The 72,089-nt window shown below is 42.6% G+C and overlaps 1 protein-coding gene across 2 annotated transcripts; it reads left to right on the top strand.

Annotated features, from left to right (window-relative positions):
• Positions 1 to 15,372: 15,372 nt before the first annotated feature.
• On the top strand, positions 15,373 to 47,784 carry PCSK1 (proprotein convertase subtilisin/kexin type 1). Of its 2 annotated transcripts, XM_079995481.1 has the most exons (16): positions 15,373 to 15,913; positions 21,548 to 21,652; positions 25,324 to 25,434; positions 26,350 to 26,496; positions 27,298 to 27,374; positions 28,877 to 28,965; positions 31,173 to 31,345; positions 36,441 to 36,653; positions 38,339 to 38,439; positions 39,365 to 39,598; positions 40,554 to 40,711; positions 43,392 to 43,525; positions 44,005 to 44,166; positions 45,027 to 45,744; positions 45,968 to 47,280; positions 47,659 to 47,784. In XM_079995481.1, the coding sequence occupies exons 1-14, from the start codon at positions 15,731 to 15,733 to the stop codon at positions 45,384 to 45,386; spliced, it is 2,247 nt and encodes a 748-aa protein (XP_079851607.1). In that variant the 5' UTR covers positions 15,373 to 15,730; the 3' UTR covers positions 45,387 to 45,744; positions 45,968 to 47,280; positions 47,659 to 47,784. The 2 variants fall into 2 exon arrangements, with proteins under 2 accessions (XP_079851607.1, XP_079851606.1); XM_079995480.1 differs by having other exon boundaries at positions 45,027 to 47,280.
• The last annotated feature ends 24,305 nt before the right edge of the window (positions 47,785 to 72,089 follow it).

Here is a 72,089-nt window from a genome sequence, read left to right on the forward strand (position 1 = left end):
GTGGATGAGGATTATGTAAATGCTTTTATTAATTTATTATTACAGCACACACACACAACACTTAGAAAACAAACTACAAAAGAAAACACAAAATAAATGATAAACATATATCCATAAATCCACAAGTATCTGCACACGGACTTATGTTATCCAGTCTTTAGTTCTTATTCTATTCTATTAGACTTCCTCCTCAATGTGGGTCTGATTTTAAACTTGATAAACTGTTTCTTTCTCATTTTGTCTTTTCTACCCTTCTCCATATGCTGTATTTGTAAACCATGTTTTGTTTTGCGAAAATTATTTGAAGGAACTCCAGGTTTTAATTTGAGGGCAGTTTTTTAAAAAAATAATCTCTGTACTATCCCCACTCTTTCTGAAATTTTTGTTTAGACTGTCACTCAAAGTAATCAAATAATCTCTCTTTCCACTCTTTTTTTTGTTGGTTGTGTTTCACTTTTCCAGGTTTTTTTTTCAATTAGTATTCTTGCTGTGGATGTTGCATAAAGGAATATTCTCTTATTTTCATTTGCGGTATCTGAATCTATTATGCCCAATAGAAATGCTTCTGGTATTTTTTACAAAAGTTTGTTTAAATAATTTTTTCAACTCCTCATATACCATGTCCCAGAAGCTCTTAATTTTGTTACAGGTCCACCACATATGAAGTAGCGTCCCCTCTGAATTATGAGGATTATGAACATATTTTTTTATATCTTACAGTAACCACGTTATGAACATAGAGACCGCCTAATGTTTTGGAGTTCACTTTATAAAAAGAAAAGAGCACTTTCACAAAGACAGAATCAGGAAAGCAATAGAAAATGTATCCACTGAAACTCAAGGTGCCCTTTCTTTATTATTTCTTTTTCCAATAAAAAGATAATTTACAACTTAAAATGACAAAAAGCATCAGAAGCCAACTGGACTTTTCTTGGTCAAAAAGCAAATAACCCGAGCTAGCCATAAAGCATGATGAATTTTGTAATTCAATTCATCTTGAAGATGTATCTTAGACTATTTGAACAGTAAACATTGAAACAGGATTCTTCCCAGAAGCTCATCCTTTTAATTGAACGGAACAGATCAGTTAATGGAGTTCTGTTCAAACATGCCACAGACAGCAAACAAAAGACAAAAGAATTAGCATGTGGAAAAGAGCCTAGAAAAACACACTGAACATAATAGCTCTTTTCAAAGATGAGAGAGGCAATTAACTAGCTCATAGGTATTTCCAGGCTAAAGAGGATTATTCATTTGTATGATTTCAGGCACTGGTCTGGAATTGAATTTCCAATAGTAAACAGCAGCTGCATTTTTGTTTTATTTTATATAGGTTGATGGTTAATGTGGATTGTGGGGAGGAAGGGTTCCTAAACAATTATTTGATTTTTTTAAATACATGTTCTGTGCATTTTCAACCCCCTTTTCTGTTAAATATTCAAATGTTCTCTAGCAGTTGTAAACCTACCATAAGATAAAAACCTATTTCTCTGAAGGGTAGCAAATTGATGAACATTCCTATGCATGTCTGCTGTGAAGTAGGAATGGGGCTCACTGCTTGTCTCTGCTCAGGTAGTGTTTGTGGTTCTCATCACATCACTTTGGTCCATGCTCATACTTTGTCTCCTTTAGCATTATAAGCTTGGCATATTGATCATGAACTTGGCTCTGCTGCCGTGCTTCAGTCTGGTGAGCTGAAAATGTTGAGCTCTAGCTCAAAAGTGTTTGTGACTCTTTAATGTGATTCATCTGCTTGCTGGGCACAGACATCAAAAACAGACACCAGTGGTTGTTCTACTACATAGTTTAACTTCTTTGATGAGATTACCTGATGGGACTATCTAAAGTACCTACCCCATCCACCCTGCTCAGAGATAGACACATTGAGTCCCTTTGTATTTATTCATTATTTCTGGCATTCGCTTAACAACTAATGAAAATTGAACTTTCATATCAGTTTTTCATTTGTTACAAAATGAACACATACATACTCCTAACTGAACTGACTTCCACTGAAACTTAGAAATCCCAGAAAAAACCAGATTCACTTTTGGGTAGATTTGATTGCTAGAATGACCAGCTTACCCTGCCTTGAGGCCTCCGGTCATTTGTGACATTGCCACGACACTCAAGAAGTGTGAGAAGTCTTGTCCTCACAACTGCAACACAATCCTATACTTGTACTCAGAGGCTATGTTAACTGAGTCTTACTGCCGAAAAAAGTGTATTTAGTTGTTGTTTAGTCGTTCAGTCGTGTCCTACTCTTTGTGACCCCATGGACCAGAGCATGCCAGGCACTCCTGTCTTCCACTGCCTCCCACAGTTTGGTCAAACTCATGCTGGTAGCTTTGAGAACACTGTCCAACCATCTCGCCCTCTGTCGTCCCTTTCTCCTTGTGGCCTCCATCTTTCCCAGCATCAGGGTCTTTTCCAGGGAGTCTTCTCTTCTCATGAGGTAGCCAAAGTATTGGAGCCTCAGCTTCAGGATCTGTCCTTCCAGTGAGCACTCAGGGCTGATTTCCTTCAGAATGGATAGGTTTAATCTTTTTGCAGTCCATGGGACTCTCAAGAGTCTCCTCCAGCACCATAATTCAAAAGCATCAATTATTCGGCGACCAGCCTTCTTTATGGCCCAGCTCTCACTTCCATACATCACTACTGGGAAAACCATAGCACACACACACACACACGTACACGTGTGTGTGTGTGTGTTTAGTACTTAGTGCTATCCGTTATCAGTGGCTTAGAGACCAACACCAGCACACAACAGGAAGAGACAATATCAGGTTTATTGTTTTCCGGAACTGCTGGCTGCTAACTGCTATGAGTGTCCCCAAGCCACTCCACTGTGATGCATGAATCAGCTCCAGGTTAAGTAAATGCTCATGAAGTTTTGTCCATTATAAACATCTGTCATTAGCATGGCTGTAAAGTAGATTGAACTGTATTTAAAGGGGGGGGGGAGAGCAAGGAAAACATTGTGCAGAACAGCTGCCTTTCAGTTTGCTGTTCTTTACCCTAAAGATGTGTGTGTGTGTGTGTGTGTGTGTGTGTTTCACATGTAGTCCTGCCTGTGCACTGTCCCTGCTTTTTGGTTGAATTAACCTGAGAGTTTCGGTAAACAGCTGCAGACAGGTTATGGAAAAATGAGGGTCGCTCACCAACTGTTTCCTGCAAGCTCGCGGTGGACAGAGGAGGTAATATATTCTGTCATTATACTTCCATTCATTTGCATGGCTGGCTTGGAGGACATGTTTGTGTTTCATTTATTCACATACTCTTAGCCATGTTTGCTGTTTGCCTGCAGTAAAACTGAAAGCGTGTCATGCGCTATTACGCAAGCTAATGTAACGTCTCCAAATAAACGTTCACTATTAATCCTGCAGACAGTCATTGGAAGTAAAAACAGGTGTTTCCTATATTCTTTGTGATTGCCTACACATACAAACTCTCTTCTATTAGCTTTCAATTACTTGGGAATGTGAGTGCTAGAAGGGGAGAAAAAGGGAAAGTGCTCAGGTTTTTAAAGAGTTCTTCAGCGTGCAGATGAATTAAATTTAGCCTGAATAGCCCTTTTAGGTATTTAAATAGTTATAGGAAATGAGCAACTGCAGAAAACTGTTCAGTCACCAGTTAGGTCTTTCATCTACTGTACTTCTTCGTTGGATTTAGTAAATTAAAGTCAAATGCTGCATCATAGAGTTTTTTTAATAAAATAAAATAAAATAAAAATGAAATGAAACACACACATTAGTAAGTGGTGTTCAGCATAGAAAACATACTATATAATTCTGACACCACTCTGATATATTAGGGCTTTTCCAGATAGAGCAAGGTAGGGTGGGATATGTCTATGATTAAGATGGGGAGTGGGTCAAAGAAGACTGCCTTGAGGACAGCGTAGATGACCTGGAGAAGCTGAGAGAAGCAGAGAGGTCTATAGACAAGGACATGACAGAGATGTCCCATTCCCAAGGTGTCACCTTCAGTACTTGCATGGAGCAGAAGTTCATCACTTCAAGGAATGCCCATATTCGAGGGGGATGAATGCAAGGAATATGCCAATGAGGAGCAGAGGGGCTCCTGGTAGTGGATGATTCAATAATTAGAAATAGATACAGCCACCCACATCACCCAGCCTAAAAGAAAACCAAGCTTACTGGGGAAACATCCCAAGCTCAAGAGGGAATGGATGGATAAAGGGGGGGGGCTTTCATTTTGATGGACAGGCCAAACTTTAAAGGTGTTCTGTATGAAACCCTCTGGATGTACCCACCAACAATTTAGCAACCTTTAGTCACTCTGGAAGGGCCCCTGTGTCTGTAAATTTCATCCACTTTGGCCACATAGGGAAAAAACCTATATAATGAGGTGAAATACCTAGATACAGTGGTACCTCAGGTTACATACGCTTCAGGTTACAGACTCTGCTAACCCAGAAATAGTGCTTCAGGTTAAGAACTTTGCTTCAGGATAAGAACAGAAATTGTGCTCTGGTGTCGTGGCAGCAGCAGGAAGCCCCATTAGCTGAAGTGGTGCTTCAGGTTAAGAACAGTTTCAGGTTAAGTACGGACCTCCGGAACGAATTAAGTACTTAACCCGAGATACCACTGTACCTTGAATTCAGTAGTGGACAGAGTGATGAAGCACTTGCAGGTGAGTTTCTGCTGCTTGCTGTGAAGAGGTGAGGCAAAACAATGGGGATGTTGGCATGGTGCATTTGCAGTGGCAGAAACACAGAATTTGCTCTGCTGGTGCATTTGCACCATGCTGACTTCACTGCTGCCTTGCCCCTCCCAGTAAGCAGCAGTAGCAGCTCACCTATTGGGAGGCCAGGTGAGCACCTCTGTCTTGCCAAGCCATCTGCACCTGCCCAAATTTCTGCGCCCTAGAGCAAGTTGTTGATGGAATCAAGTTTGTGGTGGAAAGTTGAGAGAGTCAAATCTCTCCAAAATATTTGAAGGTTTCTTATACTAACAAAAGTCTAGCTAGACTGTACACTGCAGACTGGATCCATATTGCAGGATCAACTCCCTAGAGAAAATATGTTTGATTCACAGTTCTTAGTTCAGGGAACTATAGTCCAGTTTCTTCCATTTTAACCTCACAAACATCTCTTTTGTGAATCTAATTTTACTCTACTATTGAACTGGGATTCTAATCACTTTAGGCTGCAGTCCTATATCTACTTACCTGGGAATATGCTCAAACTGAACTAAGTGTGACAAGTCTGACTATATATAGGATTGTGCTGTGATTATTCCTTCCCCTCCCACCCACAACATCAGTTACTCTACAGTAGAATATGCTTAGTGACAATACCACTGGGTATTCCACAGCATAAACAAACCTATTGCTCAGAACAGCGCAGCAACGTTTATGGAACAGGAATGCATCTCTTGATGCTGCTATGTGGGTTATGTTTATACATTCAGTCATAAAGAAGGCAGCAGGAAAGGAGTCTGGGGACATTATTTATGAACCAAAAAAAATCAAATGCTAGCTTAGGTGCTTAGTACTAGTAAACGAAGGGATGTGGGTGGCACTGTGGTCTAAACCACAGAGCCTAGGGCTTGCTGATCAGAAGGTTGGCGGTGGGGTGAGCTCCTGTTGCTCAGTCCCTGCTCCTGCCAACCTAGCAGTTCAAAAGCACATCAAAGTGCAAGTAGATAAATAGGTACCGCTCCAGCAGGAAGATAAAAGGTGTTTCCGTGCGCTGCTCTGGTTCACCAGAAGCGGCATAGTCATGCTGGCCATGACCTAGAAGCTGTCTGCAGACAAACACCAGCTCCCTCGGCCAGTAAAGCGAGATGAGCGCCGCGACCCCAGAGTTGTCCGTGACTGAACTTAACGGTCAGGGGTCCCTTTACCTTTACTGGTACACGATGCATAGGGGCTTCTTTCCATGTTTGTGGTAGTGAAATTCAATTTGGTTTAAATTTAAAGGCAAGCCTACCAAAATTGTATTTTTAGAATATGTGAAACCAAACACAGACCTCCTTTGAGATTCACACTTCTCCAAATTTTGCAATGCAGTAATGCATACAAAAATGCATATACTAAGGTAATTGTATGCACACAAATGCATATATTAGTAAAAACAACATACAAAAATGCGTTATATTAAGGGAAATTGCTTTGCAAAAAATGTGTATATTAGGCAAGATTGCCTTACGAAGTATATATAATATGGGCAATTCACACTAAAATGCTGATAAATTTCCATAAGGCCTATTTTTCTTTAAAAAGAGAAAAGAGAAATGATGTGAACTGAAGATTAGAAAAAAGAGAAACCAAAATGGACTGCTGAACAAAACCGTAGCTCAATGGGCTAAGTCAATATCAAAGCCCATGTTTTGGGAGGGGGCACCAAACCAGGTGCCAGTAGCCACACCAATATCCTCACTGTGCAGATGACCTTGCCCCCACCATGTGGCAAGCCACCCCATCTCCTCCCATCCTGGAGGGAGACAATGGGAGCAGAGGTTTTTGGTAGCACTAAATATGCAGCAAAGCAGGGAAGAATAGAGGGCAGTGGTTCCCAGCCTTTTTTTTTGGCCTTCTCTAAAATCCTGACCCCCACCCTGTGACATATAATTTTTATTATTCCAAAAGTGAACTCCTATTCATGTGGAGGAAGCCTAAAAGGTCTTTAACTGTTAATAACTCATTCTCGAATTGCTCCCCATTAAAAATTTAATTGTCCCCCTGTTGGGAACCACAGGTGTAGGGGGAAGGGAAGAGACCCCCACCATTAAAGCGATGACCCTCCCACAGCAAAAAGGAAAGTCGGTAAGGAAGAGGAAACCCTGCTGCCACCATCGCCCTCAAGAGGAGGGGTAGCAGAGACCATTGCGGATTTAGGGCAGAGCAACCAGTTCTGCTGCAATGGGTGCTGACTCTGGGGGGTGCTGCAGGGTGCCACAATTATGAGATAGTAAATTGAGCAGATCAGAAGCCAAGAGACAGGGCGTGCCAAATTTTGGGCTCGCACAGAGCACCACTGAAATTTGAAAGACCAAAACCCATCCATGCAGAGACAAGGGGGAGGTGAAAGCAATGAGGATCACACAGTGTGATTTGTTCCAGGCCCTGTACCTGCTTAGGCATGGACCTGCCAGCAGAGGTTTAAAAATAATGCTACTTGGAGCAAAGCCTAAGCAAAGCAAAAGGCTCACATATTAACAGGGGGAGATTTAAGCCTTTTACAACTTTGAAGGTCAAAAACGTTGGGAGCTAATAGCCATCACATTTATGATGTACTTTCTTTGGCCAGCTCCCACCTACAGGCAACTGATTATATACATAATCCAGTGATCTGGGCACTGAATTGGATCCAGGCTTCTGCGACTGAAGCCCTGTTCTTTCAGGCCTTGGCTCTCCTGTCTTCTCCCTGCAACCTTCTTCTCCTTGCCTCGTTGCTCAGGAGAACCCTCTAAGAATGTGTGGAAGGTAATGTGAGAGGCTACAGGGGAAAGTTGGAATGAGGGGTTTCCTTCCTCCTCTCCATTCCTAGAACGCTTCACCCAAACCAAGCTCCTCCCTTCCATGTGTGACATGGCAACTTTGGAGCTAATCCACTACAGTGTTAAAGGTAAAGGTAAAGGGACTCCTGACAGTTAAGTCCAATTGCAGACGACTCGGGTTGCGGCGCTCATCTTGCTTTATTGGTCATGTGGCCAGCATGACTAAGCCACTTGTGGCAAACCAGAGCAGCACACAGAAATGCCATTTACCTTCCCGCCAGAGAGGTACCTATTTATCTACTTGCACTTTGACGTGCTTTTGAACTGCTAGGTTGGCAGGAGCAGGGACTGAGCAACGGGGGCTCACACCGTCGCGGGGATTCGAACCACCGACCTTTCGATCAGCAAGCCCTAGGCTCTGTGGTTTAGACCACAGCACCACCCACATCCCTACAGTGTCAACTACACTGCGTCAACTACAGAGTTAGTTGAAGTGAATAATGTTTCTGTCCCTTTACAGAATGTGCACAGTGTGCACATTTAACCATCTGCAGCAAAACTGAGTAGATTTTCTCATCACAGAATGTTGCATGTCCAAAAGGGTGGGTACTGTTACTGGATAAACATTTGAAAAACTTCTCTTTGATTCGGTTATCCATGCCTTTTCTTCCCTGTGCAGCTGAATGAAGATGTTTTTGAGAACTGTGATCTTGGTATACACCCAAACACAATGTCATTAAATAGGTATGGATATATACACCTGTTACTGTTCCCATACTTTTTCAATGGGACACACTAGGAAATAATGCAAGATGAATCTGCATTGTGCTTTTCATATTTTGAATGGAACTCAGTTTATGAAAGAGGACTTTTCAAGGACATAAGATATGTAATACAGTAGGCTCAGGGACTAAGTAGAAACTATAATTCAGGGTGCGTTGAATGCAGAATATCATGTCATGTGTAAGCACTCTAAGAGTCCTCCAATTCTCTGCAGGCTCTTCCTACATTAACTTAAGGCATGTCTCATGCTGCAACGTTCTGTTTGTATTCAGAAAACAAATGTTTCCCCATTTTTTTTAGCATGGAGCTGAGGTGCATCTGTGTCTTTTTTTAAAAAACAGAAATGTAAGTTCCTCTAGAGGAGGTGACACCAGGAATCCACCAGCACGTCTCAATTTAGCTGTGTGTGAGAGAGAAGTGATAGCTGTATCTATCTGTGGGCATAAATAAAACAAATCACTGTCAGCGTAGCCAAAAATATATAATCCAATAAGGGTGCCGCTCACAGTGACAGAGGAAATATGTGATCAGGAATTCCATAGGTGTTTGGGGTTTTTTAGCTTAATAGCAGAGGGGATTGTATTATGGCCAGTGTGCTTGAGGAAGGAGAATTAACTAACTAGTTGCCAGTTCATTATTGTGTCTAGTTTAAGATGCTCACACTAGTGGCTAAATTCCTAAATGACTAAGGCCCCAAATATCTGAGAACCTGCCTCTTTCCTTTTCTTGGATGTTACCATCAGCAGAGGGGGCTTTCTTGGTAGTTCTACTACCCTCAGAAGTTGAGGGGGTAGACTAGGACAGGACATTCTTTGTGGTAGCCCCAAGCTGTGAAAGGCTCTCTCCACAGAGCAGCGTCTGATACCATCATTATAATGACTCATATATTCTGAAGACTCACTTTTTTACTCTGGCCTTTAACATCTGGGAGATACATTTTCAAGACCCACACTTTCTTGTGGCTGTAATTGGTTTTACACTGTTTTTATTTTATTTTTAATTACAGTAACCTGCCCTGGATGAATGGCAGATAAGAAATTGAAACAGCAAGAGGAAGTGGTCCCTTTCCCTTGTGTTGTTTTCCCCAATGAAAATCACTACCAACACCTGCCCAAATTTGCTATTTGCCCCACGGGAGAGAACAAAAGGTACCACCTCTGCTCAAAATTGCTGCTTGCTATCCGTCATTGTAATAATAATAACAATAATAATAATTTTTTATTTATACTCCGCCCTCCCCAGCCAAGGCCAGGCTCAGGGCAGCTTACAAGCAATAATAAAAACAAGTTGAATGATTACAACTTAAAAACAAAATTAAAATACAACATTAAAATATTGAAACATTAAAATATTAAAATAAAGCCTCATTGCGGGAGGAGAAGGAAAAGAAAAAAGAAAGAGAGGGAGGGAATCAAATTGGCTCCAAGCCAAAGGCCAGGTGGAACAACTCTGTCTTACAGGCCCTGCGGAAAGAAATCAGATCCTGCAGGGCCCTGATCTCATGAGGCAGAGCGTTCCACCAGAGTTGAAAAGGCCCTGGCTCTGGTTGAAGCTAATGTAACTTCCTTAGGGCCCGGGACCACTAGGGTGTTGCTATTTATGGACCTTGAGGCTCTCCGTGGGGCATACCGGGTAAGGCGGTCCCGTAGGTACGAGGGTCCTAGGCCATGAAGGGCTTTAAAGGTCAAAAGCAGCACCTTAAATCTGACCCTGTACTCCACCGGGAGCCAGTGCAGCTTGAAAAGCACTGGGTGAATATGCTCCCATGGCAGAGACCCCGTGAGGAGCCTCGCTGCAGCATTCTGCACCCGCTGGAGTTTCTGGGACAGTTTCAAGGGCAGCCCCGCGTAGAGCGAATTACAGTAGTCAAGCCTGGAGGTGAACGTTGCATGGATCACTGTGGCCAGGTCAGGGCGGGAAAGGTAAGGTAATACTGAAACAAGTACCAGAGGCCCTCTTGGCTTTTAAGAAAAGCAGCAGGAGCAGGGAATGTTCAGTTTCTGGCCACAGATTAAACTTCCATTGCAAGACCAAGAACATTGCCTGTGTGTTGGCTAGACACTCACTGGAAGCAAATAATCTACCCTCCCAGGAAACTGAGCATTGCCTTTCTAGCATGAGTGAGAGACAAGGAGTTGGAATCAATAATGTTGGAAAGGGAACTTTGACAAAGAACCTTTGATGGATTTGCTACCCATCAGAGAATACAGCTGCTGAGCAGAGAGCGTTTACCAGCCATTGAGGGAAACTGATTCCAAGGTGGGCATGATTACCTTAATTACTTGACATGTGTTAACCCTGGTATGTCGAATATTTGTTTTCCTTTGCTTCATTCAAACACCAAGGTCCTAGACTAGGACCTATGTTGTATGCTTAAGATAATATTTTGTTCTCTGGCTAATGATGCTGTTTTAAATGTGTATTCTATATTTGACCTCCTTTTGTAATGTTTTACTTTGAAATCTTTCAGGTAATTTAAGTTTCCTGTTATTTATATATGATTATATTTCATTTTTTGTAAGGTTTTATTCTGGAATGTTTTATTTGCTCTTTTAAAGTACGTTACAAACCACTTGGATATCTTTTTCTTAAAAATATAAAGCAGTATAGAAATGAAATGAATTGTACTAATAGTAACAATAGTAGTACTCTGGACCACTGATGTCCAAGAATTGAAATCTTCCATGGAAGTTTTGCATGAGTAAGGCAATCTTCTTTCCTCTATAGTGTGCCAAAATAAAAAAGACCCTTAAATCCCTTGTATGCTGCATGGAATATTCCATGCTAATGAAAAAGGCCATCATTACATATTTCTTAATTTTTTTAGGTTTAAAATTATTATAATGGATTTGTGCAGTGACTAACGCTGTAATCTTATTTATGCTTCTCCATGAAATATACTGGAGACTTACTTCTAAGTAAGCATGCATAGGATTGTGTTGTAAATGAAGAAAAATAATACTCAGTGCCCCTAACTTCATCTGCAAATATATATTCCCTATTACTAGCTGATTTTCTGATATGCCCAGAAACTAGTGCCTGTCTTGTCCATGCTTGAGCCTCTCTCTCTCTCTCTCTCTCTCTCTCTCTCTCTCTCTCACAAGACTAACAAGAATAACCACTACCCTGACTAACAATCCTAAATGGTGGTTTGAATCCCTTTAACACATACACCACATTTTAATCATTTAACCACCACAACTGCAAATACTAAATGGTACAAAACTATGTTACCAAATAAGCTTTTCTGAGAAATCCAATAGCTAAGTATCCACAGGCCCAGAACTCCATCCCAAGTCCAAACCATTCCCACTACCATTGGGGGAACCATCAGAAAAGTTTGGTGGGTGCTGCGATCTTCTTCCAACCTTTTCCCCTCCCATCAGAGTCAATGGGTGGGAAATTACTTTCTCCAGGTCCTGTCCTGGCATGATTTCTGTTGTGTTCACAGGCAAGTTCATGGGATGGAGAGACTAGGATGTGGTATAGTTGGGTTCCTCCATTCATGCCGCCCACTCTCAGCCCAGGATTCAGGGAAATAATTTCCCCAATGGAGGGGCTCAGTGGACTTTTTGTACAGCATACAGGGGCATTTCTGCAGGCTTTCAACTGGAATTGGCAGTCTCCATTTCACTTCAACTCCCCTTGACCCATGAACCAGTGAGGATAGGATTGCACCCTTTAGGATGAACTAATGTGCATTAAGTGGCGCCATGTCTCATCCTACTCCTAGGCCAAAAGGGTGACAGTTCATCACTACCGCCACCACCACAGCTAAACCTAAAATTAAAGTTTAGGTTTATTTGTTTTATTGATCTTCAGAATCGTGGAGGACAACTGAAAGGCCCATCTAGAAATCTGTGCAGGCCAATGTAAAACAATAGCACAGCAAAACAAAGAAAAGAATTCTCAGTTGTCCCACTACTTAAGGCAAACCTCGAGTCATCCTGATAAGCAAACACCGAAAGCGGGTGATGAGGATGGAACAAACTCTGATATCAACCACCATCTCCTCTTGAAATTTAAGGAAGGGCTATAGAAGTTGGAGGTAAACTGAGGCTGTGATAACTGAAACAAACAAGATTAAAAAAATTCCTTCCAGTAGCACCTTAGAGACCAACTAAGTTTGTTGTTGGTATGAGCTTTCATGTGCATGCACACTTCTTCAGATACACTTGCATGCATACGAAAGCTCATACCAACAACAAACTTAGTTGGTCTCTAAGGTGCTACTGGAAGGATTTTTTTTTTTTATTTTGTTTCAACTACTGCAGACCAACACTGCTACCTGTAACTGAAACAAACAAGGTCAAGGAAAGAAGCAATTTTCACAAGATAGATAAAGGAAAGTGATTGCAAGAGAAGAGGGGGTTCAGAGGGGGGATAAAGACAGGCAACTAACCAGTGCTTATGAAAAGTGAAGTCGGTGTTTGAGAAAGAATCAGGAAGGAAGGTCATTGGGGACTTATGAGAAAGAGCGACAGTGCAAAGGAACATGATAATGGTAACTGTGGGAGCCATGGAGAAGATAGCAGAAATGGTGAAACCAAAGGGACTGCACAATAAATTTTGTGCATTAAACAAAATGCAGACTGCCGTCCTATACACCAGGGATGGGGAACTGTGGTCTACCTAGGGTTGTTGGACATCATCCTTTACCATTGGCCATGGTGGTTGGGACTGGTAGGAGTTTGAGTACAACAACATTTGGAAGGTCAAAAGTGACCAATTCATGCTAGTTACAGATAGGTAGCCGTGTTGGTCTGCCATAGTCAAAACAAAATAAAAAAATTCATTCCAGTAGCACCTTAAAGACCAACTAAGTTAGTTCTTGGTATGAGCTTTCGTGTGCATGCACACGAAAGCTCATACCAAGAACTTAGTTGGTCTTTAAGGTGCTACTGGAAGGAAATTTTTTATTCAATTCATGCTAGACACAGTTATAAGGAAGTGTGAGTAAGCTCCATTGAGTAGGACTTTAAAAAGTAAAAAAGAAAAAAAAAGGTAAAGGACCCCTGGACAGTTAAGTCCAGTCAAAGGCGACTATGGGGTTACAGCACTCATCTTGCGTCAGGCTGAGGAAGCCGGTGTTTGTCCACAGACAGCTTTCCAGGTCATGTGGCCAGCAGGACTAAACTGCTTCTGGTGCAACGAGACATCGTGACGGAAACCAGAACGCACAGAAACGCCATTTACCTTCCTGTTGCAGCGGTACCTATTTATCTACTTGTACTGGCATGCTTTCAAACTTCTAGGTTGGCAAGAGCTGGGAGCAATGGGAGCTCACTCTGTTGCGGGGATTCAAACCGTGACCTTCTGATCGGCAAGCCGAAGAGACTCAGTGGTTTGGACCACATCGCCACCCGCTCCTCCTGAATAGGACTTACCTTGGAGCAGACATGCAGAGGATTGCACTGACAGTGCGTTTGCAGGAGATGCTGCTGCTCACTTCCTCTCTCCAATGACTTGTAGCCATCTTTGTAGATGTTGATGACTTGTAGACATCTTTGCACCCACCACCATCTCACACAATTGGCCAGCATCAGGGCTGCCATGGAACCATTGTTGGAGGCCACATGTCTCTAAATGCCAATTGCTAGGAATCACAAGTTGGAAGACTGCTGCTGCACTCTGATCGTGCTTGTGGCTTCCCACAGACATCTGGTTGGCCATTCTAGGATCAGGATGTTAGACTAGGTGGGCAAGTGGGCCTGATCCAGCAAGACTCTTCTTATATTCTTAAAGGAATTATAAGGTCCATATGACACATAGGAAAGGCATATGCTATGGGGAATTGGAAACATTAAAATCATCATCCTGACTTGCAAGCTCTAAGCTCTTAAGAGGCATATGTTGGTGTTGACTCATGCTGGAGTTTGGTTGGAGAAACAGGTAGAGAACTTGGGAATGCTAGAAATGGCTTGATAATGCCATGATAATAATGTTGTCAAAGCCAAGTGAATCCCAGGAGTCTAAAGCTTATCTGGTTAGAAGAGCATTTTGGTCTTGGAATTAAAGACTGTCAATATATAAGGTTCCTAATGGCTTTGTGAATTTTTTTCTTCCTGTTTCAAACAGCAGGGTATCAGTTTCTAAATAAAGTTTTGAATACCCACCTTCCTCTACATTGGAGAGGAATGCCAGCTTTTTCAAACATTTCCTGCCTGGGGAAAACCTCTGTGATTCAAAATATGTGCCATATTGGGGTAGCAATGGTGGAGAATCTGCAGATGTGGACAGATGCATGTTTGTTCTACCACATTCTCTTCCTTCTTCTCACTGCATGCAATGTGCCTGGATGTATAACCTCCATTCTCACTTTGTGGAGAACGCCTTTCACCCTGTATAGAACTGGAAACCCCCTTCCCTGACAAACCTTGCAGTTTCAAAATGCTGGGCTTGTGATTTTGTGCATTTTGTACATTGCCTCTAGGCTTCGGTGTAGGCGAGGCATGAAACCCTAATAAATCACCCTCCCAACAGGAGCTGTGAAGTTGCCCCAAAAGACCTGCATGTGGGGTCACAATCACTGTTCTTAGGTTGACAGGGCAGACCCCCTCCTCCCAACTTTAGATAGGGAAATGATCCCCAACTGCACACACACACACACACACACACACACGTAGGTTCCTTACGGCCACCTCTTTGAAATCTGTTTACAAGCAAGCAGCCCATCAGCTAAAACCTCTCTCCCACCTACCCCCCAAGATCTTTATCGATTCTTTTGGCAGTGTGAACCACAGAGCTTCAGAAAGACAGCGACCGGAGGCACCGCATCAGGAAAGCAACAGGAACAATATGTTGATCGAAATGCCCATCCGTTTGCGGGCAACCTTCATGTTACAGAAAGAGCTTTGCTTATCTGTAGGGAAGCCGGCGGTGGGTTGTCAGCGCATTCAGAGAGGCGAAAGAGAAGGGCAGTGAGACGGATTGCCGGAGCCTTCGTACCATGGACAGCTCCTGGTACAGAGACGCTGGAGAATTTCCCCTTCTTCTTGCGTGTGTGCGTCAATAATAATAATAATAATAATAATAATATTTTTTTAAAATCCTGCAGTCCACCCCCTATATTAGCAAACGCCTCCAGCTCCTCCTCTCCCTTGGGAACAACCATCTCGATCCGAGCCCGGGAGATCTGACGTCAGGGATCGCTTTCGTCGTTTTGACGTGTCAAGCCCTCATTTCCATTCTGGCTGTGGCGGGTTGGAGTCCTGCTCAAGCATGAGCCGGGCAGAAACAGGCGACCTGTGATCGCAGCCAGACACTTTCTTGAGAACAGCCAGCTCCTTCTCCACCCCCCGCCCCGCACCAGCCTTTCTCCTGATCGCATAGCAACCAGAGTGGGGAAGGAGTTTTCCACTCTTCCTCCTTTTTTTGAACCACGAATCCTGACTTCTCCAGCTGCCTGACTCGATTCCTTGATCGATTCTCCCCTCGTTCTCTCCAAAGCGCCCGGTCCTCCTTCTTCTTCGCCGGCTGCCATGGAGAGGCGAGGCTGGGCAGGGCGCAGCGCGGCCGTGGCTTTGCTGGCTGCCTGGAGCGCAGCCGTCCTGCTGGCCCGGGCGGAGAGGCAGTTCGTCAACGAGTGGGCAGCCGAGATCCCGGGAGGTCCGGCGGCAGCCCGAGCCATCGCCGACGAGCTGCAGTATGAATTTCTGGGGCAGGTAAGGCTCCCCGCTTCCCTCCCCACTCCACCCCTCTCCCACCCCATTGCGCAAAGCAGGCAAGTTTGTTTCTCCCGCTTTCCCGAATAGGAACCGGGCGGCGCGCGTAATTGACAAGCGATGCCATTGACTAGCAGCTCGAGATAGTGGCTTGTGCGCTAATGGCTCTGTTGCTGAGACAGAGCTACACACGTCACGTGCTCCTTTCTAGACACTGACTCCCTTAAGCAAGGACTTCTCATGCCATTATTATTATTATTATTATTATTATTATTATTATTATTATTATTATTCGGGAGTGGTAGGTGGGTTTCCTAGCTCAGGATGGCGAGTTCTCCCTCCATATGGCAAACACAGTCTCCGGGGAAAGTCCTCAGAGTTCCCAAGCTTTCTCTCCTGCCACAGGATTCTTTGCTTTTCTACGCACATCACAGCATAGTAATAATAATAATAATAATAATAATAATAATAATAATAATAATAATAATAATTTTAAACAGAGTTGAGGAAATGACTTTAGGGATAGCACACTCCCTTGCGTTCTGCGAGAGGTGGCTTTCTCGGGGACAATGCCAAACGGAGTGGAATCGGCAGCAGGCGCTGGGAATTACAACTCAGGGGAGACGAGGAATGCTTCCTTCTCGGAAGCCCCCGCAAGGAGACCTTCCTTGCTTTGCATTAACCCCTACAGCTCCCCAGGGCGAAGGTGGAATGCCTTTAGCTGGGGTTCCAACCTCAGGATCAGTTTCAGTTGCCAGGATTACACGAAGCAACAATCGAGAGAATTGATAATTCCCCGGGGATGGGTGAAGCAGTATGCAGAAGGAGAATGCGTGTGCAGAGTACTTCCCCCCGTCCTTCTGAGTAACCACAGACATCTGGGTTTATGCAGGAGGAAGCCGTCATTCCGTGAACCGAGCTTTCAGACAAAGAATGAGCTCATTTCATGGAATCAAAGAGCTGGAAGGGACCCTGAGGATCATCTAGTCCAACCCCCTGCAGTGCAGGAATATGCAGCTGTCCCATATGGGGATGGAACCTGCAACCTTGGCATTATCAGCACCATGCTCTAACCAACTGAGCTATCTTTCTTCCTTCCTTCCCTCCCTCCTCCTTTGATAAAGTTCTACCAGCCCAGAGCAATGAATCCACTTGCCGTTTCTCTCCCCAAACCCTCTGCTCTTAGGGAGATATTTGTGCCTTCGTGGTTTGGTGAAGGTGCCATGTGGATTGAGCAAGAGCAATCCTACACTGTATCCTAAAAGTTAACAGCGCCAGGTGTTTTCCACAATCTCCTCTCCCTTCCCTTCCCTCCAGCCCACCTCCTCCCCCCGTCTGTCATGCCATGACGTCACTGTTGTCAGGGATGAGTAACTTCATTTACGTAATAGCAACCTTGCCCCGTTATCTAATTGTAGAGTTTCCTACCTGTATCCTGTACCCCAGCAGTTGACTCCAGTAGTGCAGAAACCCAACCCCTCTGATCTGGTTTCTAAAGAAACAGCCTAATATGTCTCTGTGTTAGTCCAGTGATGCAGAGCACGGAGAGGGTGGAGATCAAAGTCTAACATCTGCTTTCTCTTTTATGATCCTCACTTACCTCTTATGCTTGAAAAAAGCTCCGTTGTCACTGCTGGAAGCAAATTTAACTCCCCGCGCCCCCATAAAGGTAGTACTGACGAACTGCTGTGCTGGCAAATAGAAGTGCACAGGATCTGATTCACTGCTGTATCCTGTGTCCTTGTGTCAGCGACACAAGCCTACCCCAGCCTGTTACACAGCACTGGGTGTTGACAATATTGCATTGGCAACGACTCAGACCACCCAATGAAGCAGAACAGAGGCACCCAGGAATACAGCGTAATATAGAGATGAGCAATGAGGGACAATGTAGCCCAGGCAGTGCTGTAGCTGGGGGGGCTAGCCAGTTTTTTTTTTTGCCCCAGGTGAAACCTCCAGAAGAGTGCCATTGAGGCTTCCAGCCTGCCTGTGTGTGTGTGTGTGTACACAAATGTGTGCAGGTGCCAAACTGGGTCTTTGATCTGGGTGAAATAAAGCCTAGTTTTGCCCCTGAGTCCAGGTCCAGAGACCATGTGATGAGCTTTTGTACCCCAATCCAGTCAGCTACTTTGGCACAATCTAGTGCAGTGAGCTGTTGCAAAGAGATTGCAACTGATAGGGAGCGTGGCAGAGTTAAATGCCTCCCTTGTTTTGCAGAGGGTTCTCTCTACCTGAGAATAAGCCACTGTGAATTTTTGTAGATATGCACATCTCATGGCCAGGTTTCCTATATACAAGATCAACTGATTCATAGGCACTTCGATACTCCCCTCCTGTCAGAACTTAATTTGAGTCAGCAAGTGTCTCTGATTCCATAGCCATAGCTCATCCCTGGAGCTTGTCAAGTAATAATAAAGAAAAGTCTGCCTTTCTTTTGCCATGTATATATCTTGATTTGGAAGACAGGCTTTCTAGCTTGGAGGGTGTTGCTCCAAGCCTGTCGAGAACCGCTTTGGCACCTCTCGTTTTAGAAATTTTGATTTGTTTATTTTAAATATTTCCGCCTTGCTAAATTTCCCAAAGATCTAAACACGGATAATACATGGGAGTTGCTGTATGTAATGCATTTGGAATTCAAGTAGTGGCGGACATTTGCAAGCACTCTAATGAAGATGTGTAGTACTTAGATTGCTGCTGCATTAAATGGGAGGCGGTAATGTTGTTCTGAGATGAAGCTAACAGGGGTGACATGTTATATGGCCCAGGTCCTAGTGCTGTAAAAGTGGTGCTGGCTGCCATCAGCAGTAAACCACTTCCACGTGGTAGGAGCTCCACGACACAGCCGCAACACCTATAACTGGCTTTGGCAAATGTTTGCCAGATCCACTGGGGGCAGTGGCCCTGGCATGGCTATTTACTAACCGCTGGCAGGCTTATATGCGGGAGCTGAGTAGAACATTACAGTGGCTACCTGGAGCCCCAGAAGTGATTTCAGTGGCCACCAACCTGTGTTCATACTGCCTGAATCAGGCAACAGTTGTAGCTCTAGGAGCTCACATTTCCTGTCCCAATTAAAAACCCGGTAATAATTGTTGCTGTGCAGAACTGAAACTCGGCTCATTTAGTGCTTAACAGAAGGCAGAATCACTCAAGCTCTTATCTCTGTTTTAACACTTCCTGTATTATGCCACTAGCTGGGTAGTTTCTAGGCATGCATTGATCACCTCTCCTCCATCTAGATTTCCACATGATTCCTAACATTTGCTCATAATTGCAATTAAATGGCTGGAGTCTACGACCTGCTACTGTTGCAGCCAATGTGCCAGGAATTTTAAAACAGAACCACGCATGCCAGGCCATTACAACCCAACAAATAGGAGTTATGTTTCTGGTGCCACCTTAGCAAAGGGAATTAGATCTCCATCCATGCTGAAAATAAAACCCACTCCCTGTCCTGACTGCTGAAAGACCATATTTGAATAAGCTCCAAGATTTAGTCCTGCTTTTCTGGCCAAGTAAATGTCCTCTCAAAAATCAGCATACCATGTAACATGAGTTCCAACTGCCAGAACACAAAGTAGGAAAAATGGGGATTCTAAGCAAGCCAGAATTTGTATGGCTGCTGCACAAGATCACTGTGGCATTGCAGAAGCAGGCTATTTCAGCAGAGCAATGCAAACAAAACTACCGTAGACATTTCTACCAATTATCATTTCAGCGATGATCACTTGGTAATTAGAAGTGGAGGGCACTGAACATGTTGCATTCAGGCCAACAGCGATTCCATATATCATTCGCTCTAATATCCCAGAGATGAGCAAGACAACTATATACTGGGGGAAATCAATGTTACGGAGAAAGAATGGGAAATGATGAAATGAGCTGTGGGGAATCCAAGAAGTGCTGTCTAATGAAAACCAGAGCAAAGCCATTGGATAAGAGAAAAGCGAGGAAGACAGAGTGGAATACATCATGAGGTGGCTGTGCTCTGCCTCCACAGCAATGCTTCTGAGTACCAGCTGCTGTGAAAGGGACGCAGGTGGTGCTGTGGTCTAAAATACTGAGCCTAGGGCTTGCCGATCGGAAGGTCGGCAGTTCGAATCTCCGCTGTGGGGTGAGCTCCTGTTGCTTGGTCCCTGCTCCTGCCAACCTAGCAGTTCAAAAGCACGTCAAAGTGCAAGTAGATAAATAGGTACCACTCCGGCAGGAAGGTAAACGGCGTTTCTGTGCGCTGCTCTGGTTCGCCAGAAGCGGCTTAGTCATGCTGGCCACATGACCCGGAAGCTGTACGCTGGCTCCCTTGGCCAATAAAGCGAGATGAGCGCCGCAACCCCAGAGTCGTCTGTGACTGGACCTAATGGTCAGGGGTCCCTTTACCTTTACCAGCAGCTGCAAATCACAGAAGGGGAGGGTGTTCTTTTATTCATGTCCTGCTTCTGGGTTTCCCACAGGCATCTAGGAGCCATGGTGGGAACAGGATGCTGGGCTGGAGGGGCCTGCATCCTGTTTTATGTGATATCTATCTATCTATCTATCTATCTATCTATCTATCTATCATCTATCTATCTATCTATCTATCTATCTATCTATCATCTATCTATCTATCTATCTATCATCTATCATCTATCATCTATCCATCTATCTATCTATCTATCTATCTATCTATCTATCTATCTATCTATCATCTATCTATCTATCTATCTATCTATCTATCATCTATCTATCATCTATCTATCTATCTGTGTATCTGGAACTGAAAGGATTTGAACAGGGTCTGATGAGGAAAAGCCTGGGCAAATGAAGGTAGGCAAATGCATTTACATGTCCTCAGCCTTTGTTCTGGTCGAGGATAAGGATGGAGAAGTCCTATGCTCTAAACAAAAAGCACCTAACAGTTAATCATCTGTACACATAGATGGGTAATAGTGTTGGAACCTATTTGTTCCTTTTAATTCTAAGAAAAATCCTGTCCCCTGTGCATATTTTCAACACATTGCTCTATTCAAGGCACATTAAGGTAAAGGTAAAGGTACCCCTGCCCGTACGGGCCAGTCTTGACAGACTCTGGGGTTGTGCGCCCATCTCACTCAAGAGGCCGGGGGCCAGCGCTGTCCAGAGACATTTCCGGGTCACGTGGCCAGCGTGACAAAGCTGCATCTGGCAAACCAGCGCAGCACACGGAAACGCCGTTTACCTTCCCGCCAGTAAGCGGTCCCTATTTATCTACTTGCACCCGGGGGTGCTTTCAAACTGCTAGGTTGGCAGGCGCTGGGACCGAGCAGCGGGAGCGCACCCCGCCACGGGGATTCGAACCGCCGACCTTTCGATCGGCAAGCCCTAGGCGCTGAGGCTTTTACCCACAGCGCCACCCGCGTCCCTTCAAGGCACATTACTATTAGTTTAAAAACAGTGTATGTTGACAATTATTCACGTGTTTAATTGCTTGGAAAATATTGGTGGAGACACAGTTCTGTTCCCACAGTCTTTGCACTTCTGCTTTTGAATAAATATTTTATCCGGCAAAATTTAATGTTCTTATGTTCGAAGCATTTCTGGGAAATTCCAATTATCCGTTGCTATTGACTGTTTGCTCCCTGTGGGAAAATATCTCAGAAATCATCCTGTGTATTGCAGATTGGATCACTTGAAAATCATTATCTATTTAGACATAAGAGCCATCCTAGAAGGTTGCGAAGGAGTGCTACTCACATCACAAAAAGACTCTTGGATGATCAACGCGTAAGTATTGCATTTGCAGTTTCCCGTAGACTGCAATACTGAATACACTTACAAGGGAATAAGCCCCCATGAACCCAGATGGGCTTACTTCTGAGCAAACATACATAGGCTTGCAGTCTCCTCTGGCCTTTAATTTATTTATTAAATTCATATCTCCCCTTTCCTCAAGGAGTTTAAGGGATTGCCCATAGTTCCCATTTTTATCCCTACAACAATCTTGTGAGGTAGGTTAGGCTGAGAAACATTGCCAGGCTCAAAGTTACATGGGGAGGTCCACAGCTGTCACAAGTTTGCTCTGTTGGTGTCAAATGGCCCCCCACCCTCAGTTTAAGATACAGAAGCTGACTGAACCAGCAGTTGAATCTTAGGCTCCAAGTTTACCATGATACCACTTTAAACAGTCATGGTTTCTCCCAAAGAACCCCAGGAACTGTAGTTTGTTATGTGTCCTGAGAGTTGTTAGGAGACCTCTATTCCACTTATATAGCTTCAGTTCCCAGAGTTACCTGGGAAGAGTGATTGCTTGTTGAACTACTCTAGAAAGTGCAGCTCTGTGGTGGGAATATAAGTCTAACAAATTGCTGAACTCTTAAAAAACTACAGTTTCTAGGATTCTATGGAGGAAGCCATGAGTGTTTAAAGTGACATGAAACTCCTTTAAATGTTGCAGATGTTGCTTATTTCAGCTCTGGCAATGGGATGTTATCCTCCACAGCACCTGAGGGCAGCAGGCTTGCTTAGCAGATGCCCAACAGTCTGTGTGGCACATACACCTCTGATTTCTAACAGGTGGAGGTGACCAGGTGACTCAGGGGAGCTGCTTCCTCCTGGTATCTGCTGCATAATGGTAGGGCCAGCCCTGAGCGTAGGAGAGTGAAGCAGACTGCTGAAATTTATGGCAAGTAGACAATGTTTGCATAGTAGGGCTATTGTTGCCTCACGGTGTCAATGTCAAGATTTGCCCCACAAAAGGGTGAAAAATATAATCATCAGAAATTTTGGGGTTCATTGAGGAACTAGTCTGTGGAAATTGGCAACGCTCAGCAACTTGCCAAAAAACAACAACTTTTGTGTCTGGGTTGTCATTTTTTAAATATGGCAACCCTACTTAAAATGCAACAGATTCCTTGCTTTTTAAAGAAAACAAAAGGTGAAGGAAGAGGGAAGAGGGAAGTTGTGATGACAGTGCAAATTCTAAGAAGCAAGGTGTTAGCAAATGAGAAGGTCCAGATCTTGATGTAGAATCTTGGCCAGCAGTTTGACAATTGGATACTGGAATTATGCACTTAGGAAACAAGACGAAAAGCAGATGTGCATCAGATAACAAAGGGCAACATAGACCAGCTGATTGTTGATATCTTAGTTCTTGGTATAGCCACTGGGAAATCAATTGGGTGTATGTTATTTTGTTCACACCACAGCAGCTTCTCTGTCGTGTCTCTCTACACCGGGGGTGTAACCTGCAACAGCCTACAAAGTGGAGAGTGTTCACACCACACCAGATGTCTTGGTGACATCGTCATCAGACATGATGGCAATCGCTCACATCCTTTGAGCATTCTCAGCAACTCTTTCCCCCTTCCCAGTTCAGTTCAGAACTGGATTCAGCCAACTGAGTTCTCTCATGTTGGGGCGAGGGGGAGAAGCTTTGTGTATCCTGGACTCTATCCTGTGCCCACTTTGAGCCCAACTGTGCTCCCAATTACATCACTAGCAACACAACGGGGTCTGAATCCCCTCCTTGCATTGTGAGACACAAACCTAATTGCCTGACTAATGCAGAAGTCTGCTGTTCCTGTTTGCTGAGTCAGTGGCAGAGATGGAATGAGATCTCTGCCTCCTCTCTCCCCTCTTTCTCTCCTACCCACTCCTTCCTCTTTGGTTCTTGAAATACCGCTATGGCAAATTGCAGGCCCTAGGAATGCCAGGAAATGCAGGTTTTGTGACATCCCTGTGCTAGCATTTCAAGTACGAAGGTGAAAGGAAACAAAAGGGAGTAAGACTTTCCTTGCTGCCATCACTGCAGCCACAGCCAGATATATAGGCAGGAAGAGAAGTTCTTTTTCAGCTTGGATTGTAACCTGAGCCACCAAAGAACTATAGGGCTGGGGTGGTTGGTTCAGTTCAGTATATTCTAGTGCGCTTTACAAGCATGGCAGATTTGCCTTCCAAACTGGATCATTGCAATGTTCATTGGCATCAATGTTTTCCATGTGAAATGTGGTGCTACACATGAAATAATCAGCAGGGAGATCCACTTTGCATAATGGGAATGGGTGTCAGTTAAGTAACCCGCCCTCTGCCCCCTCAAACTACTATCTGTCGAAATTGAGCACTTATCAGAATGTGGTCCTCCAGGCTTTGTAAATGCAACGGCTTGGTTGCAGAATTTGTTTTCCGTATTAGAGGTCAACTCTGACATGTGTGCAGTGCAATATTAATTACATTTGCACTAGCAGCAGCTGCTGAAGAAGGCCAGCTTCCTGGCTCTTGCTACGACCTTTTGCAAACAGGGTTATGCCTAATCTGCAAAGATATATTACAACATGAAATAGAGCATGCCTGTCTTGCGATTTAATGCAAATACCCTTTTCTGGGATAGTTCAGTTGGTAGAGCAGGCTTGAATTACCTTTTAGAAAGAAAATACAGTATGTTGAGTTAGAATCATTTAATATAATTTCCTAAAGTAATAAATCACCATATGCCAAGACTAAACAACAACAACCCAGCAACCTAAAAAAAATAAAAATAATTAAACCTATCTTCCAGTAAGTAGGACGCTCTTAGCGCTTCCATAGACAGACATGCTAAATTAAATAGGGTGTAGTCCTCTGTCATTAATGCTCTTATTCTATTATATATCATTATTAGATGTGATCTAATAGTAACAGTTTTCTTAGTATGGAGATCTGCAATGAGATGAAGTTACAGGGCCAGGTGGAAGAGCATATGGACTGTGAATAAACAACTTTGATACTGGTATAACAAGAGACTATATCTCCCACATTCACTGCTATAATTGTTTTTAGTTCACACAGCTAAATGTTAAACTGTAACTCATGGATAAGGTTTTTTTATTCATATGAGTGAGTCTTGTTGCTTAAAAAAAGGAGAGAGATAATTTTCTGTTACTGATGTGCCAAAAACCTGTATGCCTGTTTCTTAAAAAAAAAAAAAAAAAAAAAGCTTTCTTCCCCTGTGAAAGAGGATTCTGTTTTTCTACTTCACTTTTGGAGTGCTTTAGAATTTCAGTAGCTGTTTTATCATTGCAAGGTTGATCTGGGTGCTTTTCTTTCCATTAAATATTTCTCCAGTTCTCAGCAGCCTCCCCAGTGGCTTGCACTTCCAGGTCTGGAAAAGTCCCATGGGCATCATCCCTGGATTTTAATTAAAGTGTGGGAAGCTGGAGAGGCTGTGGAGATCAGTGTGCTTGCTGGTGTTGTTTTTAAGGGAAGTTCTTCCTTTTACCTTAAAAAAAATATATCCACACTGATTTCTCTATAATTAAAAAAGACATAAATGTTGTGAGTCTGAAATGTGCCTCTGAGATTCTTAGAAAGGGGGTGGGATAGAAATGAAATAAAAATACTTTGGTGTAACAACAAAAACAACAACAACAACAACAACTCCAGGTTCTTTATAGATGTTTCTATTGGCAAATATATTCCAGGTGTCTTGGGCAGAACAACAGTATGAAAAGAAGAGAAGTAAGCGTTCGGTATTGCGGGACTCAGCAGAAAATCTTTTCAATGACCCCATGTGGAATCAACAATGGTATCTGGTAAGAGCTTGCATTTATATGTAGACTCTACATGTCTTAAGAAAAGTCAAAAGTCATCTATGAGCTGCAGTGCAACCATTTAGGCTGCAATCCTAAACATCCTTCGTAGGGAGCAAGTATCATTGCACTGAACCAAGTGGGACTTACTTTTGTGTAACGATCCATAGGATTTCACTGTATGAGACATGCTAGGTATTCAACTCTTTCTACTCCTACTCTCAGCTTCCAAATTATAAAATTAAGAGTGCACAAGAAGTTTTGCAAAATCTTTTCACCTTTTGAGATGGATTTTTCTTTTCTCTAATAAGTTTCTTATTGCTCATGTAACTGGCCACTGGCTACCAACTCCCCCCCCCCCTACATTCAGGTTCTGAAAATGGAAAATTCAACAGCTATCAAAGAACAGACTGGTGGTTTGGAATAACCTCTCGACTGCACTTGTTAGAATAAAATGCATTGAAGTTGCAATCAGAAGCAAACTAAGCGAGCAGGAAGGCACTTCCACTCACACATTGGCGGCGCAATTTCTGCCAACGCTTCCCTCCATAGCAGCCCATTGCACCATACCCCACACTCTGTGTTTGCTACTGTGACACAGAGAATGGGAAATCCCATCCCACAAGTGAGCATGGTTCCGACCCAACAGGCTTTACTTATGAGAAAAGAAGATCAGGCTACCAGGCTACGATTTACAGCACGCTTACTGGGAACCAAATCCCATTAAGTATGATATGACTTGTTTTTGCTTAAGATTAGGAAGTACATTGCAAGAATTATTGGGCATAATCCAAAGTTAAGCCCTGCTGATCTGACTGGAGAGCATGAGAGCACATGCTTTGCAAGCATAAACTCCCAGGTTCAATCCCCACCTTCTCCAGGAATATATATAAATGTATTATCCTTTATTTTTCCTAGCAAGACACAAGAATGACTCCGTCTCTGCCAAAATTGGATCTCCATGTTATCCCTGTGTGGCAAAAAGGGATTACTGGGAAAGGTGTTGTCGTAACAGTGCTTGACGATGGCTTGGAGTGGAACCACACCGACATTTATATTAACTATGTGAGTTTTATACTTCAACAATCAATCAGTCCGAGAAAAGAGGCTTATGGAAATAAGGTTAAGAAATTATGAATTTATGTGTTTGTTTGTATGTTGTTTTTGTTGTGTTTGTTAAAAATTGGAAAACTAATAAAAATTTAAAAACAAACAAACAATCAATCAGTTATTATTTACCAATGGAGTGGCTAGACTCTTGGGGCTTGGATGTGGAAAATGAGTTTTATCTCCCTGCTCAGCAATGAGGCTCACTGGGTGACCTTCAAGTCACTCTCTGTCTGCCTGAACTGCCTCACATAGGTATTGTGAGGATAAAAATGGAATCCTTCAATAAAGGCTAGGAGATTACAAAGACGACAAATAAAGTTAAACAAATTAATAATGAACAATAGTTCAAGTGTCTCTCACGAGCTCGTGTGTGTGTGTAAATATAAAAAAAACTGTTAGAAAAAACTAACAGGAGTAGTCACTAAAATATATTATCAGTGATATTTTTCTAGAAAAAGAGGTGCTGGAACTCACCATGAACACCTCCCTTGTTCTCTTAGAATGGCAATGGCATCTACCTGACAGGTGCCATAACTGAGTTCCAGCAACTTCCAGCTGAAGAAAAGCCCTGTATATTATCATGCTGCTGCAATTGCTAAATAAATAAATAAATAAATAAATAAATAAATAAATAAATAAATAAATAAATAACTGGGGGTGTTTTCAAAAAGTTAGAATTAATTTATCTCTGCTGCCTCAGCAATTTCAGAAGTGTTCTTTATCCATCCTCTTCCTTTGTTTCATTTTTCAACTTAGGATCCTGAGGCAAGTTATGATTTCAATGACAACGATCACGACCCATTTCCTAGATATGACCCAACAAATGAAAACAAGTGAGTAACGACTTGCTGTTTCTCTCTTTAATATATGCTGCCGATAATCTCTGCCAAACAAATCTTGGTAGTTGACCCTTGGTGAACTTTGGCCACTTTCATAATATGTACGGTGCTATTTAAATGAGCCAGCACAGGGGTGGGAAACCATTTTTCTGCTGAGGACTGCATGATGGCTGTCAGCAGGGATTGAGCCAAAACTGAGTGTGAGCAGATCCAAAAGTGGCTGGCTACACCCCTTGTTCTCCCTTTTTCTCCATATGAACCAACCCGGAACCTGCAATCATCACCCAAGGCCCTTCTTCGTATGCCTCCTCCGTGAGAGGTCTGGAAGGTGGCAACACAAGAATGGGCCTTTTCTGTGATTGCTCCCCACTTGTGGAATGCTCTCCCCAGGAAGGTTCTCCTGGTACCTTCATTACATATATTTAGGCGCCAGGCAAAACCATTCCATTTGCCCCAGGCCTTTGGCTAATTAAACAATCTATAGCCTTTAAACTCTCTGTGTTTGGGTGGGGGGAGTTATAGTTTTTGTTTGTTGCTGGACTACAATACCCATAATCCCTGGCTATTGGCCCTGCTATCTGGGGCTGATGAGAAATGTAGTCTAACATCATCCAGTTGCGGGCCACAGGTTCCCCACCTCTGTTCTAGCCAATCAAATAGTACAATATGGTTTTTCGGCAGGCTGGGCCTTGAATGATGGTTTGAGAAGTCCAGGGCAAGGAGAATTGGCTCATTTCAAACATGGAGTCCAGCTCAAGTAGTTGTTCCAAGCCAATTAGAAGGCCAGTTTGTAGTGACACAATAAGGAACTTACACGATGGTTCGCCAGCATCTATCAGGCAAAAATGATATTTCATTTACTACATGGATGCTCTTATAACAGAAATAATATCACCGGAGTAGATGGTTTTCAACGGATTAATGTTTCAAGCCTTTTGAAAATCCATCACTCAGCTTCTCTGCAGCAGTTATCGGCAATGGGAGACCATTATCCTCCAATTCAAATGGCATTATCTCTAAAATCTACCATTTCTGCATAACACCAGCTCTTTATTAATATGTAAATGGAATTCAGACTGGCAGCGTTCAACAGCTCAACTGCATACAAAGCTGTACTACTAAATAAGGCAGCTTTTCATCTACAGAAGGTGAACAATCATATAGAACACATCATAGAAAACATGTTACCATTTACCCTGGGACTGGCAACAAGGACAAGCCATACATATAAATTCTGTTTTCTTCCTCCTAGATACCTTGGTATCTTGTGTACTGGAAACAAGGCAGGCTTTGCTTTATAGTATTTTCATTTTTTCACTTGAGAAACTAGGTTTGCCCTTGGAATTAATTCATTAAAATTGGCTTATCATTCAAATGAATGGCAATGACAGTACAGTATCTGATCCCTGTGGGCTCCATTTGAATCTGATACATTCAAATGAATAATCATTCATAATAATAGTTGTAAATGTATGGACTTGTGGGTTTTGTTGCAGACATGGAACACGGTGTGCAGGAGAGATCGCCATGCAAGCCAACAACCTGAAATGTGGAGTAGGAGTTGCATACAATTCCAAAGTTGGGGGTAAGAATCCAACACAGAAATTCAGTTTTAATAGTGTTTCCTGCCCCTGATGTGCTCGAGGTCTAAGCAAAGGATGTGCTCGAGGTCTAAGTAAATGGAGCAACTTGCACTGGCGAGAATGTATTATTAGAGGAAGTCTTCCTTTTCTGTTATATGCAATGGCCATGCAGAAGGGCTGGAAAGTATTGCTACAAAAGTTGCATGCTATAGAAGGCTTATAACCTTTCCCCAGGGTCATTGCTCTATTTTATTTTAACAGAAAATAATATATTCACTTAACCCTCATGTTTTTTCTGCCTGTGCACCTGTGCAAGAATTAGGCTGCTAATATGCGCTTCTTCCTATCTCCCTTTAAAATGGGCTAAAATTCAGTTGTGAGGCTATATAATGCACTTTCACAAATGTGGAAGGGGCCATGTAAATGCTTCTCTGCACAGCCAAGAACTCGGCTCCTATGCCAAAGAGGAAAGGTCACAGTTAGGACTCCCAGTACCAGGCACAACTTGAAAGAAAAAGATCTTGTTCTAATGGAAAATAATAGGTTTTCTAATGGAAAATGCTTCTCTAATGATTCTGAAAGTGGCTTACTAATGGGAAAATTGGTGGAAATACTATTTTTTTTATTTAAAAAAAACCCGTTGTAGATGTTCAAAAGATACAAAAAAAAAAAAATAGTAGTCAGTCTAGTAATGTTAAATAAATATAAAAAATGCAAAAAATAATAATAAACAAATCTAGGTATGTTTTCCAAAACTCCTAAGTGCCATTTGTTCATGTCTAAGTGAAAGAGTAATATGGAAATAGATAGGGCTTGTTTATGTTTTGCTTTTTAAATCTGAGAATGACAGGCATGTAGTTCAAATGCCTTGTCAAGAGTAATGTAGCCTGCAAAGTAAAAGATTTATTTTTTTTCTACACAGCTTTTCTCACAGTGTTATCAATCAAATTTCCCAATTACCTTGGTGGTGTCCAGGTCATTTGCTTGTCTTATACTCAAATTGTATGCTAATGTTGTACAGCCCCTTTTTACCCACCCATCCGAATTTTAGAAATCTCGATTAACAGAGGATTCTGAAGCAGTACTAAAGGGGGCAGAAACATTGCTCTTTTTACATATATATATATATATATATATATATATATATATATATATATAAATGGGACAGCTGTAAGTAGAGCAGACAACTGTGCTGGCTGCTGTCACATTTGAATTCCTCTGAGTTAACAGCCTTCTCTCCTGCCTTGCAAGCTATCAATCATGCTACATTCCAATCTGACTTCATCAACCTGCTTCACACCTTTCTAACATCCTAAATGAAGCAACTGCCTCTCAAGACAGAACTGGCCCAGTCATCAGAATGTGAGGCTGCTGATGAAAATGGTAGGAATAGCGTGTCCCTATTTTCAGTGAAGAAATGTTGGAGAGTATGGAATTGATTCTCCTGCGTCAAATAAAGTCCTGGATCAGTCTTCCCCAACCTGGTGCCCCCTGGAAGTTTTGGACCACAACTCCCATTAGCCCATGTCAATTGTATTTTAGTTTGTTTTTCCCCCCCAAAAAAAAATTATTCATTTTATAACACAACTAAACAACACAAATAGAAAAACAGACAATACAAACAAATTCTTGTCTTATCCTTATTTTTTCTAAACATTGTTAGGTGAGCTTTCCCAAGTCCCCCCTATCTGAGTTTCATTTTACCTCATCTTTAGCAGTTTACATATATCATATTTTTTAACCATTTTTTAATCAGACTTACTTTTACCATAAAAATCTTCACATTTTATCACTTACAAATAATACTATTTTAAAATACACTATCTTCTACTTCTAACCCTGCAGCCTATATCCACTTCCAAAGCTATTCTAGGATTTAAATATTAACATTTTTTTCAAATATTCTTTGAACTTCTTCCAATCTTCTTCCACCGTCTCTTCTCTCTGGTCTCGGAGTCTCCCAATCAGTTCGGCAAGTTACATATAGTCCATCATCTTCATCTGCCATTCTTCGATAGTTGGTAAATCTTGTTTCTTCCAATTCTTCACTGTCAATTGTATTTTAAAGCCCTGGCAGCTTATATTGGATAATAATATATTTCTATTCTATAGCGACAAGAAATGTTTCATAATACTAACGTTGAGAAAGCATGAAATAACCACTAGTTTGTCTCTGTCTCTGTCCGTCTCTCTGCTTTCTCACATTAAGGCATAAGAATGCTGGACGGAATAGTCACAGACGCCATAGAAGCAAGTTCAATCGGTTTCAGCCCAGATCATGTGGATATTTATAGTGCCAGCTGGGGCCCAAATGATGATGGGAAAACTGTTGAGGGACCTGGCCGGCTGGCACAGAAGGCTTTTGAATATGGCATCAAAAAGGTGAGGCCTCTTAACCGAGAAAATCACAGTATTTTTAAGCAGTTCATACATATCAGGGTATAGGGCCTGGGAACTTGTTTCGTTCCAAGGAGCAGTATTTATGTGACTTGTTCCCTCGTTCTGCTGTTTTAGAAAAACTGGAACTATTCTAGAGAAAAGTTGAGCAAGAGTGGCTGAATGCTTTTACATATCCTCCAACTTTCCTCAGATGAAAATAGGGACATTTCTCACCATCCCTACCCCCAACTGACCCACCTCAACTCCCTATTTTTTTGTCCACCCAGCCCACCAGCATTTCCTATCCTAGCAGTCCTACCACTGCTAAACCAATGGGACACAACACACATGCCCTCCACCATCTTGAGAAAAACCCCTTAATCCCGATTCTATTTTATCACTTTCTTTCGTAGATTTACAAAAAGAAAAACACACACCAATAAATAAATTTTAGAGAGGCACAAGATTAGACACACCAAATATTTTTTAAAAAATAAAAATCAAGACTCCTTGCAGTTTGCTCCACTTCTTTTTTCTTTCTGACCAGGGCAGCCCTGCCCTCTGCCTGCCCCTCAGAGCCACGGCGGCATGTGGGGCTGGACCTTAGTGGTAGCAGCCTCATCCTGGCTTGCTCTCCAGCAGCTGCTATGAGCTGTCCAAGGGAGGAGGCCAGCAGCAGTGGCCCTGGAGAGGCCATAGAGAGGCAACAGGATGCTCCACAGCCTCCGCCACTGCTGCCACTCAGGACAAACACCAGCTCATCTTCCTCCACAAGTGGTGGCAGCAGTGGTGAGGAAAATAGGGACATTCCAGGATCAAATCAGAAGCCAGGATGTCCCTGGAAAATCAGGGCACTTGGGGGGTATGCTTTTAGACTCTAGGGCTCAGCTCAAGATCTAGATAGCAGCAGCCCACGTTGTCTTTCAGCTCGTTTCCTTGACTGCCTGTTTTGCTTCCAATACTAATGGGGGTCTTGTGTGTGCAAAGAGGTGCTATAAAATATTGATGGAAACTTTCTGCTTCATGAATATTGCATTTGTCTCTCTTTAACATGCCAAGATTTTATGCATTATTTTGTAAGCCCATGGAGTAACTCAATCCAATTATAATTAAGATGGTGAGAATGCACATCGAGGGGGGAGAAATTCCATCATGCTAGCTCTTTAGTCTAGCTAAAGATCATGCAGGCCTTTATTGGCATCTTTTTATTCATGCCTACCTATGAAATACACGTGTACCACACCAGTGCTAGGAGATCAGAGGGCCCAGGGCATGGTTGGTTGCAGTGTGTTTTGTTTGTGTGTGTGTTGGGGAGGGGGGTGTTGCTGAGCCAAATTAACAATATCAATTAGTATGCTGTTGGATGGGATTGGTCATTAGCTTGTTGGCCTGTATATGTAATAAAGGAAAATGCTGTAGATTCTGTAAGTAACGATGCTGTTTGCCTGATCCAGGAAGGAAGATCTGTTTGCATTGTACCAAAGGTGCTGAGTTCCGCATGATATGGGGGGGGGGTCATCGTGTGCATGTGATGTCACACATGCAACACACACATGTGACATCATGCTCATTGGGAGGAGGCCACAAAGCCCAATGAGGCCCTTTGCCACTGAGGGTAGGTCCGGGGGGGCCCCCACCATTGTGGGGAGGCCTGGCAAGGTCCTCTGCTTTTGCAGGGAGGCCTGGCAGGGCCTGGCCCCTCAAGATTGGGATGCCTCAGCCCTATAGATTTGACACCTATGCATTATACCCACATAATGGTGCCCATCTGGGCCCATTTGAACAAATAGGATGCATCTTTTGATGTCAATGGGAATACTCAGCAACGTCCTAGTAGCACTTGCAATAAATCAGCTGTCTGGGATTAGATTTGAACAGTGCTATTTTTCTAGAGGGACGCGGGTGGCACTGTGGGTAAAACCTTAGCGCCTAGGACTTGCCGATCGCATGGTCGGCGGTTCGAATCCCCGTGGCGGGGTGCGCTCCCGTCGTTCGGTCCCAGCGCCTGCCAACCTAGCAGTTCGAAAGCACCTCCGGGTGCAAGTAGATAAATAGGGACCGCTTACCAGCGGGAAGGTAAACGGCGTTTCCGTGTGCGGCTCTGGCTCGCCAGATGCAGCTTGTCACGCTGGCCACGTGACCCGGAAGTGTCTGCGGACAGCGCTGGCTCCTGGCCTATAGAGTGAGATGAGCGCACAACCCTAGAGTCTGGCAAGACTGGCCCGAACGGGCAGGGGTACCTTTACCTTTACCTTTTATTTTTCTAGAAAAAGAGGTGCTTTTCTAGAAAAAGAAGTGCCTCCCTTGTTCTCTTATAATGGCAATGGTGCCCACCTGAGAGATGTCGGAACTGAGTTCCAGCTGAAAAACAAAAAGGCCTGAGTTTGAATAAGGGCCTACGTATAAATCCATTGGAAGTTAATTGTATTTGCTTTTAATATATTGCTCCATTTTTGTAGTTTTGCCTGTTGGCCCACATAGATCGCACCACAGGGAGCCCCATTTTAGCTGGCAGTAACAACTTGCACAGACATAGTTATGAAAGCGATCCATCAACAAATGTACAGAAAGCAACTTGGCTGCAAGGCAATTTAGAAGACCAGCAGCCTTTCTAGTGCTTCACTTATCTTTTTCACAGTTATCACCTCAAGAAGGTTATCTTTAGTACTGGGAAAGGTTCCAAAAACAGGCAACCAAAGTGACCAAGAAGTTGGAGCTACTCCCTATAGAATTGGTGGGGTTTTTTATTTTTGCTTTTGCTTAGAAGGTGAAAAAGTGGATAAGGAGAAGTTTTCCTCCTTGCCTTATCCTTCTTAATTAATTGTGCCATGTCAGCCCTGGACTACTGCATGGCCTCTGTTGTGGCCTATATGAGGGTGAGTAAACTGATTCTGAATCCTGGCAAGATGGAGGCACTGTGAGCGGGTGGCTCCTGAGTCAGGATAACTGATCAATGGCCTGCTTTGGGTGGGGTTGAATTCCCCCTGAAAGAGCAGGTACATAGTCTAGGGGTGCTCTTGGATTCATCTTTGTAGCTGGAGACCCAGCACAATGTTGCATTTTATTCGTCACATGTTTGCTTGTTGCTCTGACTCAGGCATGGGGAGCCTTTTTCAGCCTGAGGGCCTGAGGACAACCTTCTGGGGGCCCCATTCAAGGGTGGGTGGGTCCAAAGGCAACAGTGGGTGGTGGAACAGATTGTGAGCTTTTAGTTATATCTATCTAAGTTATATGTAGAGTAAACCCATTGAAATTAATGGACATAAGTTAGCCACATCCATTTATCCCACCCATGGAAAATCAAAGGTTTCTGACTTTTGACAGATACGTTTGACACACTTTTTCATCCAGGCAAGCAAAGAGGCATTGTCACAGTCCAATGACAAATTCTTGCCAAGCAAAGGCAGTCAGGAAGAGCATGGAGCAGGACTGGGGAGGGATGTGTTTGGGGGAGAATCCTATTGGTCAGATAAAGAGTCTTGGAGGGCCAAATTTGCCCCTGGACCTGAAGTTGCCCACCCCCACTCCAGTCAATCAAATGCATTCCTTACAAACATTACCAGCAATAATTTCTTTCTTACTACTCTTTGTCCTCTTTGGAAATTCACCCAAGCAGATTAATAGTGGACCACACTGTTCTTTATAGTGAGTGTAAGTTCATTAATTCATTTCTTTTTAAAAAAGACTCAACATAAACTATCTGCTTAAAGGTCACCAGTAAGCTACTACAAGATCTAGCCAATATATTTTTTTCATGCTGCTCTAGCTCTGAGTGTTTGCATTTTTATAGCTGCCTCTCACTCATCACCCAAGACTCAAAACGGGGGCGACTAGTCCCTGACTTTAACTAATGGAGAGTCATGGATTTTGAAACAACAGGAAGGCACAGATTATATATTTTGCTATTCCGCTGCCATGAAAGTACACGCCAAACATAGAACACTTGAAATGCCAATGCACTTGTGTGAATCATACACTAGTCACATGGGTAATAAATCAGCAATATTATACGTGAAATTCATGGAAATGAAATGAATTCTTAGCATCTATTTAAGTGTTGTTTTAAAAATATATACCTGGAATCGGTGGTGTTCCCTCAGAGCAATTATTTATGTTGGTAGCCGTCAGAGCTCTGACAGTTACGTTTTGTTTTTCTGTGTATATTGACTGTATATTGTTCAATTGAGCAAATCATGAGAAATTCAGATGCAATTGCTACCACCACCCCTATTGTAAAAAGTGGTGTTAGATACTGCTAAAGCTTTAGAAGTTGTTGTTCTACGTATCTAAGGATAATTCTGAATGTTTCTTTTTTAAAAAAAGAAATGTTCATATACTCAGTATTGTCTTCTCTGAACGGCTGTGACTCTCCAGAGTCTCAAGCAGAGAGCTTCCTCATCACCTGCTATTTGATCTTTTTAACTAGAGATTTCAGGAACTGAAACCAGAGCCTTCTACGTGCAAACCACATTCTTTAGTATGGAGCCTCAGCCATTCATCAGCCACACAGCCATGCTATTCAACCAAGCACCCCTCATACCCCTCCATCACTAAAAACCACTTTGTCCCCCAATGTGAAGTTTTCACTGCATATTCCTCCTGTCCCATTCCCCTTAGCCTTAAGAGGTCAAGCCTTTGAAAACCCCTGTGTCTCCAATCCACCGTACTGCACTAGACCACATGTGAGGGTTTCCCTAAAATCAAGTTATCCTTTCATTTACAAGAGAGAAACTGCATTCATTTTCAACCTTCCATGACTGACCCTTCCCACTTCAGACTGTTCTTATAGCTAATCAGTGAATGTTCATCTACTTAGTATTGTCTACTCTGTATGGCTGCAACTCTCCAGAGACCTTATAGCCATGCAGTGAATGAAGTGCTGTACTCTTGCACCAATTGCAAATTGTTATACAGTGTTATATTGTATTATTCCAAAAAAAGGGGATAACCTTTTCTCAATCGATCTATATAGCTCACTTATTGCTGATGTGTTCAGTTCAGCCTATGAAATGGCTGCAACAATGATTTTTTGTGGGAACGTACAGCATAGGGGCTTCTACCCTTGTGATAACCATGCTGTTCCTTTCATTTCCTATAGGGGCGAAAGGGGAAAGGTTCTATTTTCGTCTGGGCTTCTGGGAATGGCGGCCGCCAAGGAGACAACTGTGACTGCGATGGCTACACAGATAGCATCTACACGATCTCCATCAGCAGTGCTTCTCAACAAGGCCATTCTCCCTGGTATGCAGAGAAGTGCTCTTCAACAATGGCCACAGCATACAGCAGTGGGGATTATACTGACCAGAAAATTGTAGGTTGTTTTTACCAGATTTAACAAGCTTTCATTTTTGAGGGGAGGGGAGGAAATCGCTTGATCCATGTTTTATGTTCTAATATGCCAAGTCCTTCTGTAGTGGGATGTAGGATACTGCATTTCCCTAATGATAAGACGAAACAACCTTTCAGTTAAGAGCAAAAAGTGATCTATAATTTTGTCTTCATGGTGTTGATTGCTGAAAAAAACAATGTCACTTATGGGTTAGAGGAGGCTCTCTCAAATCTGTCACCCTGAAGGACCAAACTGCCTCTGTATCACTTATTATTATTATTATTATTATTAATTATTATTATTATTATTATTATTATTTATACCCCGCCCATCTGGCTGAGTTTCCCCAGCCACTCTGGGCGGCTCCCAATCGAGCGTTAAAAACAATACAGCATTATTAAAAACTTACCTAAACAGGGCTGCCTTCGGATGTCTTTTAAAGATAGGATAGCTGCTTATTTCCTTCACGTCTGAAGGGAGGGTGTTCCACAGGGCAGGCGCCACTACTGAGAATGCCCTCTGTCTGGTTCCCTGTAATCTCACATCTTGCAATGAGGGAACCGCCAGAAGGCCCTCGGCGCTGGATCTCAGTGTCCGGGCTGAACGATAGGGGTAGTGACGCTCCTTCAGGTATACAGGACCGAGGCCGTTTAGGGCTTTAAAGGTCAGCACCAACACTTTGAATTGTGCTTCTTGGACAGGGAATTGGATTGAATTTGCTTTCAGTGTTTGGGTAGAAAATTTGTGGGTTTCCTGTTCCTTTCATGGCAGGGAACATCTCTGCTCATAGACCAACTGATAGATTTAATATTGCAGCGAACAGATCACCCTTCTTGTCATGTGTCTAAAACAGGAGGTAGTATGCAAACCCACTGCAACGCTATCAGAAAACCACATGGAAGTAGCAATCATATTGCTCCTATAGCATGGAAGGGCGGGCGGGGGGGGGGGCCCTGGTCTGATTGTGAAACAGAGATGAGGGTTAAAATAACTGAAGTGTGATTGGTCAGAAATACTTCCATTTTGGGGTTGACTTATAAAGCTAAGTAAGTGCAAATAAGAATATGCCCTGTCATTAGTTCTTCACTTCCACACATTGTACCTTTCCTTGCTGACATGTTAGGTACTTTATCTAAGTGGGAAACTTCATTTTCTAATAAATCATCTACTTCATTTTCTGAATGACCGTGTTCTGCTTCTGTTGGAGGGGAAGAACAGCATTCAGTCTCAAACTCTGTGATTTTAAAGCCAGAAAGCTCTTTATAAATTCCTAAGCCCACCATAGCAATGTGCTTTATGATTCATTTGTAAACATGGAAAGCTAACTTGTATGCTATTGAGATCTCAGAGTAAGGCAAGTTGCTTGACTTGGACATATTTTCCTTCAGTTCAAAAAATGTTTGGATACAAAAACTAGAATTAAAATGCATGCAGCAAAGAAGAGTCTTCCAATCTCATCCACGTTATTTTATTAGAAAGAGTCAAATGTGCCCTCAGGTTGGACTCATTACAAAAACGAGAACTAGATCCAGGCTCAACAATCAGACATGATTATTGAGTATGTTCTAAGCATAACTCATTCTGGATCCCACCCATAGACAAGAGTGTTTCAGTGCATGGAGACAGTAAACTCAAATTCTGTAATTTATGATGTTTATCTCCTTCAGATAAGTGCTGACCTTCATAATGAATGCACTTCCACACACACTGGGACATCTGCTTCTGCTCCTTTAGCCGCAGGGATCTTTGCTCTCGCACTGGAGGCCAAGTAAGTCTTCTTAAACTCCCTTTTAGTACCCATCTCTTTCTTTCTTGTTATCATCACTGTGAAAATTATGGCAAAAACCCTCCAGCAGTTCAGGTCTTGAAAGTTAGCTGGATTGTTTTTAATCGGCTCTCACTGTTCTTCACACTGTTTATAGGCTCGTCTCCAGACTTAATCATGTTTAGAGTAGATCAATGGGACATACAGGTAGTCTGCAATCCTAACCCCTCTTACCTGTGAGTAAACCCCACAGAATTAAACAGGACTTTACTTCTGAGTAGACATGGTTAGAACTGTTCTGTAACTTACATCCCCCTGGTTCCAGGCATGACTAAATATGGATCCAACCCACAGTAAATATAAAAGCCACTGGCATTGACAATTATTGATTTAGATCCTAGGAATTAGACGCCCTGCAAGCTTCAAGGTGGTGATCTTTCTCAGAGGCTGAATAAAAGAAGGGTGGGAGAGAAAGGACAAAGCTTTCATCCATAAATCATTATGATCTTCCTTGTTCAACCCCAAAATTGCCTTCATAAATGTTTACAGTGAAGGCTGCAGATATATATAATGGGGAATAGTATTATGACACAATAGTGAATCGACTTAACAAATGTTATATAATGAAGTAGCATTGATCTTAACCTACTATTCCAGCCAGCACAACATAATCTCTTTCTCTATAAAAGTCCCTGCAAAAACATGGCTGGGGAACCTAGTAGGGATCTGCTGACTGATGGAACTATGTGAAGAACAGTGGACAGCATGAAAGCCCCAGGATATTTTGCTAAGAATGCCAAAGTTCATGAGCTTAGCCCCACCCACTGGAAAGAATGTGCTGAGTGTGTGGAAGAAAATTCCAGTGGATTGTGGCCAAATACCATTGTGTGAGATATTTAGAAATTGACTAGAATTTTGTTTGTGATAGTCCTAATCTAACCTGGAGAGATATGCAACATTTGGTAGTCTGGACATCTGAATTCGATCCGTTGGCCAACAATCCGGGATGGAAGAAGAATGGAGCTGGACTGATGGTGAACAGCAGATTTGGATTTGGATTGCTCAATGCCAAAGCACTAGTAGATTTGGCTGACCCTAAAACCTGGAAAGAAGTACCCGAAAAGAAAGAGTGCATTGTTAAGGACAACAGCTTTGAACCAAGGTAAGAATTCCATTGTTAGTTAATAGCCTATGTCTACCAGAAATATTTTATCCTATTAAAGACACTTGAAAAGCCTGGAAGGTGAGTCACTGTTGCTTATCAGGAGAGAGGAGAGAGGCAGCAGAGTGGTCAGGGTGGTGCAAACAAAAGCGGTTGCTTCCAATTGGCTCTGTCAGTGCATTTGCATTGTGATTACCTCCCTGCCACCTCATCCTGCTCCCTCCATGTAAGAAGCAATGATCCACCTGCTGGGAAGCTAGCATAGAGGGTCTGGTCCAGTCAGCAACTCACTTAAGTTAAAAAAAAAAAAACAGTGTTCCTGGTCTACTGCTTCCCTTTCATGTGCATTAGAACAAGAAGAAGGTGAAGAATTGGAAAGGGACTACTATTCATTGGTAGCAAAACATCTGGCTTTGCATGTAAATGGTTCCAGGTTCAATCCAGTCAAAAGTCTTTCAGGGTAATGGATTGGCCCTGGATTGCTGCTGCCAGAGAAGACAGAAATGATATCTGCTCTGTGCCACCACCACCCCAATACCAGGCTGCTTTGAAAACTTCCCCATGGTTCTCACAGGTGTATGTAGCATTGTAATCTTGGGCATTGTGGGAAATTTAGCCCATAGCTGCCTGGTACAGAGCAAGCATCAAAGACCAGTGGATCCTTGAACCTGGCTTAGGTTGTCAGTTCAAGTGCTGATACTGGACCTGTGAAATACTAGGGGTCCCCCATACAGTGGGATGAAAAAACTATTATATATGTTCCTGCTCGTTCACCCAGAATTTATTTCAAAGGAGCTTTACAGGAACAATAAATGAAGCAAAATGTCCATATCTTACCTTGAGACTATTAATATCATAAGTGTAAAAAGGCAACAGAACCTCACTGAATAAATGAAGAGAATAAATTGACATTGGGGGGGGAAATAACTTGATAATTTCCTTGTAACATTGCCAGGTTATTAAGATCTAGTGGTGAAGTTACCATTGAAATTCCCACAACAGCTTGTGAAGGTCAAGAAAATGCCATTAAATCCCTGGAACATGTACAATTTGAAGCAACGATTGAATATTCCCGCAGAGGTGATCTTCATGTGACCCTGACTTCTCCATCAGGTACAGGAGACAAACTACCTAGTTCTGCTATGTCTAGTAATTATACCCTAGACACAACCAGTTTCTCTTTTCTTTTAGCTGTTTTGTAATGTTTTGGGAGCTGCAAAGATTAAGCATCCCTTTGGGAAGTAGGATGCTAGTATCAGCACACCAAAAAACCCTGAAATGTCAAACTAAAAATGTGTATTAATGAGGGCGCTTTTAGATGGCAAAGCATTGTTTGCCAGTAGCAAGCACAACTGCATGTCAACATGCATATCTTCTAACAAACCTACCAGAACTGAGCAGGTATTTGATCCAGAGATTTTCATGGGTTTGGGGAGGGGTGAGCCAGCCACCAGAATGCTCCTGGCGCATCTTTCAAGGAGAAAACCCAAAATAATCGGAAAAGAAATGAAAGCACGAAGGAAATTAAAAAGGAAACGAAATATCTTCCCCAATCTATATACTGTGTACCTGCCTCCAGCTCCCACTTCCTGGAAAATTAATTTACTCCATGGTTTTCTTGGAGATGGCCATGATTCATGTTCCCTCTGGCAAATTAGGCAAGGGAAAAACAATGGCTAAAGGCAGAGGTGTTGTACCTTGCTGAAAGTACACGTGGAACACTTTTTCAGTGATTTAAGAGGATTAAGCAAAAGGGGCAAAGAAAAAGTGGAGGAAGTCAATTGAGGCAACCATCTCTTTTTTAAAACCCAGAGCACTCTGGGAACGAGGCTGCACATCATGGTCTAGCACCATCCCCATTGGGGCTTTCTCAAAGAGTAGCACCTACCGAGATGTTGCTTCTTGTTGCAGAAAGTCTCTGAAAAGGTCTGTCACCATTTTCACTAAGATGCGGGGATACTTCCTTGGCTCCACCTTAGTTAGATTGTGTACATAAATCCCTGCTAAGGCCAATAATGTAAAGTAGAGAGGTCCAGCAGTGTTAAAATTGAAATATAACTCTCCCTTATTGAGGGCATGTGGAGTTTAAACTATTTGCAACTAGCCATTGTTGTCTTAGCAACAGAACTCATCTACAACAGAGCTCTCCTATTTTATATCTTCCATTTTATAGCTTCTAGGCATTTTTTAAAAATTCTTATTATTTTTCATGACCAATCCTCAGGGCCCCTTCAAGCTCTCATTAAAATTAGAAGTGAGCTTTCTGGTGCTTCATCCATAAAGAAAATAATAGTGTGAGAGATCACAAAACCTGTCAATTTGCAAAATAGGGACGCCACCTCCCTTATCTACTCCTTTAGGTTGTAATCGCTAAGTTGCTTGCTCCAGAGCATGCCGATTGTCATCAGGACTACTCTCAAACAAATGTGTTGCAGAAAGCAAATTGAGAGAAGAGAAAATGATAGAGCACATGGTTTGTATACAGCAGACCCCCCTTTCAATTCCTAGCATCCCCAAGGAGGAAACCTGTTTCTGAACCTGCTGTCAATCAATTTAGAGCTGCTGCCCACCAGTATACTAAGCTAGATGGACCATTGGTATGACTTAGTATAAGGCATGTTATTATGTTCATTAAAATCAATGACAAAGGCACTGATCATAGCCCATGTACTCCCACCAATACTATATTCTGAATCTTATTCCCCAATCATAAAATCTGAACCAATTACTGAAAAACTAAGCCAAAGCCAAGACTTTCAGGCCTTTAAGGGCCATTTCCCCTACTCATGGCAGTTTCTTTTTTCCTTTTGCCTGTGCAGTATATCGACACATTAATGGACAAGTTGTTAGTTCCATTCAACATATGCAGAACCTACAATCTTGCACAACAACTATATATTGAAGGAGAAGCAGAGCCATGCTACTATCCCCATCCTTGAGTTTGTACATCTACCTGGCCCTACTCTTAGGCATGGACATCTAAGCAATGGAATCTGGTGTATGTTGACTCTCCATGCATAGGATTTTACAGGAACTGGAAACCTGGGTGATCAAGACTACAGCTTCTGTGGAAACCTCTTTGCATACTGCTTAGACCTGGCTTCCACTGCTCAGATGTCCATGTCCAATATGTGGGTTTTGGTAGTGGAGCAGGAGAAGACTTCCAGTGTCAGGGATGGTGCTGGTAGTGTGGCCCAAGTATCTCTTTCAACAGGGAGCTAATGTTTAACTCGTTTTGATGAGTTTTGCAATGATGTGGAAAGCTGCAGATAATGGCAGGGATCCATGGAAGTCCTTGGAGAAACATTTGTTTCTAAACAATCACTGGAGAATCCCTATTTATGTCTTCTTACCCAAGGATCTCTACATAACAAGCTGAGGTCCCTCCTCACATCCCACTTTATGAGCAGCTTGTCAAGCAGTGCAGGGGGCTGTTCAGTCAGAAGTTGTGGATTTTGAAAGTGACTGATCTCAATGCCTAATTTCTAAACTTCCAGGAAAGTATACAATGTATTCAGTCATTGATTTTATTTGTTCAATGTGTTGAATCATTTTGGCAGTGCATTATGATCTACAGGAACTCAGTATTCCCAAATCCACATATTACTATAGCTCTTGAGAGACAACAAGCTATTCCTTTATCCCTCACTGAACCTAAGTGGTACAGACTGTGAAACTCAAGGTCGTTCTGTGTCTCCAGAGCTGACACTGTATTTATCACTGTCTGCTAAGCCTCATCAGTTTTCCTTGTGTGACCTTATCCTGGGATTCTTATTCCTTTCCTCTAATACAGGGACCACCACAGTCTTACTAGCTGAACGGCAAAGAGATAAGTCACCCAATGGCTTTAAAGACTGGGATTTTATGTCAGTTCACACTTGGGGAGAGAATCCAACAGGCACATGGACTTTAAAAGTTGTTGATACGGTAAGCAGGGGAAGCTACTGAAGCAGTCAAATGCATGAGTGAAATGATACGAGGGGTATAAGCCCCTTCTGGCCAGAAGCGAGGAAATATAATCAGCGCCGCAAATACCTATCACTTTAGTTTGATTGGAAATTATCGTCCAGGAGTTCAGCTGAGATAAGAAGACATCAATGTTTCTAATAAAAGATCAATGCTTTATTTTTGCACATTGTGACAGAAGCAATGATTCATGAGATAGCTTTAAAGAGCAGGCATGTATTTATTTTGAAGAAATTGGGGTACTGAGAAATAAATGCAACAGGACAATGTATGGATTTCAAAGAGTAACACAAACAGTGTGTAGAATGGTTAAAATGTTTATTCAGCCGGCCTACACACCATTTGTGTTGCACTTGGAGTCACTGCCACCACCAGTTTATTCTCCTCTGTCTCCCACCTGTACAATGTAAAAGACTAATTATTCTGCTATGACCCCTCAGTCTAGACGATTGCAAAATGAAGGAAGAATTGTGAACTGGAAGCTGATTTTGCATGGCACTTCAGCTCGACCTGAGCACATGAAGAAACCTCGCATCTACACATCATACAATACTGTCCAAAATGACAGGAGAGGTGCGGAAAAGATGACGGATTTTGTAGAGGTATCAATCTATTCTCATCATACCCATCCTTGAAGCATTCTTGTAGCATTAGAATCAAACAGGAGGAAATTTCCCCTTTTAAAATGTTTTTGTCTTTCTGGAATTCCTCCATTCTTAGGTCTATGTATATCTAATTAATGTACAGAATTGGCAGGCAAAAATATGTGGCAATGGCTATTATGTAGCTTAGATGGCTTTAAAAGGGACTAGATAAATTCATGAAGGATGCAACAGCAACTGTTAGTCATGATAGCTTAATGCAACGTTTCCCAACCTGATGACCTTTAGATGTCCCTGGTGGTTCCTCTTTTGAATGGAAGTGAAGCTCAGCTTCCAACCATGGTGGCCATCTGCCAAAACACAGTGCCCCAGCAATATATAGATATGAAATATATAGATTCCATAGACCCATAGAATGGGTTCTGTACATTTTATAGAAGCATAGACCTTGCATTTTGGGTACATTTAGATGGCAGGTGGTCACCATTAATGGAAGCATTGCTGGGTCAGAGCAATGAGGGACCCTTTTCAGGCTCTTAGATAATGCCTGACCTGGCTGACCACTGGCACCAGACCTGAACACAAATGAACTTTGATAGCTCACATCACACTGCATGGAGCATTCTGTTTTATAGCCCCTTTGCACATAATAGCTGTGAGGAAAGCTTGAGTGTGCTGGCCCCCAGCCCATGAACAGCTGGTTGTATGAGTTCAACCGCCACAGGCAACATTGAACTTTTGACTTGGGGTTTCCAATCTGCTCAGCGTTTGCTTTAAACATGTGGAGTTCTTTTTCCTTTTGCTAATATTCAATGGCTCCTGACATTTGGCACACTCATACATATATATATATATTTCAGGATCACACCACACTGGAGAACCTGAGTGGAAAAAGGAAGGTGACAGAAAATATCACTGGCAAAGATAAATTACAGGAAGTGGCCTCGTCAGATGCAATGCTCCGGCTACTGCAAAATGCCTTTCGTGACCAGATGGGTGGGAATCAAGTACCAAAAAAGGTGCTAAGTGAAAACTCAAATATTCCCTATGAACATTACTATCAAGCTCTTGAGAAACTAAACCAAGCCTCTCAGCTGAAAGACTCAGAGGAGTCTCTGTATAGTGACTATGTTGACCTTTTTTACACTAGCAAACCATACAAGCATCGGGATGACAGACTACTCCAAGCCTTGGTTGACATTCTGAAAGAAAAAGATTAAGATATACATATATAGAATAAGGCACTAGGTTGGAAACATTCACAGCCACCCCATCTTCTTAATACTCCTCATTCCAGACTGGCTCCCACTTATTCAATCTGCATCATCATCATCACTTTTATGGCTTTCCGCATGCCAACTATCTTCTTTAGGAGAAAGAGATTGGGCTGCTTGTTAGATGTGAGGAAATCACACCTTTATGAAAGCTTTCAGTAATCCTGAGAACAGGCAGCTTCCTTCAGGAATGAGACAATTTCACCAACTTGAGAAAATACTAGAGATTGAATACAGCAGGCCCTGTCCAAAAAATTATGTTACCAATCGCAGTTAGGGATATTGTTTCAAGCAAGAAATAATAGTAATAATAATAATAAATTTTATTTATATCCCGCCCTCCCCAGCCGAAGCCAGGCTCAGGGCAGCTAACAACAATAAAACAGTACAACAGTACGACACAACACAACACTCTAAAATCATTCATTATAAAATTGATTTGAATCAAACCAATGGTAACCATTGGGCCAGAGCTCCGCGAAGATTGCCGAAGGAGGGAGTCAGGCTGTGCCCTGGCCAAAAACCAGCGATTATCTAATGTCTCCTTAATTGAAGTGAGTTCTTCAACCCATAGAGAAGATTTCCTTTCAGAAGGAATAAGGCAGTATTGTCACAAAATCCAGCCAACTCTTTCAACCCCAAATACTGAAGGTTGTCTGTGGACTCAACCCCCCACCCTGCCCTAGTTTGGATTCACATGTAAAAACGCTCCTTCAAAAAAATTTCTTCCGTACAGCCAATCAGTTTCTACCGCTGTGGTTCAAGAACAGCAGTGAGGCATCTCTGGTCCACATGCCTAAATATACCTGCCAGACCATTTGGGACAAGCCACACCCACCCGCCTCTATAAGTAAAAAATGTAGCTGGGCCCAAGCACTGACAATCAGCTGACTACCTACTTTGTATGTCGAACCTCTTAGCCCTGATCCACTTATTAGGAGAATCCTATACGACACCTAGACCATGCTTGAATCTACACGGATTATATAGATCCTGGGAAATGTAAATAGGATACTAACAGCACCAGTCTTCTTTAATAAGGCACAGGAAGAAATGCAGGTGTGAATAGCACCATGCCAAAACCTGGGCATCAGGATCAAATGAGTCCAGCTAGGCCCTTTTGCTGGTGTTAAAATTCTATAGCCCTATTAGGTGCTGAATGTGCTAATTTTACCCCCCCCCCCCCCCACATATCAAAACTAAGTCCATACATTTCAAGAGACAGGCTTCCTGGGGGAAAGCCCTAATATAACCAGAGAGTACTAAATATAAATAGCAAATGATGAATCTAACCAAATCTGTCCAGATCTGGGATTATTGTGGTGATTTTCTTGCTGTATGACACATTTGTCAACATCTAGCAGAGAGGCTATTTTGTCAGAAATGAAAAATCGGGGAAGAGAGGCACAAGGGCTTTTAAGAACAAATGGAAACTGAATGCAGAAGAAACATTTCAATGAAAGATACCTAGACTGGCTTGGCTGCTTTATTAGGTGAGGCAGTGTCTGTAGGGACCATGGCCAAGGCTGAAAGAGGTAAGAAAGAAAGAAAGAAAGAAAGAAAGAAAGAAAGAAAGAGGACATCAAGGAAATAACTAGTGAAACAAAATGCGGGCACAGAGGCCACAAGAGCAGTGAAAAGGAAATCAAGAGGACAGGAGAGAAAATGTGGGAAAGGGCTGTGGCAGAAAGCATCACTCGCACATCATCTAGCTACAGGTATGGTGACTGCCAGGGGAAATGCTAAATCATCAGGTAAGGTTCAAAAGAAAGTATAAATTGCAGGGTGTTAAGTAGAATTGTACCTTTTCCCCATGTGCACATTTTTTGTGTAGAATAAGGCCATAATCTGGGGACGCAGGTGGCGCTGTGGGTTAAAGCCTCAGCGCCTAGGGCTTGCCGATCGAAAGGTCGGCGGTTCGAATCCCTGCGGCGGGGTGCGCTCCCGCTGCTCGGTCCCAGCGCCTGCCAACCTAGCAGTTCGAAAGCACCTCCGGGTGCAAGTAGATAAATAGGGACCGCTTACCAGCGGGAAGGTAAACGGCGTTTCCGTGTGCGGCTCTGGCTCGCCAGAGCAGCGATGTCACGCTGGCCACGTGACCCGGAAGTGTCTCCGGACAGCGCTGGCCCCTGGCCTCTTAAGTGAGATGGGCGCACAACCCCAGAGTCTGTCAAGACTGGCCCGTACGGGCAGGGGTACCTTTACCTTTACCTTTAAGGCCATAATCTATTATGTTGAAGATGCATCCCAAAGGAGAAAACACACTGTTGAATCAACAGTTTAAAAAATGTAAATGAGCGCATTAAGATGAAACTAATGTAAGGTGAATAGCTAGGTGAATAAATAGTGACGATCAACATCTCCCCACTCTACCCCTCTCTTTCCTCTATACAATACAGTCATGGGGAAGGGCCATAGCTCACTGGCAGACCATCTTCCTTGCACGGAGAAGGTCCCAACTTCAAGCCACAGCACCTCCAGATAGGACTGGGCAAAAGTCCTGCCTGGAATTCTGGAGAGTTGTTGTCAGTCACTGCAGACCAGGCTAACAGGATCAGTGGTCAGGGATGATGGGAATTGTAGTCCCAGATATCTGGAGGGCCAGAGTTTGCCTATGCCTGCTGTAGACAATACTACCAATGAACTGGCTCAGTGAGCTCAGGTGGACCAAGGAGCTGACTCAATATGAGGCAGCTACCTATGTAATAATAATTTCAAATCAAACTGTAGTGCCAACCAGCTGTGCATGATGACGTTGGTTTGCACCCATTGAACTTCAAAGCATGCAAAAATGTAGTCTTGATTACAGCAAGTATTTATCTTTTCCCCCCTCCTTGGTGCTAATTACATTGGTTGTCACCACGAGGCATGCTCACTTGCCTTTTGAGAACATCCCTCTAGTAGCAATGAGTTTCTGCATGAGGTGAAAAATTGGCTGTTAGGGGCTTCACCCTTCATGAGTTTAGTTCCTTCTCAACCTTCCTCTTCTCCTTCTATTTGCCCCTCAACATATGCCATGAACTTTACACTGAAAACTAGTGGCAGATTTGATGCGAGTTTTCTATAAAGTTCCCTAGCTCAAATAACATTTAGATCAAGGTTTCCCAAACTTAGGTCTCCAGCTTCTTTTAGACCCTAGCTAGCAGAACCAGCTAGCAGAACCAGTGGTCATGGATGATGGGAACTGTAGTCCAAAAACAGCTGGAGACCCAACTTTGGGAAACCCTGGTGGGGAACAGAAACTTCAATGATATAATAACCTAATAGAATGTAACAGTTGAAGTAAAGATGGGATGATTAATGGGAAATTGGAAAACCAATGCTAACTTCCTCCCTCTGCTAAATTATCAGAACCTGGGAGCCACATTGTACATAATACAGTGCTTCTAGCCCTTATTAGCCTCTAGCTTAGATTGTGATAATTACTGGCTGCTTCCTTTAGGGAGCAGCCGAACAAGTAATTATTCATTATGTGAAAATTACCACTGCACACCTTAATTAACATCAGTGATGGCCAATACATGATTGTAACCCTTTCTGAATACCTGGTTTTGTTTAGCTTTGTTCATTTAAGATCAGTAACCCGTATCGTAACTAAAATTACATGAGACCTATATTTAAAGTCCTCTGATACAAATTCTGTTGCTTGAATGCTTCCAACCTAGAGTGCATTATATAGACGTTAAATTATTTTTGTTAGTCTTTTCTTGGTGCCAGTCTGTGTTTTGTGAAAAAGTAAAATGAAAGATAAAGAATGTCTTATCTCAAGGGGGAATTATATTTTCTTTACAGCTATTTATAACATTTTAAAGCTTTTATCAGACACAATTTGAAAACAATAAATTATTACAAACTTTAAAAATAATAAATGACAGCAAACCATTTTTTTTTATTTGAGCAAAACAACTTCGTCCAATAAAGTATTTTTGATGGCTTGTTGGGTTGACAACAGCCATATGTATATGATGTGATGTGATGTTAAAATTTACATTTGTTTAATCATAGCATAATACAACGTAATGTGATAGCAGAGCCCAGAGTGTGTGGTCTTAACATTTGTAAAGAAGCACAACACAGAGACGTCACGTGAAATACATTTGCTTGCAAAGACAAGGCAGTGCCGTGAAGGGTTGAATCTGAGGAAAAACACAGGACTGCCTCAAAGTGCCGTGGTGCTCTCAGAGCAGGACTTTGGGGGCAGAGGTATAGGGACCCATGCAGCAGAACGAACCAGAAGTTCCTCCAGTGTAAGCAGTGACATCTTGAAGCAAGTGAAGTCGTGCACATTGCCATCTAAAGGAGGGGTGCTGAATCTCTGGCCTTACAGGTGTTGCTAGACTACAACTTCCATAATCCCAATATCCGAAGGGTCACAGGTTAGTCATGCAGGATAGGGGAGTGGGTGGCACTGTGGTCTAAAGACTCTAAACCACTGAGCCTCTTGGGCTTGCTGATCAGAAGGTCGGAGGTTTGAATCCCCGCGATGGGGTGAGCTCCCATTGCTCTGTCCCAGCTCCTGCTAACCAAGCAGTTTGAAAGCACACCAGTGCAAGTAAATAAATAGGTACCGCTGTGGCGGGAAGGTAAATGGCATTTCCATGCACTCTGGTTTCCGTCAAGGTGTTCCGTTGCACCAAATGTGGTTTAGTGACTTTAGTCATGCTGGCCACATGATCCGGAAAGCTGTCTGTGGACAAACACCCGCTCCCTTGGCCTGAAAGCAAGATCAGCGCCACACCCCATAGTCGCCTTTGGCTGGACTTAACCATTCAGGGGTCCTTTACCTTTACCTTTTTACCTATGCAATATGAAGACATCTACGTCTATTAGATCCTGGGGTGTTGAAACCATTGAGTCTTGAGTCTAAAATCACCTAACAGTACTACTGCTAAACGGAAAGCTGTTGTAATGAATTTGACAGTGGTGGCTATTCCAGTGCAACAGCACCAACTTAAGCAGTTGGGACAAGATGACACATGGGATATCAGCATTATGCAAGAACTACTGTGATGGCAGTCAGGTGTACTAGACAACCTAAATACACATTTGCCTATGCAATGGGTTGAGCAGGGTCTTCAGCTGTTTTTGGACTACAGTTCCCACCACCCTGACCACTGATCTGGCTAGCTAGGGATGATGGGAGTTGTAGTCGATGCAAAGCCCTGCCACACCACCAGGTTGGGGGTGGGGGGAAATCTACCCACACACACACAGAGAGAGAGAGAGAGAGAGAGAGAGAGAGAGAGAGAGAGAGAGAAGCAGCAGCAGCTAAACTGCATGGTGGAAAACCTCTCCTCTCACTGACTCAGTGAGAGGGGAGGTGTTCCACAGAGGTTGCCAACAGTCTTGGCTATATAGCTGCAAATATGACGTTTTAAGTGCATTTTAAGTGCATTGTGCAAATCTGACACTAGATGGCAATGCTGAACCAATGGCAAATTCCATATATACATATATTTTAAAATTTAAAAGCATTTTCAAAGCATTTTTTAAATGTATGTGTAGATTCAGCCACTGTCTGCCCCTAGAGGGCAGGGAAACGGGCAATAGAGCTGGGTGGTAGAACAAGTGTGCCGCCCATTGGCAGGGTGCTTCCTGAGGCAGTTGCCTCACCCTCATGCGGGCCAGCTCTGCTCCCTTCCTGATTAATTATCATGTTTTTATCTTACCCTTCCTCCAAAACGTTCATGGCAACTGACCTGTGTTTATGTGTGTATTGTGTGTGTATATAAGCATGTGTGTGTGTGTAACAAGACAGGGACTTGGGTTGCAATCCTACATAGGTGTATCTAGGCATAAGCCCCATTGAACTCAATGAAGAGGCATGCCTCAGAATGCAGTATTCAGGGGGCTGAATACTGCATTCTGCATAGGGATTGCATAGTTTGTTTCAAATCCAGTGCTTTTTTCTAAAAAAAAAAAAATGTTTAGGGGTACAGTGGTACCTCAGGTTAAGTACTTAATTCGTTCCAGAGGTCCGTTCTTAACCTGAAACTGTTCTTAACCTGAAGCACCACTTTAGCTAATGGGGCCTCCTGCTGCTGCTGCTCAATTTCTGTTCTCATCCTAAAGCAAAGTTCTTAACCTGAAGCACTATTTCTGGATTAGCGGAGTCTGTAACCTGAAGCATCTGTAACCTGAAGCGTCTGTAACCCCAGGTACCACTGTACTCTCATTTTGACTCAAGAAAAATCACCATTTTATAGTTCAAATCAGGGGAAATAAATACAGTGAATGGATAAAAGTACAAAGATTGTAACTCTTATCAAGCTATTTATTTTGTTACTTCTTTTCTGCAATTAAAACACTGCCTTTCTGATCATTCACTTGAGGCATTTTAAAATTTTAAAACAAGGATGTGTGATGTAATAGATTCAATGACAAAAGTGGTGGAGGGGGGAAGCTAGGAAGGAAAGAGGAAGCCCAATAAATTCATGTACCAATGATTACATAATGTTATAATGGTGGAATGGCCAAGAGGGGAGACAGTTCTGGCGGGGGGTGGGAGTGGAAAAAGGAGGAGGAAGATGCCACCTGGTCCCAGCCAGGCTCAGGAGGTGGGCCTTGCCCTCTCATCTCTCCCTAAGATGCACCCAGGCAAAATGCCTTTTGATGGAGACAAGTGTTATCTTCCTCTTACGATACTAGACAAGAACAAGGGCTCTGTAGCCAAACGATTATCGGGGAAATAGCTCTTAATGGTGAAGCTACTTCAGCTATTTAGATATCTAAGAATACACAGCAGAGAGTGATTTCTTTTCCCTTGCTGTGATATCGGTAGCCAAGAATAAATGGGTTTGCTCTTGTTTTATCTACTAATGTTTTGTTTAACAATACTTCTTATCAGTAAAATGTTCTGAATGCTAAAACATGCAGTAATGCAGGCCTGTACAGCCTGATAAGGAAGTGCACTTAGAATGAAAGATTTGCAGGTTTATTAATGAAGTCCAGAGTTCCTCTGTGGAATAAAGCAATAAAAGCTCGGCTAGTTATAAAGTCAATGCCATATGTCAGTCCCATTAAAGGCAGTGAGCCAGGGCAGAATCCTTTCCTTTGAGGATCATGAAGTCTCTTAACGCATAGCATGGCAAATATTCTTGCTAAGAAAGAAGGGAATGTTCCATCATCTGTATTCCAAAAGCCAAGTCAAATAGTGCGTGGCTCAGTGACAAATTTATATAAAAGAGATGCAAGATAACAGGAGGAAATACAAGGGATGTGAAATATACTCAGAGTTGAGAGTAGATTTCATGCTCTTTATTCAGCTCATAGTGGTGAGGAGGGAACGAAAGTTTCCCCAAAGTATCTGCTTTATATACATTATTTACACAATGGGATGCATGTGATTAGCTAATTCCAGAATTCTCCTGTAGGCCAATCAGGTTGTGGATTCACTTATATCTGGAGCTGGATTGGGTGGTTCCTGCAGACCAATCAGACTGCTGCATTGTTCTAGGACCAATCAGACTGCTGCATTTTGTATCCTATTGTTCTAGGACCAATCAGACTGCTGCATTCTGGATCCTATTCAACTCAGTACATAACAGGATACTTAGCCCAATCACCACTTTTGCTTTGCTGGAAAAAACTTCCTGCCACTCCTAGGATGCAGGACAAACACAGCATTCTCAATCTCTCAGGATTCAACTCAAATGTCCCATCAGCCTTGTGCAAGACTTCTGCTTGCTCAGTGGGGCTTTCCTCCCCTCTTTTCGCCCTGCAAAGCAGAAGCTCAACCACTGAACTACGACCCGTCATTATTTTTTGCCACAGAGTGCAATGTTGGCACGTATAATTTCACCTGAAACAGAACTGAAATGTAGCCTGCAGAGGCAAAGATCTTTCCTGTTTACTTACCTCTGCAGTGTGTGGGAGGGTGTGATGTTCAGGCTCCGAGAAAAGTAGTTAATTATGGCATTTCATGTTGCACACACAGAGGCTGTTATTGGGTCCGTTCCATTTGCCTTTGCCGCCTACTATTTTCTAGGTCACCCAAGGAGCTGATCTACTATTCCTAATTGCTTTTCACATGGCTGGCACTGCTGTCAGTGAAACTACTGGAAAGAAATGAATCATGATAAAAGGGCACCAACATATTTTGGTGCTAAAATTAAGGGTGGTCTGTTGCTCCGGCTAGAATATGCCTCTAACTCTGGAAAACAAAGACACACAAAAATGACTACTATGAGAGTTTGCCCATTTAGGAAATGAGCTGTTGTTAGGGATCCCCCGTGTTTTAACAATGCTTCAAAACAAAGGCCCATGTCACCCACAGTCTTGGGTTATCCATGTAGCTTATGTGCATTTAAATTCTTATTCTGTGCGACAAAATAGTGATATCAGTCTCACCAGACCAGCCTTTCTCAACCTGGTGTTAGCCAGATGTTTTGGACTCCAAAACCCATCAGCCCCAGCCAGGATGGTCAAAGGTAAAGGATGATGGGAGTTGTAGTCCCAAAAATCTGGAGGTCTCCAGGTTGGGGGAGACTGTACTAGACCATCTCACCCCTACCAACCATTTATGACAATGAAGAAGAAGAAGACCAACTATCTGTTTCTTCTAGTCTAAGATGGGAGAGCTGACTTGGGGTCTTGACATCTTGCTCATTGCTCCTTCATGGTAGCTTTCTATCAAAGGAAGCGGTAGTACCAGACATGGGTATTGCAGCTAACATCTGAACAGGGATCAGGTGAGTAAAGGGGCCAATAATCTTCCTCCATAAGGTTTTGACATGGTCCTGGATTCTCTGTCTGGTACTCTGAACAACAAAGTGAAAAGTTCCCTCTCTCCCCTGGTTTGGTTGTTGCACAGATGGACTAATGGCGCAACACTGAATTCCACCCCTCAATTCTAACTTGGGCAAAAAAAAAGAGCACCATAACACCTTTATCTTTTGGATTTGAATTAAACACTATCTGGATTTTCATAGGATGCTTCTTTTTATCAGGTTAAACTATTTGCCCATTTAACCCAGCACTGTCTGGCAGTAGCTCTCCAGGGACTCAGAGCAGCTTTCATCCCATCGCAGTTGCCGCTTCTCTTGCCTTTTTACCAGACTGGTTGAGACCAAGAGCAGAAAGAGTTGTGCCAACTCTTCATTGAGTGAGCAAATAATGCGTCACAGCCAAGATTAACTTTGGTTAACTCTCTAACTATGGAAAGATTAGTCATCTCCAGACAAATATCAGATTTCTGTTACTCAGAGCACCATCTGCTGTTCTTGCATTTGTCAATTTCACTTCCTATTGATTGTCTTCTTAACATAATCGTTTCCAGAAAGGTTGCTGCCTTTCATCTATCACAGCAAAAGCAACAAAGACGCTTGTAGCACCTTAAAACTGAACACATCTATTGCGGCATAACCTTTCATGGACAACAATCCACTTCAGTGATGCATGAAGCGTTATCTGAAGTTGGCAGGTAGGTAGGTAGGTAGATATAGATAGATAGATGATAGAGATACAGTAGATAGATAGATGATAGATAGATAATAGATAGATAGATGATAGATAGACAGACAGACAGACAGATAGATAGATAGATAGATAGATAGATAGATAGATAGATAGATAGATAGATAGATAGATAATAGATAGAGATAGATAGATGATAGATAGATAGATAGATAGATAGATAGATAGATAGATAGATAGATGATAGATGGATGGATGGATAGATGCATGCAGGTGGGAAGATTGTGAGATTAGAGAGGAAAATAATGCAAAATGTACGGACTATTAATTTAAAGCTTAAATGTAAAGTTATTGCAGATTCTTCACAAATCAGTACTGAAAACACAAATATCCTGGCATCAAATCCGTTATCCTAGATTCTATTGATATCCCAAATCGAAGGTGATCATATTATCACCAATTACAGCCTGTTGTGAATGGCCGCTCTGCTTATTTTGCATGGAATGGTTACAGAGCACACTCTTTGCATTTCATGACCCTGTATAAATCCCCTGTTGACATTTACCCATCTGATGAAGTGTATTCTAGCCCATGAAAGTCAATGGTGATAGCCAATGTTAGCCTGACTCAGAGTAGGCCACTGAAATCAATGGACTTAAGCTACATGTATTAGGCTGTAATCCTAACGCCACTCACATGAAGTAACCCTCAAGAAATTCAATTGGACCTAAGGGTGGCACTGTGGGTTAAACCACAAAGCCTAGGACTTGCCGATCAGAAGGTCGGCAGTTCGAATCCCCGCGACGGGGTGAGCTCCCGTTGCTCGGTCCCTGCTCCTGCCAACCTAGCAGTTTGAAAGCACGTCAAAGTGCAAGTAGATAAAATAGGTACTGCTCCGACAGGAAGGTAAACGGCGTTTCCGTGCGCTGCTCTGGTTCGCCCAAAAGTGGCTTAGTCATGCTGGCCACATGACCCGGAAGCTGTATGCCAGCTCCCTCGGCCAATAAAGCGAGATGAGTGCTGCAACCCCAGAGTCGGCCACGACTGGACCTAATGGTCAGGGGTCCCTTTACCTTTAGACATGGCTAGGATTACAGTAGTTCTTTAATGTGCCACAAAACTCTGTACTGGTTTTGCTGCAAGAAACTAACTATCATGGCTACTTCTATATTCTGTAGATAAGATATCTGGGCCAATGGGAGCATTATTTAAATAATATGTTTATCATGCCAAACTGATATGCTACAGGACACTAAGACTCACTGTAATAACAAGCAGGGATTTCTATTAGCAAGTTTAGAGTGTGGAGCTCCATCTAGTGGTTATTATCAATATTATTCGGACATCCGGGTTAGCGCGATCGACTAATGGCGGATTCCCTCCGAGCTCCGGAGGGAATCGGCTCTGCTGAAGACGGGTCCTACCGCGCCGGCGACGCGGGGACCCTCAGAAACCGCAGGCGCGGAAGCCTGCGGACTTGGTGACTCAGTGGGCACCTTTAAGCGCCCTCCCTGACCCACGAAGAGCCTTTTTAAAGGCTACGGAGAGGGTACGGGGAGCGGCGTGGTGCTGAGAGTAGACCGCTACTTCAGTGGAGCGAAGCCGCGTGCCATGGCCGGACAGCGCTGACTTTTTTCCCAAAATTCGGACTGGAAACAAATAACCCGTGAGTAGAATGGAATTTGGACTTTAAAATCTATATCTCTGAATTCGGTACAACCGGGGGATGTGCTAAAGGGAAGTCCGCACCCTCCTATCTACAAACGATCTAAAGCAAGGATCGGTGGACTAAGGTGGAGAGTACTGTTTTTGGTGTTAGATAAAAAATATTTCCATGAGTTTGACATAAGAAGTCTTCGTGCTGGAGAGAAAGTGAGGAGTTTTGGAAGCTTTGTGTAACCCCCCCCCTCCCGAACCCGGGAGCGTCCTGTGTGTGAGCCGGAGGAAAAAGAACAAGGAGTTTGACAGCTGTCAAAGGAGCTGTCAAACGGGCAGCTAAAATTTAAGAACTTTGTTATTTAATAACTTTCTGAACTAAAAGTGTTGCTTTTGAACTGAGGTGGCTGGAAACAACGTAGTCATAAACAACAAAGTAACGGGCTGTTGGAAAAGGACTATCAAGCAACTGTAATCCCCCTAGGGGGAACTAGAGACATTACAATGGCTGCAGAGGGAAAATTACTGGTAGAGATAGAAAGAATGTTTTTTCTCGTGGGAATCCTGCAAGAGCAGAGTACGGCTATGAACAAAGAACTTATGACCTTGAATTCCAAAACAAACGACTCTGCTGAATGCATAAAGGATTTGCCTGATAAGGAATCTGCAGCTGAACCAGAAAAAACTTTTTTGGAACCGGTGGAGAGAAAAGAAGGAATGGAAAAAGTGCAGGAAAATATCAATCAGAAGCCCATATTGTCAGGAAATAAAGAAGAAGATCTTTGGATTACAAATCTGCGAAAGATGAGAAAGATGAAGGAGGAAGTCCCGGGAGCACTTGGAATATTGGAATTCAAAAGAGTAAAGAAATATGATTGGGACTTCCTCCTTGAGTATGGGAGATCAACTGACTTTTTGCAGCAACTGCTATTAAGTATCTTGGATGGAAGAAAATATGATGTGACTGAGATAGAATTCCTTCGAGACCTGAGGACCAACAAAAAGGGCTACCAACAAAATCGGCAGAGAGAGACTGACAGAGACTTGAAGGCCTCTGATGTGAGGAATCCGGGCTAGGATAATTGCTTGGGAAGGGATGGAAACTGGGGTAGGGAGGGAGGGGAGAACAGAATTTCAAAATTTTATGATTTTTGTATTTGGCCATTATGACATATAATTAACAAAAATACAAAGGGAGAAATTCGTGGAAGGGTAATTAGGTTGACCTTAGGAAAAAAAAGATTTAATGTTTAAAAGAGAATTGGATAAATTAAATTTGGATAAGTAAAAAGGATTAAGTTTAAAAATAACAATAATATGTTAAAGATGGGAGATAAGAACTTGCTGAACTAATTTTTGGAATTGGGATGTATGAAGAGGGGGTGGGGGGAAGTCAGGGAAAGGGGGTAATGAAAATAAGAGTTTAAAAATATATATGTTTTGTTTTTGTTTTTGTTTTATAAAATGTGAAAACCTAATAAAAATTTTATAAAAAAAAACGAAATCTAGACCTAAAATATATATATATATATATTATCAATATTATTCATCTAGTGGTTGTTAATAGTATTAGTACTACATAAGTATTTCAAATGCATACTCTAATCCTCCCCTGGCTGTCTTCCATACTAGGCTGTGTGGCATTTCTATGTGGGGCTTTAAAGAAATGAACAAGGAAACAATAATATTCACAGAACCGACCTTAAACCTATATAACACTTTACCAATATATAACCAAACCCAAGAATGTGTCTACAAACTATTAATGTCACAGACTTACAATTACCTACTTACAATAAACATATTCCTTAAATAAACAGCCTGAGTGAAATTATTATGTCAAAGTTGGTTAACGCTGTAGAATATTTATTTAACTGTGTAATTCAGGCAGACATTCTTCCGTTTATCAAAATGCTTGGGAAACACACCAGAAAGATATTGTGAAGTTTCGTAGTACACATTTTGAAAGGGAAAAATGGCACAGCCCCATATAATATTACTTTAGAACAGTTTCCGCTTTTGATTGCCCTGGAAGCTGTCGTCAGCTGCTTCTGTTCCAACGCAAGAAAAAGCAAATTTGCTAAACAACTGCAAATCCTCAAAATTCTATGCCCTCGTGACAAAGATATTGAAATAATGACCCAGCTCTAAATTTACATACAAATTAGTATGCATTTTACAATCTGGTCCTATAGCAGTTTACTTAGAATCCATCACAGGACATTCAGTCTTGCCATTTTTTATATTCAAATCACATTTTTAGATTCCTATCACATTGTATGATTGTTATTTTTAGTTACATTAGGACAGCATTAAAATGCTATAACTTTGGGAAGTATTTGAGGATATTAATGGCATGTATCTTTATGAATGTAAAAATGCAATATGAGAAATACCGCTCTGCTTTGTGACAAAATTCATCTTTGGTAGTCCTACTGAATGGAACATCTAAGCATTTATTCAAAAACCTATAGGATAAAAACTCTTATTTATGAATGTACAGTTTCCAGCAGAGATTATCACTTGGGATTGCCCCAATGCTCAACCAGTTGTGACAAATTGCTATGAGGTAGGCCAAACCACTGCGTCAGTGCCAATTAGCCCGGAGGGTAAATTCTACCTGGCCCCGTAAAGAAAGTTGACCACCATAGCCACAGCAAAGTCATTGCCTATCAGCGTAAACCATGGGTGGGTGGGATGGGGGGGGCCAGCGCAGTAACAAACAGGCCGTGCCCCAGGTGTGGGCTGCTTAAATGGGCAGGAGGCGGATCCGAGGGAAACCCACTGTCGGCTCCATTGGCTCTGCCCCCTGGCACAGACAGCCCATGTCCCAGCCTGCATCCCAATTCACCAATGCAGGGTGCAGGTGAATGGAAGGGAAGGGAGGGGCATATGCCCCCGCCGCCTATCAGGAAGGGCACTGCCGTTTGAATTCCACTGTCGGGGCCCCAGTGAACCCCTTCCGTCCAGCAATGCGGACTTAATTAATTAATTAATTAATTAAACACCCAAATGATCAGTTGCATTCCTCTGTCCTTAGAAGTGTGATGTGATGTGATCTAAACAGTCTTTGGATCCACTGCTTCCTGCTGGCTTTGGACATCAGTAGGAAAAGATGCCATAAAATATGTTGTCACAGCCATTCACCCAAATGGCAAGTCAAGTGCCAGAACTGATTCTGGTTCATAGAAGGCATCCTCCGCATGCATGTATCTCTAGGGGGACTTGAGAACAGGATGTAAGGCAAAAATTCACCTGATGAATGGGTGCAAAGGTTTCCATCTACACTATCATAGGCAACACATACATTGACAGGGATTATAAAGTTCATTTCATAAATATTACAGAGCGCTGAAAGTGAAAGGACAACAGCTGAGAAAAGGATGAAGGAAGCAGGAAGTGAGAGGATGAATAAGATGATCATGCGATAAAGCATTTCAAACAAAGCGGTAATATGTTTTTTAGCAATTTGGGGGCAGGCTGGTATCTGTGTGGTCCATTGCAGTAAAAAGAGCAAAGAACCTTAGAGACTAAGAAATGTATTATGACATAAGCTCAGACCACTTAAGCAGATGCATGAAGTGATATCCTGAGTTCCAGGAATATGTAGATATTTGGGAGTGGGAATTATCATCAGTGAAATGCAATGCAGAAAAGTACAGATAGTGATAATTAAATTTTAACTGTGGTGAAATAACAATGTTCTCCAAAAATCAACTCTAGAGGGCACTGTATGCTTAGATTTTATTATTATTATTATTATTATTATTATTATTATTATTATTATTGAAAAACCAACACATTCAGTGTTTTATAGTTACCTAAATGCTTGTCTACAGCTCACATTAATCAAATTGCATCCCCGCTCCCACTATACACAGGAGAGAAGTCACAATCTCACATGAGTTTTCTGCTCTGACTTAAACCTGCTTGTGTGAGCAGATGCATGAAGGCAGGTTCAGAGATGGAGCATTGGCTACAAGTAGGGTGACGGAATATCTTTGTGACTATCTAGAGATGGCCTGTGTTGTCTTTTTATATATTTTTTAATATTTTATTTTTCCAATTTTTCATCTTACAATGCTTTTACAACAACAATTACATCAAAAAAGAAATGAACATTTTCTTAAACTTTAGCCTGTGTATAGCCTGTGTTGTCTTGGCTGTACTCTGGTAAAGTCCAGGTTGGACAACTACAATGTGTTGTATGTGGGGTTACCTTTGATGATGGTTCAGAAACTACAGATAGTGCAGAACGCCAATTGTCAACTGGAACAAGAAAAAACATGAACACATAACACCGGTTCTGCCTTGACTACACAGGCAGTACAAGCCTAATTCAAAGGGCTAGTTTTAACACTTTATAATAATAATTTAAAAATTTAAGAATAATTCATTATTTATACCCTACCCATCTGGCTGGGTTTCCCCAGCCACTCTGGGTGACTCCCAACAGAATATTTAAAAAATGCTAAAACATCAAACATTAAAAACTTCCCTAAACAGGGCTGCCTTCAGATGTCTTCTAAAAGTCGGATAGTTGTTTATTTCCTTGACATCTGATGGGAGGGCCTTCCACAGGGCGGACGCCACCATCGAGAAGGCTCTTTTTATAGTTTGAAATTCCTGAGATCATCACCTAAGGCCCTGCTCTGCATGCCGAGTCCAAGGGTGGCCACAATACAATGGGTATTTTATTTTATTTTTGTAGTAGTAGTAATTTATTTATACACTACCCATGGGATTTATGAGATTCTCTCCTCAGAATGGCCTGCCTGGCACCAACCTTGTCAATGTTTCGGCATCAGCGATATAATATTGTTGAATCTGTGTTTAATATGTTTATGTTATTTTATTCTCATTGGGTTTTTTCTTTAACATGCTAGTAAATTGCTTCAGGATGGGACGCAGGTGGCGCTGTGGGTTAAAGCCTCAGCGCCTAGGACTTGCCGATCGAAAGGTCGGCGGTTCGAATCCCTGCGGCAGGGTGCGCTCCCGCTGCTCGGTCCCAGCGCCTGCCAACCTAGCAGTTCGAAAGCACCTCCGGGTGCAAGTAGATAAATAGGGACCGCTTACCAGCGGGAAGGTAAACGGCGTTTCCGTGTGCGGCTCTGGCTTGCCAGAGCAGCGATGTCACGCTGGCCACGTGACCCGGAAGTGTCTCCAGACAGCGCTGGCCCCTGGCCTCTTAAGTGAGATGGGCGCACAACCCCAGAGTCTGTCAAGACTGGCCCGTACGGGCAGGGGTACCTTTACCTTTACCTTTAAATTGCTTCAGGACTTCTTTTAGTTGGAAGCAATTAATACAGTTGCATGCCACCCCAATATCCGAGTGGTGCAAGGTTTCAGGTTACAGTACCTTGGAATGAGGGACAGTGGAGACTGTGGTGTCTTTATGATATATGGTTTATTTACACACATATACAACCTGAACCTATGGTGGAGGGGCTCACAGTATTAACACACCAAGAAGCTCTTGCTTCTCCCATAGCCACAGCCTTGGATTTAAGCATGTCTCTCCCTCTCAGACTTCTGCCTGCAGCCTGCTTCTCACCCAGCTCTCCCTCAATACTCTGACTTTTGTCCATCTAATGCCCAACCAGTTAAGGAAAGGGGCCCACCCATTTTTCCTCTGGCACACCGCCACTTCCTTTGTCACCTTAACAACCCATACTTATGGGGGGGGGCATTACCAAGAAGCTGGCCTGGCTAGTCCAACAATTGAATCATTGGTGGATCCAGGAATTAGAAGGGACTCAGGCATACAGCCTACTCCCCACTTACCCCCCCAAAACCCCAACCTCACAACAATACATTTAATAAGCCTAATCTGTATTTTAAAAGTGCCAGAATGTCTCCCTCAATTTGAATGCACCCATTCAATATAGAACAGAACCTGAGATGTATTGCAGTGGTACCTTGGGTTACAGATGCTTCAGGTTACAGACTCCGCTAACCCAGAAATAGTACCTCAGGTTAAGAACTTTGCTTCAGGAGGAGAACAGAAATCGTGCTCTGCCATCGTGGCAGCAGCATGAGGCCCCATTAGCTAAAGTGTTACCTCAGGTTAAGAACAGTTTCAGGTTAAGAACAGACCTCCAGAACGAATTAAGTTCTTAGCCTGAGGTACCACTGTAACTCAAATACACTTTCTAGTTCATACAGGTATTACATTCTGTTTACAGAAGCAGGTCACACACCTGTGGAAAATGTATGCTATACATCCAATATCAGCGTAGAGAAAAGGGGCAGAGAGAGGTTTTTGTCTTTCTCTCAAAATACTAATTTCAGAGACTCACAATCTGGGGCGCCAGTTCCTGGCAGGAAGGCGCTCCCCCCCCCCTCAGGTTTTTGAGGAGAGTCTGAACCCCCTCAATATCCAGCAGAAACAGCACAACATCAGGCAACACTGCACGACATCGCGCTGCAGGACGTCACATGAGGGATGTCGGCCTCGCAATCGCGGGCGCAAGCTGGTTCCAATGCTCACAATAAGCACATTGAACAAACTTTCTCAGTGGTGTCCTCCTTCCCGTTTCTGCTCTCCTCAGGAAAATGTGCTTGGCCTTGTCATTGTCGTTATTTAGACACCAGCCTGAGACATTCTTTTTTGCCTAGACTTTTGGTGGCTAAGCTAAATTCTACCATGGCACTCATTTTTTAGTGGGGAGATGTAGGACTTACGCTCCTTGCATTGTTGTGCTTTATGTGTACATTGTTTTCTTTATCTGTTTGTATTTTATCTTGTTGCCCAGTCACTTTGAGACTTTTTATTTTGATCGAGTGACTAACTAATGCTAATAACAATAAGATGACGGTGACATTCCTCAAATTACAGACGTCCACTTTAACAATAAAAGCTGGAATTGTGTCTAACATCAGATACACTAGATGGCACTAGTCATGTTTTCATTTGCTCAGAGTTTTCTGAAACAGAAGTTCAGGAAATCGGCATATATCCTTTTTAACTGGAGCAGTTAGAAGGCAGTTTAGTCTTGATGCAGGGGAGAGTTACTACTGCAAAAGCTTTCATGCTACTATTTTACATTTTATGTCTATCTGCTATGCAACCTAATACGAATATATTGGATCTTGATATGATCAAGTGATCTGTTTGTTAATCATAATAATTGCATGTGGGGCAACCGAGGCCTGAAACCAGACATACAATCTGCTGGAGAGCGAGGATGCAAACCCAGATACCCTGTCCTATGCCTTAACCACACACCCATTCTTCCCTTCTTGCAAGATCATGATGATTACTAGTTGCCAAATTCAGCAAACAACTATGTCTGGCTTCTGTCCTGGGACACCATGTTCTGGCCAAAGTAAGCTGATTTAAGAAAGGTTATTTTACACAGGCATCTTCACTGAAGGTCAGGGAAGAACATATGAGAGCCAGCATGCAGGTCCCTGGCTGCTTAGAGCCCTTGAAGCTGTCAAAAAGCAGCACTTTTGAGCTGTGCCCATAACAGGCAGGGAGCGAAGTCGTGCCAAGATCTGAGTTTTATACTCTCTCCTCCTGTTGAAAGATGGGCTACTACATTTTGCACTGGCAGCAGCTTCAAAGGCTGTTTTTAATTCACCCACTCTCCACTTCCTCCCAGAGTTGGCATGTCTAGAAGATAGAATAATCCTATTTCCGTGGTTTGGGACACTGAGGGATGAGAACAGGGAGTTTACTGGGAAAGGCCTCTCTAAAGAGGCTGTAAGATTAGCTACTGTGTTGGGAATGGGGATGAAAAGTATTAGGGGGATGTGAAAGGATTCAAACTCCTGCCTTCAGTTCCGGGACAATCTTTTTAAAGGCATACATTCCCGTGGCTAAAAACTCCCTTTTATTCTGAAAACACAACCAGTAAAAATAGAAGGTGTCCCCGAATGCTGTGTTTCCCCCGAGCTTCATCTCATTGGCAGCTTTGAATGCTACAGATTCTCAGCATGCTAGGTCATATTCTTTGCACATTGCCTGATTATGTAAGCATAACTTTTGCTTAGTTCTAATTTCAGCGGCCTGACTCAACTCCGGAGAACTTGGCATTTGTTTTAGGGGTGACTGAACACTAATAACACGAAACAGCTGGATTGTGGATTGTTTGTTTGTTTGTTTGTTTCCTGGATCCATTTTTTTTTTTAAAAAATTGATACTTTATTGAATCTTTTTCGATAATAAAGCAATAAAGTGATACAAAAAGAAAAGAAAAAGAAAAAAGAACAAAACACACTGTGTAAAGGGGGAAAAATATATGAATATATATAAAAATACCCTAACCCATACATTATTTTATAAAGTTGGCATTATTCTCCTAATACTAATATAAATATTCATAGGCTACTACATTTTACATAAATTCATTCCAAATATTGTCGTATTTATCCAAGCAGAGTCTATGTCTGTAAGCAGTCTGTTTGTAGGTTGCAAGTGTTATCATATTATCAATCCACTGATTGAAGGAGATCATGTCTTAATTCTTCCAGTTCATCAATAACAGCCTCTTGCCTACCATTATAGCACATAAAATCCATTTTTTTGCTGTCTCGTCACTAACTTCCATATAGTAGGCATATGGTTCAGAAGAATATTCTCTGCTGAAAATTTTAGGTTTTATTCTGAACAGTCATAGTTATACAATTCAGCACTTTCTCCCAAAATTTAGGAAGTATAGAACAGTATATAAACATATGTTTCAGGGAGGCTTCATCTTTATTCCAGATATCCCAGTTTGCGACTCACCTTAGTTGAGAATGATATCCAGTTGAAAGGGTAGTCAACTTTATTTTAGGAGACAATGAGATACCTGACTGAGGGCATGCTATGTTCCATTTGGGTCCAATCCAGACAGTATCTTTTCTTAGGAGTTGTGGTGTGAGTGAAACATAAGCTTCTCTCTAAATATAGAGCAAAGTTTAACTTCGAATATATAGAGACTTACTTGGTGTTTGGCATCGAGATCCTATAGGCATCAACAATGCAAGTGATGAAAGGCAGAAATGACTGGGCACAATAGCTGCAGGTGGGGGCCGATGGTGGAAATGATAATAAAAACATATTTTATAATTGCTTTCTTTTTGAGTTGCAGTGGCTACATGGGCCAAACTAGCCACACCTCTCTGGAACTATTTGAATTTCAAGAGAAGCCTTTAAAGTGGTTGCCTATGGATTGTGAAGGAGGAGAAGGAGGAGACCGTGATAAGTTGCTGGCTAAAGCATTATAAATTTGGAACGCAGGAGCGTGAGATGTGAGGAAGTCCAAAGGATGAAGAAAAGATGGGTACTGCAAGATGTTAAATTTTATGCTTGTTTTTTCTTATGTTTACTTTCTGTTTATTCTGTCTTTTCTCTATTGTATCAACAAAACCTTTAATAAAAATTATTATAAAAAAAGAGGAGGAGGAGGAGACCACTTACACAACAGAAAGCACATCCAATGTACATATAAAGCATATGATTTCTCAAGGAATTTTGGGACCTGTAGTTTAAAGATGCTGGGAATTGTAGCTCCATGAGGCAGCAACTATAGTTCCCATTATTCCATTATTCTTTGCAAGACTCATATGGTTTAAATGTATGTTGTAGCTCTACCTGAAGAGCAAATGCATCAACAACAAAAATAGCAAAGTAATGCGGAATCGTGGAGAACTGAACGTAAAGGAAATGAGAAGCTGAGAGAAACTAAAACTGACAGATCCACCCATCCCTAGAGTTAGGCACACATGGATTGTAATATGCACCTTGGGACTGTAGAAATTTAGCTTTCTTTAATGTGTGGAGAATCAGCTTTTATTTACTGCTGCTGATTCATCTTCAAAGCACTGCCATCAAATAGTTATACTGTGCATTTAATGTATAACCCAGTAGCTGTGGTACTTTAGATATGGTGCAAAACCAGCCAGACACACTTCATAAGTAAAAAAAGAGAGAGAGAGATGTTCTTTCTTTATTATTAGCTATAAGGTAACATAAATACTATACTTAATTGGTTGCTGTCTCTTTAAGGGTTATGCTGGCTTTTAAAAGGAGGTTGATGTTTTAAATGATAGCTGCTTTCAAATACAGACACCTACATGAGACAGATTTGCAAAGCTCTGTTCTTAGCCTAAAGTTAATGTATATGCCAATTACCCTTAGTCCCTCTTAGTACTAAGGATTTCTGCTAGTTGTCTTATAATTCAGTCTCGCAGGCAGTTCTTTTCTCTGGTCTGCTCCAGAAGGTCCTTGTAAAATTCTTCCTCACTGCTCACCGCTCTTAGATGGCCTCTCTGCCAATATTTGGCTTAAGTCAATGATTTAGCATCTGGGGGGACAGACAATATTACCAGGCTTTCCCTAATCTCAATAGCCTCTTGCCTGTCTTGTTTCAGCTCCAGCAGCAGATGTAAGATTCCTGCCTTCAGCCATCTCTTCCAGGTTCTTCCTCTGCTTCCGCTTTTTGTCAGCAGTTTAAATCTATCATACTCCTTCCCTGAGCTGTGGGAGAACTAGCCTATTTATATTCCAGCCAGCCTACCCTTCAACCAATCAGATTTCAGTGGCAGAGAATCCTGTCCTATGAGTGACCAAGAATTTCAATCCAATGAGCCAATCAGAAGTGCAATTTTACCATTCTCTAACTCAGTATAAAAAGAACCTTGCTGTTCCCAGACCAGTCTTATATAACTCAGTAAAGATTTGCAGGGAAACCAAAATGCTCATTTACAAAGCTATCGTCCTACCAACTTTACTGTATGCTTGTGAAACATGGACCATTTATAAACACCATCTCCAACTCCTCAAAAGATTCCATCAATGTTGTCTTTAGAAAAAAATATACATCACTTGGAAAGACAGGTGAACGAATGCCAATGTACATTTTGAAGCAAAGATCACCAGTGTCAAAGCAATGATTCTTCAACATCAACTTCGGTGGACTGGTCCTGTTGTTCGGATGCCTGATTATCGTCTTCCAAAGCAACTACTCTATTCCCAACACAAGAATGGAAAGCAAAATAGCAGGGGACAACAAAAGAGGTTTAAAGACGGTCTCAAGGCAAATTTTTAAAAAAACTAAAAAGTAACATAAGCACTGGTAACTGGGAAACACTGGCCTTCGAGTGCTCCAACTGGAGAACAGCCTTTACCAAAGGTGTCACAGACTTTGAAGAGGCACAAACTCAGGGCGAAAAGGAGAAATGAGCTAAGAGGAAGGCATGTTTGGCAAACCCTCACTGTGATGAACTCCTGCCTGGAAACCTATGTCCCCACTGTGGAAGGACGTGTAGAGCCAGAATTGGCCTCCACAGTCACTTACGACTCACTGTTAAGACTGTGTTCATGGAAGACAATCTTACTCAGCTACAAGTGATTGCCAAAGAAAGAAGAATATAACTCAGTACCAACTAACTGCCAGCCACCAATGGATCCTTTGTATTTTAAACTTAATCCGTCACATAACTACACACACATAGTGAACTCCTAGACATTGCATATATAATGCAAACACCGTCTCATTAGACACATCTTAAAATATGACTTCTCCACAGGGACTAAAACAAAATTATCCCCAAAGAAAGGCCACAATCCAGATTCTCCCATGCTCACGCAGCAAAATGCACAGGATCCTCATGTGGCTCTAACTCTTCCTCCTTTGTTGACATCACTTCCTGCTGGACACATTGCAATGCACCTGGTCATTTCCTGGAACAGGAAGGCCCATGCACACCAACCACATGCAGATTCTACTATCTTGCTCCTTCCTGGGGCCATTCATACAGTCTAGACATGCTTACACCGTTAAGTACAGTAGCCTGCGTGCATAGTCCTGGAGAACAGTCAAACCACTGAATCTGCATCAGTCAGTAGTGGGTGGCGTGGTAGAGCCACACTGCTCAGTCGCTGCTGCATACCAGGATGGAGAGTGGGAGAGGGTGGTGAGGGTGGTGAGGTACAAACACGCCAGCAAGTGCGCTGTATTGGCTCTGCTGGTGCAGTTGCACTGTATCAACCTCATCACCTCCTCTTACCGCCCCCTGTCCATCTCAATATGCAACAAATGCAACCAGAGAGATGTCAGGTGAGTCTGACCACACTGTCAGCTCATGGTCTCTGTATGGGAGGTGTGGGAGGTTTTTTGCTCAGCTATACTTGTTACCAACTGAGAGACAGATAGTGATAGGGACTGGGGAGAAAGGGATATTTCAAGGGGGCATGGATTGTGCCTAAAATTAGCATTAAAATGGACAGATTTGACCACCTAAAATTGTAAGCTCATTTCTTCCTGGCAGTTAGTTTTTGGATCCGTAGTACGGTCTGTGTGACTTTAAATGTGCTTTTACAGAACAGCAGACCAAGTGGGGAATATCATGCTGCGTATGAGCATGAAGAATACTAATGCACACATGCTGGAAAACCTTTTGCATTGTGCATCTGACTGTGCAGGCAGAGCAGAAGAGACTCTCTAATGGTTTTGCACTAAGAATATTTTAAGGTGGCATGCTGGCCTCATTGAACCAGACCTTCAACGGCATTTATGCTGGAAAATCATGATGCCATAAACCGGGAGGCCCTAAAACCATTTTCACTTTTCTGCACACACAAACTTCAATATGCAGAAAGAACAATAACCATGGGCAGCTTCAGCTGTTACGCAGAAGCTCAAAAAAGAAGGTGTGCAAGTTCATGGGCAATAAACTTAACACTGAATCTAGGGGGGGGGGGGAATTGAAGTGCTGTCGGTAGATGGCTCACATTTTTATTATATTTAATAATTTTATAATAGTTTTAATTTTAACAACATTACATGCGTAAACTGCCTTGAAATTATTTATTACAAACAATGGTATAGACCTTAATTAGATAAATACACAGAGATATAAATAAATGTATAAGAGGAGCTCCAGGTGTGCACTAGAGCAGTGATACTTGCAAAGCATTGCTGGTTTAAAGTTTTGACCTGAATGAGCCAGTTTTAAGCACCAAGTGAGTCCTTGGAGGAGTCTGAAGTGATTAAAGAACATTTGTTTTAAAATGCACCTCTGGGTGTGTAGACCAAGCTGCCTGTGTTTACTCCATTGATATAAAAGAGCCTTTAATGTAAATTAGTTATGATGCCTTTGGGTGTTTTTCGAATTTAATTAACACCCAAACCAATTCAACACACAGTTCAACTGGATTCAAAAATAATTTTTTTTGTTTCTCAGTACTCTGCTGCATTGTTGTTTAGGCTCAGATTGTTATGTGTTGTCTCACAGAATCTGGGGTATGGTGAAGTGGTTGTGTTCGCTTTGTAAGAAGCGAAGTCCATCTCAACTAGAGAGCAGGATCAATGGGTCCTCTAGCAAGAAAACAAAGAGACCCTGAAACTAATTTTCCACACTGACATCTGGAGCATTTCGGGAGGCGAGGAACACTAACTCTGCACAAAATGCATGTTGGCAAGTTGGAGAACCATGCGAAGATTAAAGCCTTGCAGTTATAGAAGTATCGGTCACAGCTCAAGTTATGTGCAATTCATGAGGAAATCAGGAAATCCTAGATTCCATCTTGCTGCAGAATCTTAAGAGGTAAATCCCATTGACAACCATTGTCTTTGTAATACTTGGCAGTATTTTACCTACGTTTTATCAATAAAACTATTCAAATGGCAATGTATTTTTTTATATATTTTATAGTGTCAAGGTTGAAGAACTTGACCGAAATGTGTTGGGCCTAATAAATCACATTTTTGTGCTCCTAGAGGTTATCTTTCCTGCGGCCCGCATGCTGACATTCATTTAGCAGGGATGAAAGGCCCTTGCTGCTTAGGGGCTCAGAGCATGGAATGACCTAGTCAGTATGCATTTGCCCAGTTCTGGAGAGACAGGCAGCTGGCCGGCAATAAACAGGAGCTTAGAGTCCCAAGGGAACTGTTGCTCCAGTGATGATCTGACTCAGGCAAGAGGCTAAATGGGAGGCAGAGGTCCTCCACTTCCTGGCTCTCAGCTGAGCCCTGATCCAGGCAGGCACCTGCACAGACTTCCCCCTCCTCCCAAGTATTCTCATAGGTGCTTTCCTCAGAATAGTATCCCTCCCATTTGGCCATTCTGTTTGTGATTCAGCAAGAAACACCGCTGGGTTTCTATTGCAGCTCTGTCACTGCTTAAAGTGGTGACATTTCCCCACCCCCTGCAAAATAAAAATAAATAATAATGCAGCCATCCTGTGCCACCTCTTCTCCTTCATGAAAAATATTATGGTTTTGCCCAAGCCCCTCAAAGAATGCAAAAATCTTCAGGTGCTGTACACTTAATTAAACACACTTCCCTACATGTCCTGCAAAAGGGGGGCACACACAGTGCTTCTGGAAGAACATGCAAGTCTGCAACAAGGAACACCTGCTATTTCCTGCTTCACACACAACCTAGAAGCAAATTTAGGAGCTGTACAAATCATTTGTGCATCTCTTTTGTATGCACTTCCAGGTGAAACACAAAAGTATCCTCTGTAGCAGCTCAGCGACTGTTACGTTTCCTACACCTGGAGTCTCACAAAACCTGGAGTTTTAAAAACAATGTGAAATCATTCTGTTTCGGTTGGCTTTTAATAAAGACTGAAGTTTTATTTTTCTTGTTTCCCTAAAGCTAACTGGCTATATTATTTGTGGTTGTTTGATTGTTGCTTTCCTTTGAGATGGCAGGGCTGGACCATGCAGCTGAATGAATAATAATGAATGAATAATAATTAAACCCATGTACTAGGGGGACGCAGGTGGCGCTGTGGGTTAAAGCCTCAGTGCCTAGGACTTGCCGATCGAAAGGTCGGCGGTTCGAATCCCTGCGGCGGGGTGCGCTCCCGCTGCTCGGTCCCAGCGCCTGCCAACCTAGCAGTTCGAAAGCACCTCCGGGTGCAAGTAGATAAATAGGGACCGCTTACCAGCGGGAAGGTAAACGGCGTTTCCGTGTGCGGCTCTGGCTCGCCAGAGCAGCGATGTCACGCTGGCCACGTGACCCGGAAGTGTCTCCGGACAGCGCTGGCCCCTGGCCTCTTAAGTGAGATGGGCGCACAACCCCAGAGTCTGTCAAGACTGGCCCGTATGGGCAGGGGTACCTTTACCTTTACCTTTTACTATTGTAACCCCTCTGTTAACAAGCACTTCAGTCCGAGGCAGGGCGGGGGGCGTGTATTAAGCACAATTATTCTATTGTTGGACACATTTCCCTATATAAAGCAGAAGAAGGAAACAATGTACTTTCTATAAAATGAAATCCAGCTACTTCACATTTTTTGAGGGTTAACAAATTAGCTGTTTCTATTTCTAGCATGGTTTTCAAAAATGAGTATCAGTGCACAATCCATTCTGCTATATAGGATAGCTCTTTTCTCATTTATGGGCCTCACCGCTTAACCGTTCCATACTTTCCATTGTGCCTATTGATATGAATTGCCCAACTTTGTGCAACAAAACTGTGAGGTATACAGGTATTGTCTAACAATTTCATTTGTCAGACTGGCGCAGGAACAGGAGATTCAAGCTGAGAGAACACAGGAAGGGCATTGGTGGAAGCAGCTTCAAGTTCCTGCAGTCAATGGGAAGCTGCGCACGCCTCCTCCGCACCAGAAGGAGT

Source organism: Podarcis cretensis, assembly GCF_951804945.1.
Source record: "Podarcis cretensis genome assembly, chromosome: 11".
NCBI lineage: Eukaryota > Metazoa > Chordata > Lepidosauria > Squamata > Lacertidae > Podarcis > Podarcis cretensis.

Excerpts from the sequence above, each read along its gene's own strand:
- PCSK1 (XM_079995480.1), top strand. The coding sequence starts at position 15,731 with ATGGAGAGGCGAGGCTGGGCAGGGCGCAGCGCGGCCGTGGCTTTGCTG. Across the intron at positions 28,966-31,172 it reads ATACAATTCCAAAGTTGGGG|GCATAAGAATGCTGGACGGA; the intron begins GTAAGAATCCAA and ends TCTCACATTAAG. Across the intron at positions 43,526-44,004 it reads CTTTAAAAGTTGTTGATACG|TCTAGACGATTGCAAAATGA; the intron begins GTAAGCAGGGGA and ends ATGACCCCTCAG.